This window comes from Grammomys surdaster, unplaced genomic scaffold (assembly GCF_004785775.1).
Source record: "Grammomys surdaster isolate TR1022 unplaced genomic scaffold, NIH_TR_1.0 810, whole genome shotgun sequence".
NCBI lineage: Eukaryota > Metazoa > Chordata > Mammalia > Rodentia > Muridae > Grammomys > Grammomys surdaster.
Genome location: NW_021605229.1, coordinates 1019058 through 1087755, shown reverse-complemented (window position 1 = coordinate 1087755; position 68698 = coordinate 1019058). Strand labels below are relative to the sequence as shown.

Below are 68698 nucleotides of genomic sequence, written 5' to 3'. Positions count from 1 at the left end.
CTGCAGAAAGCTGCAGAGCAGTGCGTGCTGCTAGCATCCCTCCCACACCTACTTAGGCTAATATTGGACATGCAAGAAACGCTGTGTTTATTCTTCCACGTGGAAGCAACCGCTTTGAGCTCAACGGTCTGTCAGGCAGAGCTGTAACAGCCATGTTCCTGGGTCCTACCATTCCAAGTCTTCAGCGTGATGTGCTTGCGATGATCCCAGCTCCCTCAGCCTTTGAGGAGCCTCTTCTTGGGGAGCATTTCTGCAGCCAAGCACTGAGAAGACAGTGCTTGGTAGTCTCCCAGGACCCAGAGTAGGCTCATGTTATTAGGCACACTCCTGGGGTTGGAGAGATGGTCCAGTGGTAAGAGCACTTGTTGCTCTTATGAAGGACCTGCATTCAGTTCCCAGCACCCACATGGTGGCTCCCAACTGCCTGTAAGTCCAGTTCCAGGGGATCCAATGTCTCCTTCTGGCTTCCTGGCCTCCCAGGCACCAGGCATGCACATGGTGTACACACAAACACATCACATAGGACCTCAAACAGGGCAGGAACCTGGAGGCAGGAGCTGATGCAGAGGCCATGGAGGGAGGATGGTTGCCGGCTTGCTCAGCATGCTTTCTTATAGAACCTAGAACTACCAGCCCAGGGATGGAGCCACCTACAATGGGGTGGGCCCTCCTCCATCAATTACTAATTAAGAAAATGCCTCCAGCTTGTGTCAAGTTGACTTGAAACCAACCAGTACAACTGCTTCCAGACTGTCGTCTTGCAATTCAAAACTTCATCTTTCCTCAGCTCCTCACTTGTTTTCCCAACCAGATCTCTGTGAGTTCTCCACAGTGGGTGGAGCCACAGACGGGGCATGGTGATGGAGAGGATGACATCTGCTTCCCTGGGCCCGATGTCTTCCTCTGCTGCTGGTGTGAGAGCCCACACCATCCCCTAACCTGTTCAATGCTGTTCTTTTAAATCCCTACCCAAGTGCCCATCATCTGTGGGGCGTCGGCATGGTATAGCCGAGGAACCACTAACGTGTCAGCCTAGACACACCTCTAAAATGTCTGACAAGGTACCATCTACAGGAAACATATGCCTTAGGAACCTTCAGGGCTGAAAATCTGAGAACACCGTGGTGGGTGCTACTGTCCGATGCACCCATCTTTTTGTGGCGGTCGGCGTTTGTACTTGTGAACTTGGGTGAACTTGCACCTGAGGGTCTCATTAGATGATATGTCGACCTCTGCTGCTTCTCCACAGACTGACACAGGACCGGGCGTGATCAAAGGGCCTTTTGTCTGAGGTCACTGTGCCTCGAATGTGTTTTGTTCCCGAGTGTGACGGCACCACAATCAGAGGATCCAGACAGGGGCAATTGTTTCAGGACTCTTTAGCTTGATTGTCCCCGAGCTGCACATGTTGTGGTCAAGTGAGGCTCACAGCCTGGAGTGGGGCCAGAGAATTAGACACCATGGGGACGGAGAACAGTGAAGATCATGCTGCTGTGTGCCAGGCCCAGCCTCCACACAGCAGGGCAAGGGGAGGCTAAGAGACTGACTGAAGCCTGAGCAATGAGCCAGGTAGCTGGGCTCAGGTACTATCTGACAGTATGTGGTCCAACTAGAAATATTGTCCCCTCCATGGTTGCCAGTGTCCCCTTGCTTCCTCATCATGTTATCACATGGCTGGCTTCACCCAAGGGTATCTTTTAGCAGCTCCCAAAATGAAGGAGTCCATGTTTCATGGACAGAGCTAAGTGGCCCCACCACTGCACTCTGCTGTGATGTAAGAAAGTTGTCACCTGTGCTCCCTGAACAACCATCTGAATTCCGATGAGACCGGCTCTTGTTGAGGAGAGTGAGAAGGATGTGGGGAGGTTGGCGAGGGTGTGTTAGTGGGAATACCTTGATCCCTTTGGGCATGTGCACAGAAAGGGCAGGATGGTCACAGCTGTGATTGGACAGTCACCACACTCACAGCAGAGTCCCCCTTTAACTGAGAGTTGGGTCAAGGAATTGCACACAAATTGAGGGCAAAGGCAAGAGCTCAGAAATGAAGCCTGGTTCCTTTGCTATGTTATAAGGAGGTTATGGTGACTGTCCCTTGGCATCACTTCATCCTTTGTCCAGGGGTGGAGAGACTCACGAAGACCCAAATCTAACCCCGTGTGGACTCCAGCACAGGGCAGGAAAGGTAGATGCCCAGGGATGCCACACAGACCCCTCTGCTGAGCACTGTGACTGGCACATCGGGATCCTGGAACCAGAGAGCAGGAGGACTCGTGGGAGGTGGGTCAGTGATGACTGGATAGTGCTCGCTTTCACTGACGAAAGGTTAGCTCCAGTCATGTGTATATCACATGTCCTGAATGGGTAACCACTTAGAGGCAATCACAAACAGGATAGGTTTTAAGAATAACACAAGAAAAGTATTGATTAGAGCTCATCCATACACCATCACTGGTAGCAGACTAGAAGGTCCAATATGAGGGCATGCACAAACCCCCACACACCACATACATACACACACATAACACATGCACAATAAACACACAACACACATACATACACACACAACACACACATTCACACACATACTACACACACACATACACACACAACACACACAACACACACATACATACATGTACACATATGCCACACACATACATACATACATACATACATACATACACATACCACACACACATATCACACACATACATACACACCACACATACATACATATACATGCACACACATACATGCACACATAACACACATGCATATACAGACACATGCATATACACTCACACCACACACACACAATCACATACACACACATACACACATACATGCACACACACACCACACATACATACACATACATGCACACACACAACACACATGCACATACAGACACATGCATACATACTCACACCACACACATATACATCACATACACACACATACATACACACAGGTCACATACACACAGACACACTTAATGTATAAAAAAATAAATGTAAAAAGAATCACGATAAGGAACAGAAAAATAAGTCACAAAAAGAAATCAGCAAAGTCCAAAGTTGGTTACTTTAGAAATTAGTTATATGGAGCAAGGTCCCAAAAGGTTGATAAAGTTAAAAACATGGTGATGAATGAGTGCTGAGAGCAGGCTTTACCCATAGATCCTATGGGTTTTGGGGGGGATTGTCAGACAGCTTCTGTGTCTCACCAGTCCAGGGTAGCCTTGAATTCACAGAAACCTTGCTGCTTCTCCCTCTTGAATGCTGGGATTAAAAGTATGTACCTCTAACACTGGCAAAGCCTTGTCATTTGAGCTCCCCAGTCTATAGGTTCTGCTACAGCTGCTTGAGCAGACACCGGACAGTGGCTTTTGAAAGGAACTGCTTAGTCCAACCTCCTCTCACCGTGGATAGACAATCTCTTAAACTCCTCTTCGCACAGGAAGTCTGTGAGGTCTGTAGAGAACAGGACTCAACAGAAATGATATTCTTTTCCAAATGGATCTCTGGATGCTTCTATCCACTGCAGGCTGTCCTGATGAAAGTCCATCACCTGTGGATATTTGTCTTGTTCATACTGAGAGTACTGAGTCAATGGTTGGAGTGGGCTATACACAAGATTCTCACTTCCAGAAAGGATTAGCTGAGGGCAAACCCGTCCTGAATGTGAGCGGCACCATCTCGTGGGCCGGGATTCTGGCTGGGGAGAAGGAGGTGAGCTGAGCATTAACTCCCATCTCCGCTTGCTTCCTGACTGATTCAATAAGACTGGCCACTCACGTTCCTGCCCCCACAGCCAAAGCCATTTGCACTGTCACACCCACATGGATTGCTACCTCAAACTGTGATCTTAAACACATGCATGCCCTTCTTTGGCTGCTTTCTTCAGAGTCTTTGTAATAGAAATGGGGAAAGTAACTTAGTGCTGGAGGAGTCGGGGCGTGGCTGTGATACCCGTGACCATGTGGTTCCCAGACCTTTGGACCTGGTTGTGGGGAAATGTGGAAGAGATTGAAGCCTAGGGCTAGAGAAGGGTTTCATGAACCATGTGAAGGAGACTTCCAAAGACCAGGGACGAAGAGAAATGTGTATACGAGACTCCAGGGAGGAATGCATACAGACCAGAGGACATTTACCTTCTATTCTGGCAGAGAACCTGGCTGAGTTTTTCCTGTATCCCTAAAAATAAGAGAGAAGCTAAGTTTAAAACTAACGGAGCCCAGTGCACATCTTTAATTCCAGCACTGAGCTGCAGAGGCGGGCCGTGTACAGAAAGAGTTCCAGGACAGACAGGGATAAACAGAGAAATCCTGTCTCTGGAGAAAATAAAGAGTGCGAGGTGGTGGTAGGGTGTGGTTGTTTGGAGAGGAAATGTAAGATAGTACAACATTCAGGATGTGGAAGGGTTATCGCTCATTGCTCTTAGACCGACAGTGAACGAGAACAGAAAGGTTTGGGGAGGGGGAGATGTGCTGTTTGGAAAATACAAAGAGTATAGATGGGTTTAAGGATGCCAACAAGAAGAGTACAGACAAAACAGCTTCTAACGAGAACCTGGAAGCGCTGGAGAGGTGGCTCAGTGTGGGTTGCTCTTCCAGCCTGGGTTCAATCCCCAGAACGCACACGATGGCTCACAGCTGTCTGTAACTCCAGTTCTAGGAAATCCGACATCCTCTTCTGGCCTCCAGAGGCACCAGACACACAAATAGTGCACACACACATAAGCCGGCCAAACACTCATATACATACAAATAAATACTAAAACAAGAGGTATGTGCCAGCTGGTAAAAATGCAAGATTATTTAAAGAGAGACTGAGCTGATGTTACTGCTGGAAGGCTTTCCTACTCAGAAACATCTATTCGAGGAAGTGTTTTCCAAGGTTCATCTGCTGCGGTGCACAGAAGCCACTATCGCTGTGGTAGAAAGATACCAGCTGGCAGCATCTGCCTGGCGGCATTTTTTGTGACGTGGGAAATGCAAAAATTACAGGATCACAGAGGTTTGCACCCAAGTTCCAGAAAGCCACCAAGGGTTGGGAATGGGCAGAAGGATTGGATTCCCTACAGGAAGCCCAGAGAAAGCAATGAAGCCTGAATCAGAGCGGAGACCCTGGGATGCTGGAGATACCCAAACTGTGGTATGTCCACCATGGAAAGCTGGACACACAACATGAAGATCTCAAGGGAGAGGCCAGGTATGCTGCAGGTAGCGAGCTAGAGGGAAAGGCAGCTGTGCCCAAGGCAGCTGAGCCCAAGGCAGCTGAGCCCAAGGCAGCTGCGCCCAAGGCATGAAACTGCAGCACTCAGTGTCTGCTCAGCTGTATGTTGGTCTCACATTGGCCTGATCCTCCTTTGCCATGCTCCCATCCTTCCTGCTTGGAACAAGAATATTTATTCTGTGCCACTGTATGTCAGGAGCACGTAACTTGTCTACTGGTTTTTATAAAAGCTCAAAGTCACAAGTTTATCTTGAGTCACAGAAGAGACTTCGGACTTTTGAGCCATGTAGGGACTAGCAGATGTTACAGAGGCTTTCGGATGTGTTCTACTTGTAACTTTAATTTTTTCCATACCTTATTTGCAGTGATGGTTCTTAAACCCTTTAACCTTCCTTGTAACCCACCACCCACCAGAAGTAGTGGAAAAGAAAGGATACAGGGGTGAGGTGGGGTGGGAATGGACCTGTTTGGAAAGGTTCTTTGGAGCAACTCCCATCTGTGTTGTCAGGAAACCCGCAGCTCAGTTCACAGGCAGAGGCAGCTCTAGCCACTCGCAAACACTTCGTGGATACACCAGCAGTCCAGTTCGGTAGAGTCGGCTTAGCAACAGCAGTGTGACATGACCTAGCAGAGACAGCCAGGCCTCAGCCTCTGCTCAAGTCAGCAGGAGGGACCAGCAGAAACACCAGGAGACGTTCTCGGCACCAGGAGAAGTGCCTCTCTCAGGGAAGAGAAGATCAGCAAAGACTAGAGACCCACAAGCATTGCACAGCTAGCTGTACCAGTGAGCCACGCTCTGTCTCTGTCACTCCATGGAGTCCTATTTATACCCTCCAAATGTCACGTGTCCTCCACGTGCCTTACCTCAGCACCTGCATCCAATCAGCCTGAGTCCACGGAAGTGGCAAGAAACTCCAGTACACCACCAGAAGTTTTTTGGTGTATTTCTCTCTATGGAGTCCAGACAAATGCAGCTCAATTATGTAATGTAAGGTGGACCAATACACATGTGTCATTAGCAAAGAACCTTCACCATGTGTCCTTTCACATGCTTGCTTTAGCAGGACATCCTCTCTGTGTCTGCTTCAGTGAAACCTTCCCTCATGAGTCCGCCTTAGTCTTTCACACCTGTGTCCACTTTGATGAAACATTCCTTTACGTGTATGCCCCAGTTAAACACCGTCCAACCGACTTTCCAAAGAACCCTTAAGTCTCCACTTTATTTATTAGCATGGATTTTACTAGCATGTATTTTATTAGCTGGAATGAGCTAGTAAATGTCCCTTTAGTGGACGGGGAAGAATGTTTCCATTTAGAAGCACCGGGTCTGGCTGTCAAGTTGCTAAGGGGTGGAGTTGCCAACCTAGAATCACCTAGGAGACACACCACATCTGTGAAGGGGGGGGGTTCAGAGAGAATTAACTAAGAAGGGAAGGCCCTCTTGGAATACAGGCAGTGCTATCCCACAGGTTGGGACTTTAATGAAATATAATAATAAATAAAATGGAGAAACAATCAAACTTTTGCTTTTGAAAGCAAAAGTTTCAGTGTTTCCCCCTCATTGTTTTCCAAGGAAAGCAATGAACAGCTCTCTTGGCTGCCAGGTAACTAACTTCCACAATGGACTTGATCCCGGCAGGCTCTGAGCTAAAAAGAAAGAAAACCCTTCCTTCTTTAAGCCGCTTTTGACAGCTATTCATCATAGCAAGGGGTAAAGTAACCAATGGATGAATTTCTCGCAGTCACAATGGCCTGTGCACCGAGGTCAAGGAATGAGCCCCCTTCGTCGATGGAGACAGTTTCTTTGAGTGATAAACTACAAAGTTATCATGCTAAAAAAAAGCAAAGTGTCCTAATGGCAAGCTTAACATGCTCGGACCCCACAGGATCCCAAGATCAACCACCCTGGACTGAACCATTTCAGAGGAAACCACAAAACTAAAGGTCCTGACAGTTTGGCATTGATTGTTATTCTACAAATTAAGGGAAACACTAACAAACCTCTCTCTGAAGGTGCCGGGTACCCTCTAAGTGTCCCACAAGGTAGAGAGATGATGTCACAGGGTCAAACTCTGGAACTCACAGGCACATGCCACAGGCATGGTGCATAATTTTCTCTCTCATTTCATATTCAAGGTTATGGACCAGGATGCATGCCAACCTATCCCGTAATCGTATGAGAGAGAAGAAATGGTTCATGACTTAGGTTCACTATTCTTCCCTACATGGACTGGAGAGTTAACGGCAAATCACACTTATTACACAATCCAGTAGCAATCCAGGCTGTTACTCAAATGGATCATTTACTTCTGGCTAGGATGGCCTACAAGGTAGAGAGTGTGTTAGGCAGAAGCAAATGTTGTTTTCCTGGGTATATGCAGGACACGGTGTCACCACTTAGGTTTCATAATCTTCTTGAAATACACACTTTTCTCTTTCTGTGTAGTGTATTTGGAATAAAGTATTAGGGGTATATTTGGGATAGAGCTTTCATGGGAAATTTGCAATCTCTCACAAGTTTGCCATTCAATAAGAAAGTTTGTTCTTAAAATTCTTAGAAATCCAGACAATCACTAGTAGTGTGACCTTTGGTGAGCCCAGAAGTCCCCAGGCCTAAAGAGGGCAGGCAGTGAAGAAACCATCTCAGGGGTCTTACAACTGTCTGAAGGTCCCTTTCTGGACGGTTATCTGTTATCTTCTCCGAGAAGCCGCACACAACATTCGATTACTTTTTTTTTATTTAAGCATTAAGAAACTGTAGCACAGTGACTAGAAAATGTCTTCAGAATGTCGGCAACGAGGAAGAGACTTCACAAGACATGTGCAGGCCTTCCTCTCGTTACAGAGTCATCGGCCATTCAACACAAACATGCCCCCATCTCTGAAGTGAAGAGCCAGGCACATGAAGCCCCTTTGAGTCACCAACCAGGGAGAACATACTAAGCTCTGTACTGAGGCCGGTTAGAAAGGGAGAGGGGAGGGCTGCCTGGAGGAGACAGTGAGGATGGAAAATCAAAGCAGACAAACAGAGATGGACAGAATGGTACACAGACCTACATGACAGACAAAGGGACAAAGGGGGAGGAAGACCTCCCTAGAGGACACTCCTTTAGGAGGGATCAGGAACTGTTTCTGGTGTTGTTAAGGTTGCTGAGGCCAAGGAGCTGAGCATGTGAAGTACTGGCGATTGCGCTGAGTGCAGACAGGGGGAAAGCCATCCTGTGCCAGGCTTGAGCGCAGAGGCAGTGCCCTCTCCACCTGACTTGCCTAGAGGAACAGCCCTTCCCTTCTCCTCCCCTTGCCCCCGCCCTCACCAGTGTTGCTAATTTTGCCCCTTTGGCATTAACCATTTAAAATCAATAAGTAGCTTTTTTTTTTAAATTCATCTGGTGTCTGATGTAGCTCCCTCTGAACTAAGGCCTCTTGGTTGGCAAAGCTTGTGCCAAGAAGGAAAGAGAGGGGAGAGAGAGAGAGAGAGAGAGAGAGAAAACGCAAAGACCTCTACAAGGAAAATATATAATTGGTTTTTAAAAATGTAAGGCTTTGATTTAAAATACAATTGAGAACTGACACATTAAAATCTAACAAGACAAACATTAAACTGGTTATTGACTTGCATAAGATAAGTAAAAAAAAATGAGGTAATGCATTACTTTCCTACAGGCAACCTTATCTGATTAGAACAAATACTTCCTTCTCATCCTTGGGGTTAAATCCACTCAGGCACAGAAGAAATACAAAAGAATCATCCTCCAGGTAATGGGAAGGGCTTGGCTCCTAAGAGACAGGAGTTTAACCCTTCATTCAAATAATAAATAGAATCTAAAAAGTCACTATTTACAGCATACAGAACCCCATTGTCACGGTTTTCACAGTGATGAGAGACACCTGCCCTGGCCCACAGCTACTTCCTGCTTCCACCTCAAACTGTTCGGGTGGGCAGACTTGCCCTGCCTTGCTTTCACTCACCGACCACATCCTTCTCTGCCCTAGCTAGTGAGGGCGACATTGCTATGCCCTCAGATAAAAACTGCATTCTTAACAGACAACAACCCTGACTCCGGTCCCCACCTTGATCTACCTCTCAAAAAAAATTCTAGCTGTGCCCCTGGAGACACCTGTGTGTGGCTTCGACTACATGCGCATGGCCATGTATGCACATGTATGTGTTATCGTGGGCATGTGTGGGTGGCTGTGTACGTATGCATGCATGCATGCATGACTGCTAGTGGCATGGATGTGCTTGTGCATTGACAGGGGAGTGGTGTGTGTGTGTGTGTGTGTGTGTGTGTGTGTGTAAGGGATGGCTGAGTCCTCAGCTGGCTGGTGGAGCACAAGTTCTCCAGGATCACCCAGAACACTTTCCAGGGCTGCTGGGTTACACGGTTAGTTAACCAGAGTTTCCAGTACCCAATATCTTTCTTATTTGTAAGGAAAGAAATCATGTATGTAGCACCATGTCCTAGCTCTGCAATAGAAGACCACTCCACCCTCGGTGGTCACAGGCTTGCAGAGTCCCCAGGAAGTAGAATGCCACCTGGGGCAGAGGACCTCTGGGTCCAATCCTTAGTTAGGGTGGGAGGTTAGAAGGCATTTCACAAGTCCTTCCTCCCCATGGGGTTTGGGGGCAGAAGGAGGAGCAGGGAAGAGCTGCTGGAGTCAGGCGAGTCTGCTGTGTCTCACGCTGACCTAATTGCACAGAAGGTGGGTGGTGGGCGTTAGAAAAGGCTGTGGGTCACTCATGAGTAAGCACACCTGGGGAATAGTCCTGTCCCTTGCTGGCCTACCTGGTTCACAAGAGCCCAGGTGTGCAAGGAGCGCAGGAGGCGGCCGTGGGCCTCAAGCCAGGCTGGGTCCCACAGGCCCACCTAGCTCACAGCGTGCTCAGGTGCGGCAGCGAGTCCAGATGCTCTGTGCGGCCCCTCGCAGCTGCCGCCGACTCCACCCCACGCAGCCACTCGGTGCACTTGCGCACGAGGCCCTCGTCCACCACCTCCACCTCCTCCTCGTACTCCTCATCATCGTACTTGTGCTTCTCATTGAGCAGCGACACCTTAAGCACTGGGCGCAGGCTGGAGGGGTGCGGGCTGGGCATAGTGGCCTGCAGACCTCCCGGCAGCAGCGAGGCACGGGGAGGGCGGCTGCTGACTGCCACAGCCAGAGGCGCGTCGGGGACACTGGTGGGACCGCCCCTCCGCAGGGTCGAAGACCTGGTCCTGGGACAGGGGACCAGGGGGCGCCGCGGGTCGGCCGAGGGTGCAGTGAAGGGCCTGCGGGGTCGCGCCAGCAACTGCTTCTCCAGGTGGCGCCTCTGGATGACCAGGATGGCTTCTGGGGTGAGGCTCAAGGAGAAGCGCGTGGTGTCGTCGGGCCCGGCCCCCGCCCCCGCAGAGGTCCCCGAGGCGGTGGATGCCGCTGGGATGTGGCTGCAGGCGACCCTCCGGGGAGCAGAGCACGTGGCCGGGGTTCCCCCACGGCCCGGAGAGGGCTGGGACGGGACGCGTGCGGAGGTAGGCGGCTGCGGGGTGCCCGGACCCAGGCCGGGACCGCGCCGTGCCGGGGGCCTCTTCAGGGTGGCGGAGGGCCAGGAGCTGGAGAGCAGCATCTCGGGCGGCCTCCTCTTCTTCTCGCCCGCGGCGGCGGCGGCGGGCGGCGAGGGCACGGGCGGCGCGCAGGGTCTCCGGGATAGCTGGCGCGCGGCGGGGCCCCCCTGGATTCGGGTGGGCGGTGGCGGTGGCGGAGGCGGCGGCGGCGGCATAGGCGAAAATGACATGACTCTGCCGAGCAAGCGGAGCATCAGTGTCCTGGAAGGAAAGGGGCGGGTCTCAGTCACCGCGCGCGGAGCCGCCCCACTGGCCCGGCGACCCCCGGCGCCTCCCCATCTGTTGCTGATCGCCGCGCGCGCGCACCCCGAACACCCACCTGCGAACAGCCTCGGCATCTCCCGCTCCCTCCCAGTCCCTTCAAAGGAAGGCGTCTCTCGCCACTCCCTCGCCTCGGCAACCCAGAGAGCGCCCTCCTTTTGCTCCGAGAGCTAGGTCCTGCGGGCACCGCCAGCAGCCACCCCACTGCTGGCGAATCTGGATGTCGGTCGCCCGGTTCGCACCTCCGAGACGCGCCGGGCTGGGCTGGGCGGCAGGAGGAGGAGCGCGCGCTGGCAAGGGCTTGCCAAGTCTCGGGCTGCTAGAGGCTGCTGCTATCGCAGACTTGCTTATCGCTGGAGACAAAGTGCCCGACATTTGCAGGGGCGGGAGCTCGCACCCAGAGCCCCAAGGCTCTCTGGTTTTCCCATGGATCGAGAAGTGAAGGATTAGTCCATCAGAACCCAGAAGCTAGGTCTCAAGGGTGGCACCAAGTCACTGGTGGAGTCCTGCACATTAGACAGAGAATCCTTTCAGATGACTCTTGGAGCCAGTCTGGAATAGCAGGGAAAGCAGCCGTACCGGGCGGGGCGTTTAGGCGCTACCTAGGTTTCCCTGGCATTGTTGATGCCACTCCTTGAGAGTTGTTTACACATTAAGGCCATTTGTTATCTATGAATAGGCAAGGCGTTTTGGTATACAATAACAACATAGGAAATATATGACATTTTCTGTTTTATCAAGTGACTTCCTGCAACATGATATGTTGTTATACAGACAAGGGAAGCCGGCTGTTTACACATGGAAACAATCACAGCACTGAAAGATCCGATAAGCCGGTCATCCAACAGTCATAAGACAACGCACCCAAAAGTCAAAGGGATTTACCGGGCACCTGTTTCACTTAAAGGGGGGCAACAGACAGCTAGACTTTAAAAAATGCTCACCAGCACAACGAACAGCTCTGGCCCGGGTTGAGCACATGGGAAAGTGGGTAAGCCTCTTTGCCTTGTGCCAACAGTCACCCCCTACCCCCTCCTCTTCTGTTTGTCCTTTCCAGAAGCAACTGGACACTCACAGTCCAGGGTAGCTAAGGAAACTTGGGTGGCAGAAGCTTTTCTCATCAGAGCAGCCGGGAAGTTGGCATAGGCCCCACAACGAACACAGGCATCTCCATCACCTCCCCTCTGTGCAAAGGCAGCTAGCTTCCAGAGAGCTCTCCCACTCAAGGGAGCCTTCTGCCCCTGCCAAGGGACCCAGGCCAGTAGCCTGGCCTTGCGCTCAGGCCAATAGAACACTTAGCTCCCAAGACACTGTATTGTTTTAGTTCAGGTTCTGGTTTCTAGCTAGTTATGGGTATGGGGGTGTAAGCAGGGCGCATGCTGAATATTAGGGGGAAGGAGTCAGGAGCCATTTCTGTAGGTATAGCTTGGGAGGTCATCTCTGGAGGAGAAGCAACAAACTGCTGGATGCCCAGATGTCCTGTGTGCCAGTGGAAATGTGCTATGTCTGGAATCCTGTCTGTGTTCAGATTGCTTCCTAAGACTTCAGGTGTTCAGAAGTAACAGTGTGGTTGGGTTGAAGGTCAGAGGTGGGGGTGGTACACAGTCTCATAACTTTAAGAGGTAACATACTGATGTAAGTCTGTGTTGAGCATGCCTATTACCTTGTCCATTCTACTGGGAAGGGGGTGGCACTTCCAGAGGCTCCAAATGCAGTGAGAGACAGGATTAGACTCAGCACCATGTGAGAGTCCAGCCAGATGGGGCTGTTACACTAAAGACAAGGAAGACTCTGTTGGTTGGGGAACCCACATAAGTGAACCCCACCTCAAACTGGTAGAGACTGGTGTGTTAAAAGCCCAGAGGAGCAAGTGAACCATTATCAGACTGAGAGCTAGGTCCAGACTAGGCACTAGAATGTTCCATGTCACCTTAGCAGCTTGCTCTAGCCCGAGCCTGCAACCCGGGAAGCTGCAAGCATTCCTGTCCCCTGAGAGTCAGGAAGAATGGAAGCAGGAAGCCCAAGTCCAGGTTTGACCTCAGGGGACTGCATTCTAGTACCTCAAGTGAGCTACCTTAGCTTGTCACTCTGACTCTGGGGGCAGTGTCTACACATCAGTGACACTTGTCTGCCTGTCCTTCTCCCTCTGCCTCTTGCAAGAAGTTAGGAAGAGCAGGGCACCTGAGAGGAGGCATGGGGTGGACATCTACCCCTGACTTGGTCACCACACTGACTGTTACAGAATCCATTACACATTCCATTTGGTGGGAGTGTGTGACAGGTGACAGTTGGAACAAGGGAAGCCATCCTAAGTGAAGGAGACTTTCAAAGACGAGATGCAGGGCCTAACCAAGATGGCTCAGATGATGAAGACACTCACTGTCAAGCTTGATGACCTGAGTTCAGTCCCCGGAAGCCACACAATGGAAGAAAAGAACCCGTTCCTGTAAGTTGTTCACTGAGCTCTGTATATGCACTGCTGCAGGACACAGGCAAACACGTACAAAAGTCAATACATACAAAAACAATTTAAAGTAGTTTTTTTTTTTAAAAAAAAAAGGGAGATGTGTGGTGTATTGAAGTGATTAGTTGACCAGTACACATAATTTTATAAATAATTTACTTGGAATTTCATATAATATGGAGAGTGACTGAAGGAGACACCAAACCTTGTTACACAGTACACTTACATACATGTATTTGCACATACACCACAAAACAAAAAGGCTGACAAAGCTCCCCACACTTGCTGGTCTGACTGAAAAATGTCCCCCCATATATTTAAGTACTTGGTCCCAGCTAATGGCTGTGTGAGGAGGATTTGGAGGTGTTGGATCTTGGATTTGGAGGAAGTTGGGAACTCTGAAGTTTCAATAGACTCACATCATTTCTGAGTCAGCTCCCGCCCTGTGCATGTGGTCTGAAATGTGAGCTCTCGGCTGTTCCTGATGACAGGCTCTGGCTCTACCATCAGAAACCCAACTTTCTGGAACCTTCTGGAAACATACGCTTTTGTTTAGAAGTTACCTCAGTCATGGTGTTTTTATCACACCAACAAAAAAGTAACCCATACACTCACTGAACTTACTATTCTGAGTAAGCCAGTTGATAGAAAAAAAGCACAAGTCAGCAAGCCCAAATAGACATATTTGGCTCTGTCCAGGTTCTTTATCATCTCATCTTGTTTTCCAGGTTTTAAATATAATAGTAGTTACCACAACCTTAAAGATATTTTCAGGATGAGTAAAATGATTACATCCAGGTCCCACTGCTATGGCAGGTGTGTTTTGAGAGTCCCCACTGGCGGGGATTTTAGCCTGCCCCTTCACCCCAGTTTGAAGCAGTCTCTTAAGTCATTTCCCTGTGGGCTAGGGGCAGTGGCACTGCAGGAAGCAAGTCTGGGTGGGACAGAGGCACATGTTAACACCATCGGCCATCCCACCCTGCCCTCTGTGGAACCAGGAAAATTCAGCACCAGCCACAGATGCTTTGCACAAGCACTAATGTTTCAAATGACCTCATAAACATTTTTTTCCTGGTAGTTTTATACTTCAAAAGCTGGCTTAGGCAGCATTTAAAGAGGAGAACAGAGGATGTGTTTGCTTAAGTCACACCAGTGTAGGCGAAGACAAAGCAGCTTGCAAACAGGGCACTGGATGCTTGCCTCTGCCCTGCCCTGGGGCTGGTCCTCTTCAGGATCCTACTAACCTAACTCTTCTGGTTGCTGCTGCAGTACAGGTCCCCAGGTCATGGTTGGGGATTCTGACACTGACACTACCTCTGATGGCCCAGGAGGAGAAGCTGCCACAAGCCACATCAACCATGACTGTCTCATGCTGACAGAGTTGGATCCTGGACCTGGTAGCGGCTCAACTAAAATGCACTCAGACACCAGGGCTTTGCATCCCAGGCTCAGTGGAAAGTTTAAGAGTGTTCTCTGCCTTTTACTGCAGGCTCCTCCCACAGATGCCTGGACCCTTCCTGAATGGTCTATGTACTGAGTGCTTGCCTACCAAGCACCAGCAGCCATTCATTCCTGCCGGCTGTCCTGTGGAGGAATAAGCCTAGCCTATTACAACTCTCAGATGAGGAAACTGAGGCTGAGTGGAGCTCTTGCATAAGCTGTGAAGAGCCCATACCTTTGTGATGCTCAGACCTCCACAGGATAGTGGAGTGTGGACATTCCTAGCGAGGACCATTTGCCTCTACTCCAAATAACTCCCTTAGGACATCCATGGCCCAGGTACTAGACATATATTCCACACCTTGGAGGTTCTGGAAAGACAGTGGGAGACTAAAGAAAACACTAAATTTTTTTAGTGGGCCATGGGATCCCTCAAGGCCCATCTACAGCACCCATTCTCCTGATGCTGGCCCTGTCATGGATCCGGGGGATGGGTAGGATCCCCTCTAGTATAGAGTGATGTTGGCTGGCCAGCAGACAAGAGAGCTAGCATATGCTACTATGTGCGCTACCAGGTGTGACCCTGGCCCGTGCCGAGGAACTTACTACACAGGACGTGAGGACTCCAGGATGTGGAGTGAGAAAAGCTGATGACCCTGGTGTTCAGAAACCAGACACAAACAAGTCTCCAGACCCCTAACCACATCACCCCACAGCCCGACTTTAACTGACTACAGCTTTCACACTCTAACAGCTGTGCCCTCTGGCAGAGTGGCCTGCCTGTCCCCTCCCTTCCACTGAGGACTCAAACTCAGTCTGTGCTGTTCCTCCCACCAACAGCCCTGCAAACTCTCTGGCAGGCTCAGGGCTGAAATGGAAGGCTAGATTGGATCTACTTAAATATCAGTGTTCCAGTGCCACACCTGTGCCTGCCAGCCCCTACACATCAACTGTACATGCCCCTCCCCCACAACTCTGCTGCAGGGCCAGCCCACCCCACATCTTGCAATGCCCATGCAGGCTGCCACCACTGCTGCCATTTGGCCTGGAACTAAGGGCCTGTCCTATCTGGGAAGTCCTAAGCTTCCAGCAAAGGCAACATCCTGTCGTCTACACATCTCTCCACACCAGTGGGTTTAGGATTCCACTTCTCCATTCTCAGGCCACTCTGCTGCCTCTGTAGACATCTTTATTTAGTTACTCACATTGCCCTAGGACCTGTACCAGCACTGGGCCTCCAGAGTATTTGCTTTCTGTGAGCCACCCTGATTCTTGCACAGGAAGAACTCCAAGGTCTGCAGGCTATGCTACCTGGATTTAGCTCTTCCAAATGGCCCCTGCTTCTTTCTCTCCCAGGTTCTGAAAGACCCCTTCCTTGGGACTGGCTATAACCAGTCAGGACAGGGTACAGGGTGAGCACTAAAGTCTACTTGGAGATATTTTTCGAAGGGGACCCCCAATTCTGCTTTCTTCAGAAGGTATGGCTGACGCAGCAAGTTGAGATCCAGGGAAGCAGAATGAGGTGACTCGAAGGAGTGACACAGTAAAATGCAGAGCAGGGCTTGGCCCACCAGAATCCGGCCAAGTGGACAGGACTGGCACTTTCGAGGAGCATGGCACGTGACTGCTCCTCCCTGTGCCTGGCCTGCTTCAGCATTACCGTCTGCAGCCTGCTTCTCTCAGCAGGTGCTGAGCAGCAGAGCACAGCTGCCACAGGACGGAACCTGTCCATCCCACACTTCCTCATGGTACCCAGAGCCTCTACTGGGCAGGGGTGTCTGTGTTCTTATCTGGAGACAAGACAGCACATAGCTCCAAAGAGGCTCCAGGGCGGGCAGGTGAAACCCTCAGCAGGGTTATTTTACACATTTGTTTTTGTGTATATGAGTGCTTTGTTTACATGTATGTCTGGTCACCATGTGCATGCATGTGGTGCCTCTGGAGGCCAGGGAGGCCAGGAGGGGGCTCAGAACCCCTAACATGAGTTAAAAGATGGTTGTGAGCCACCCTATGGGCACAAGGAATTAAACTGGTTCTCTGCAGAGTCGTCTCTCCAGCCCCCAAGTCCACAACGCGCCCCTAGTTGCCTGTCCCCTCCCACCGTTTCTGTACTTTGAGACACTGAGCGACGTGAACTGCCCACAGTGCCTGCACCTTCTCCGCCTTCCTATAGACTCATGTCCACATGGTTGCTGTGCCACTCACCAGGCCAGAGACAAGAGCGATTCTTCTGGCACACCACTGAGGACGCCTCCTCTCTTCATTTGCACCTGCCTGAGCCACACGTTCTGTCAACAAGTATACTCCTGCTGCCACTGGGCCACTGTCTGCCTGCGGGGACCTGAAGGAGACAGCAAGTCACTGCTTCCTCATCCTGTTGCCCAACAAAGCCAACTCTGTGATAGCCAAAGCTTCCTCTTCCTCCTCCTTCTCCCCCTCCTCCTCCTCCCTGATCTCTACCTGGAATGAAAGCAGTATGCTGTCCTTGCCACCTCTGGGGCCACCTTCTGAGCAGCAAACCCCACACATCCCTCCTTGGATCACTTTTTGAGTAGGTGGGCTATCTGGTTGGTTTGGTTTGGTTGGTTACCTCTGGTTAAGAACACTTGTTGCTCTGGAGAAAACCCAAGTTTATTCCTAACGACCATGTGGAGCCTCACTGTGTACCTCTGGCTGGTCTCCCGAGAGCTGGGATGAAGTGTGCATGTCTGGCCCTTGACTTCTGAGAGCTGGTTTTCAGTCCTGCAGTTGTCGAACCCTATCCTGTCACAGAGGCAGAGGCTACACCTCACAGAGCTGGAGCTGCGCTTCTTTGAGCTAAGCTATTCAATGTATTATACGGCTGATCCAGAAAAGGTTACATTTCCAAAAGTGGTTTATTTCAAAACTGTAAAGATACATATATTACTTTTTATTACACGTAATAAGTAGTTTTAAGCTTAAAGTATATAAAGTTTCACATTTTTAAAGTTAAAAAATCCTTTAAAGTTGTAGAGCATTTAAAAAGCCAAATAAGCTGGATATATCTTACAACACAGGTTTATACCTTAAATATTCACATTCTGAAAGCTGTTTGTAAAGATTAAAAACTGAGTACAAATTATTTACAAGTGGCAATGATTATGAGCTCCTTGTCTGTGGAAGCAGAGGTTAACAGGCAGGAACAGAGTGAACACAGTGAGGTTCAGCAGTCCACGGCACGGGCTGAGGCTGCTGCCGTTCTGGAGTGACCACTGGAGCAGGCACAGCGTCAGGACTGTTCCCAGGCACTCCTGGGCAGACGCGACTTTAACTGAAGAGCGAGGAACAACACTTGAGCACCGCGTCCCTGAGGGAGGGAAGGAGAAAGGGCTCTGAAGCCGCAGTGTGCAGGAGCACCAGCAGAGCCCCACCACACACTAGCAACTTCCAAGCAGGGCTGCACTCTGCAGCACCTTCCAAGGAACCGAGGCTTGGCTGAGATTCACTAGCAATACCTCCAAGTGCTTTTGAAGTTTTCTTGCTAACTTTTGAAATCATATTTGCCACAGGAATTTTTACTAGCACATAACCCTGATTTTTAATAAAATGACTCTCAAAAACAAGATAATCTTGGAGTTAAGTTTTTATAAGAATGTTTTTGTGTTTTTTTAACTTGCATACCCATGTAATGGTCACAACAGTCAAGTTAATGGAATCAGCCTACACGGCCAATGGTGGGTATGAATGGATGAAGAACATGTGTTGGTCTTTTTAAAACATTTATTTTTATGTATGTTGTATATGTCTGTGTGTCTGCCATGAATGTGGGTGCCTGTGGAGTCCAGAAAAGGCAAATGGACCTCTAGGAGTTGAGGCTGGAAATACAGAAGGATAAGCCACCTGACGTGGGTGGTTTTGGTCCTCCAGAATAGCAGCAAGCATTCCTGAGCCATCTCTCCAGCCCCTACAATGGGGTTTTAGTCAGCCACAGATAGAACAGAATCCTGCTGCTTGCAGGAAAACAGGTTAAGCTGGAGATGACACTATCCTATTAGGCTTAAAGAATTTCCTGAGAAGGAATCTCAGTTGAGGGGTTGATGGATGGGACTGGCCTGTGGGCAGGCGTGCTCAGCCCACTGTGGACAGTGCCAGTCCCCAGGAAGTGCTCCTGAGCCTTACGGCAGAGCTGGCCACACCTAAGTCACGGAGAAAGGCAGCAAACAGTGATCCTCCATGGTTCCTGCTTCTGTCAGTGACAGACTGTGACCTGGAAGCATGAGCCAGATAAACCCATTTCTGGGCGGCAAGCTTCACTTGTGTTCTCTCCTGTGTGGACTCAGTCTGTGTCCTGGTCGTCTCCAGTTGGGATCTGGCCAGAGAGAGGCAGGACATCATGGTGGCAAAGTGCAAACAAAGCCACTTGCTCCAGAGTCCAGGAAGCAGACTGAATCTCATTACTGCATCCTAAAAATTCCCAAAATGATGTGATTCAGCTTCCATGTTTTCTAAGTGTCTGAACCATTATATAATATGCTTAAATTAAAAACAAAACCAAACCAAAACAGAAAACTTGCTGTTCAAAATACCCACTAATAACATTTGGAATGTATTCTGCATGTTGCCTGGCACTCTCCATCCAGAAGCCTTGACTTCTGGGGCACATGGTCACCTTCCAGCAGCTGCGCTGCCAGCCCGCAGAGCCCTGGCTTGGATGTGAAGGGACAGTGTCTCTCGCTTTTGTTCCACATGAGCCTCTGCACTCCTCCAGGGCACCTGCCTACAGCTCAACATTGCTTTGCTTTTTCTTTTATGTGTTTGTCAAAAATAATCACTCACAATAAGAGATGGAATAAAAACAATGTCTTCCACTGTTCACATTAGGTATATAATTCTGCTATCTTTTAAATATGTAAAGTGTCTCCAAATTCCAGAGAGACAAAGCCCTACTTCACCAGAACAGGTTTTCTTTTCTTTTTTTTTTTAATCTATCAGGTTTAAGGTTGGAATTAATGCATGTTTTTCTTCTACAACTAAATCATCACATTCCTCTAGAAGCACAAAGAAACAGCATGGTAGACTACACTGGCTGCTACCACCCCTGGCCCCCAACCTGCAAAGAGTGAGCTTTCTGCTGGCTAAGAACATTAATGTACACCTTGACTCCCTAACCCTAACTTCCCTTACTACTTTCCAAAATAGAATCACTCTTGCTGGAGTCGCTGCCTCTTGGGTACTGAACAGAAAGATCCAGATTCCTTTTCCAGTCCCTGTTAGTGTTCACACAGCAGGGCAGGAGCAGTGCAGCTCCAGCTGCTACGTGCAGCACGGTGGTCATTCACCTGAGGGCAGTTCATAAGCCAAGCTTTTTAGCTGTTCCCAATGTGAAGATGATTTAAGCTCATGTTCAGGAGTACAGGAGATTCAGTGCTCACCTTGCATACGGGATGTAGGACAGACTATACCTGCAAAAGAGAGTCGCACATGTTGACACTTTCTCTGCACCAAGTCCTCCTATTCCCACTGGACACATCTACTGTAGCCACCTCAGCAGCAGAACACAGGCCAGTGGTTCTCAAACTGTGACTCCATCTCGGGCAATAGCATTGATTAGGAACTTGTGGAAGATTCCGACCCTCCGAGACCTACAGCTCCGAGTCACCAGACTGCCTCATAAGCAACCTGTAGACTTTGCTGTGCTGGGGATGGACCCCAGGTCCTCTGTCACTAAGCTACAGATACAACTGACAATGTGTTCAGTAAACTTCAGCGACTCTGATGCTGATGCTGAGGCTTTTTGCAGAAGTTACTCTCTTATCTTTCCAGCAAAAGCTACCATTACTAAGTATGGTGACAACTTTCTGGAGAAAAGCCAACCGGAATACATTAAAGGAAAGCAAAATGTAAGAGAGTAGCCTATGTGATTTAGCCTAAATTCTTTGCATTCCAATGAGTCAAGTAACCTTACACAGTGAGTCTGGAATACACTGGTGTGGTATATATCTGTCAGTGGAAAGGTAGAAAAACCCAGAAGAGGAGCTGAGCCCAGCTGGGTGACAACAATGGGGAAGACACAAATAACGAAATTGAGAAAGGCAAGGAAAACGTGTTCTGTAGTCTAACAGGGAGCAGGGTGAGAAGTGGCTGGCTGGGGTTTTCCAGGCAGGTGAGTGGAGGCAGAGTGAGTCACATGGGGCTCTGAGGATGTGGCACTGGAAAGACGGCACACAGCAACAGTGGAGGGAATGCCTGGGGTGCCTGACACCCGTGGCTGCACCCTGTGAGCTTCCTCTTGTGAGAGTTCAGGTGGCTTTGTCTACATTTCTGATATGTTCTCTTCCCACGGTAGCCTGCCCCCATAGCCAGTGCACCCTGATACCACAGCTCTCTCTACAAGTACCAGGGAGGCACTGTTCAGAAAGGGCCTCACTCCACCTGACTTTGCAGGAGTCTGGCTCACAGGCATAGGCCCCTGCTCCCCTTTTCAAGGGCTCTCTAGAATCTAAATGATGCTGGAAACATCCTAGACAGTTTTTTATTCTATAACTGGTATACAAAGAGACTTACCAGGTCATCGACAAGAACTGCAATATACAGAATAGTAAGGCCAGCCCCTTCTTCCGCCACTAGCAACAAACAACACATTTAGGGTTTTAAAAAGTAGCATTATAAATCAGGTTCGATTCTTCACTTTGAAATGGATATCCTGTTTGTTTATTCAATTTTATCTCTATATATTGTAAAACTTTAAATATCACCCATGAAAATACATTTCCTTTCCAATGCCACCTATATTATCTTAAATACTATAAAGTACACAGCACAAGTGACTGTTCCAGTTATGCAAAGGCTGGAAATAGAACTCTTCCAGGTGTCATGTAACCCTGATGCTACAAGTGATGTGTGTAACCTTTCCTAGAATCAGCACTTAAAACCCCGTAAAGCTCCACAGAACTACTTGCACTCCCTACATTCTGTTCTTTGGAGATGTTTTGCTATACAGCCCAGACTGGCCTTGAACCTACTGCAATCCTCCTGCCTCAATCTCCTACATACTGGGATTATAGCATGCACTATCATGGCTGGCTTCTTGAGGTTTTTGGCTTTGCTTCTTTTTTTCAGACAGGATTTCTCTGTGTAGTTCTGGCTGTCCTGGCACTCACTTTGGCATCAAACTCAGAAAGATCCTCCTGCCTCTGCCTCCTCAGTGCTGGGATTAAAGGCTTGTGCAACCATCACCCAGAGATTTTGTTTCTTTTTTAAAAGGACAATTATACTATCGCAGTTTTCTGAGGTAATATAAAGTTCCCACCGTGCTCTAAGATAACTGACTTGAGAATTCCTAATCTTTTGGGGGAAGAAGGTGGGCAGGTGTTGAGGATCAAAACCAGGACTTGTCTCCAGGTGGACAAATGCTTTCTACCACTGAGCTACCTGCCTAGCCCCAACCCTTAAAGGAGAGGAGGAGACAGGATGGATTAGTGGGTAAAGCCATTGTCTGCCAAGGCTGACAACCCGGCACCCACACTGTGGAAGGAGAAAACTGGCTCTTGCCAGTTTTGTCCTGACTTCCTTATGTGCACTATGGCACAACCACACACACAGGGAGCCCTTAGCTGACCTGGAAGTTACTATGTAGAGCAGGCTGACCTCAATCTCCAGGATGCTGATTAAAGGCATCACCACCACATGTGGTCCTGATGGAGATTCTTTTTAATCTATTTGTTGATTTGTTTTTTTCTCTGGACTGCCCTTCTCTGGGAGCTTTTCACACTGTTGCTTCCCCCATGGCACACAGAGAGTCTGTAGCAGGCAAAGCAGAGGACACAGGCCCAGTCTAGGATGCTGTCAGAACAGCAACCAGTCTCAGCATGTGTGTGCTCACAGGTTGTGCTTAACAACCACCTCTGTGTAGGTTATAGACAGCAGACTCCACTTTACATCTGTTTCAGGGACACTGACTCTCTTGAGGGCTTCATGAAACTGGCCTCTGCTCTGCTCTAGGACAATGGTTGAGTGGGACAGTGAGCAGACAGCCAGCACGGCTGACATAACTTACCCACAGAGCAGCACACAGGGTAAACACCAGGCACAACTATAGGGAAGGAAAGAGTTCATGAGGAACTCGAAGTTCTTCAAGGGCCAACAAAAATGCACAAACCTCTGCATTCATCTGCTTGGATAGCATGCAACAGAATAAAGAAGTGAGACAGTGGACTCTGCTGTCCCCTTAAAGCCTGCAGAAGCAATCCCCGCTGTCCCAGCAAACTGAAGCCCTAACTAATGTGCTGCTCAAGTAAAAGACTGGAAAATGAAGTCTAGAGCAGCAAGAGGCCACTCCTGTGCCTTGTTGATGTTGTTGATGTTGTACTATCAGACAGTGGCAACGGCACTGCCGTTAGTGTCAGCATGCTCCACCATGTTCATTTTACAGCACTGGACAATGCTTCACACAGCAGACTGCATGAGCTCGCAGCATACCCATGTCACCTGGACAGGCTAGGAAGAACAGAAGTGGGAGTCTAAGCCTGGAAGGCCTGATGTGACTCCAGTCTGACCCTCGAAAGCTCAGGGGACAGAGTGTGCTTGGAGGGGAGGGGATGTCTAAGGCTCAGCTTTCCTCTCTAACAGAGAGCACCTGCACACTGCTTCATCTGCACTGGGGCGGCAGTTGTCTTCATCATTACTGTGAGGCAGAATCTGTGTGTGCAGCAACTTAACTCATGTTCAACATTCTCCTGCAAAGTGTGGCTCAACAACCAGCACTGGGTGACAACTGCAGTAACTCAGAGCACTGAGTGACAGCCATGGTGAGAGCCTGTTACACAAAGGGACTCAACTTAAAGCTGAGAAGCTGCCCCAGAACAAGGGTCAAGTCAGCAAATAGCAGAAGACAGAAACCACACAAGTTACAATTCCAGTTCTCCCTGAGAAGATTCCTATGAATTTACAAGTATGGTACCTCTCCCCTCCCCCCCCACCCCCCCGAGGAACAGACATCCCAACATGTGTAGGGCTTAAAAATGAAATATGACAGCTGATTTTTATAACTACTTCAGCTATACAATGCACATGAAACAGGAAGCATGTTCCACCCAGCCAATCATATTAGATAATGCTGTATAAGCCAAACTCTTCCTGTTACTTCACACACACACACACACACACACACACACACACACACACACACACACACGCTCTCTCTCTCGCTCCCTCTCTCTCACAGCAATAATGCAGAAGACATTAATAAGTTTATAAAATTAACATTACTTACAAGCATAATAACTGTTGCCAGCAATCTTGTTGTCTCAAACATTTTCTTCAGTTGCTTCACGGGTCCCATTAAAAAGCATGTACTATTTGAAACAAAGTAAAAGATGGCTCTACTATTTTGTCTGGCTATGCAGAAATAAAATTGCTATAAAATAAACTGTGTGAGTTGTTTTATTTCTTGCTTTACTTGTCTGTGGATCTGTTGTCTTTGTTGCTGTTTAGGACAAAGCCTAGGCTAGCCTTAAACACCTCACTCTTCTGTACTGGGACCTTCCCCCCTTATTTAGTTTGTTGTTGCTCCTTTGAGACATGGTCTTTCTATATAGCCCAGGCTGGCCATAACTCGCAATCCTCCTGCCTCACCTTCTGAGTACTGGGCAGTTACTTTCATTTTGTTGTCATTTTGACACACAGTCTTGCTGCTAGCCCAGGCTAGCCTAGACTTTGTGACAGTTCTGTTTTTCCCTCCAGAAAACAGGTATTATATATGCATGTCCACCATGCTTGTTTTTCCCCTTACCTCTGAAAGGACACTTCAAGACATGCTATGGTCTTAACATGATATTGATGGCATGAAGGGTGACGAGGCCACAGACTGCCTCCTGTCCCCACATGGGTGGAAGCAAGGCCCCAAGGTGACCCTCCAAACATGGGAGTGCATGTAACCCCTCAGGGATACAGAGTGCAGCTCTGAGCAGACAACTGAGGCACCAATCTTGGACTCCCAGCCTTCAGAAGCCTGTTGTTAAAGCATCCCAAGTGGCCTGGATGCTCTACTCATCCCCACAGCAATGGTCTCTCTCAGAGGACACCGACAGCTCCAGTCCCTGCTGCTCACTGGCTTCAGTTCTCTGCACTGTGCCCACACTGTCACCTCTGTTCCTAGCTTCCTGTGTGAGCCCTGCATCACACAGCCTTCACTCCACAAGAGCCAGGACTGAAGGGTAGCAACTACACAGCTGGGCTCTGGAGCTGTGCTCCCCAAATGCACTGCTGGCCACTCAATATCCCCAGTACTCAGTCATACAATAGCAGTATTACAGAATGAACATAAATGTTGCTGCAGAATTGACATAAACAATCAACAAAAACATGGTACTTACAAAGACTTATTAGAAAGAAAATCTGGTACCAACAGCAAACAAGGCATTTTAAAAAGCCAAAGTATATACACACCTGGCCAATGCAGCAAGGTTTCCAAGGGTGTAAAATACTGCAAAGAGTTTCATGCCATTGGGAAGCCATAGCAACCCAGTTCCCTAAAGTAGAAATTATAGTTAGTTAGATAACAATATGGTCTTCAGAGCCCAGAATTAGAAAGTTCTAGTACAGTGGTTGATACTAAGTACTATACAATAATGCTTAACTTCAACTATGGCAATACAGTCTCCTGTATCAGTGTATACTAATGTGCTCTAGCAGAAACGTCGCTACACTTGTCTGAGACTAAGAATTCAACTGAATGCCAAGTTAAAACAGGCTTACTAAAACACATCTAAATTATTGATTGTCTAGTTTTCAAGAAAAATTGGTGTTCCAAATACAATTTTAACATTTTCTCCAAATTATCATAACAATAATTTCTGTTTATTTTTAATCAATCCCTACACATTTATTTAAGGTCACTGTTCTATCAAAATAATCTAACATTTAGATAAAGCAGGCTACTTCGGTTGATTCTAAGTTAAATTATTCATGTAGAACAATATAAGACTATTAAAAAAGACAATGCCTTAACTTACAAGGATTGAAAAGAAAATGCCAGCAACAAAGCATATGACAAACCACTTCAACCTGGTGTTGAAACTCAGGGACGAGGCATCCAGGACCTTAGAAAAGAGGGGCAGTTAGAAAGTTAGATCAGCATGTATAAGTCTGACTCTACACTGCATTGAGCAAGCTTCTTTGTCTTTTGAAGACAGGGATTCTCTTCATATCTCTGGCTGTCCTAGAACTCATCACATAGACCAGGTTGACCTTGAACTCATATAGACATGCCTCCCATGTGCAGGGATTAAAGGTGTGTGCCACCATGCCTGGCAGCATTCACTGTTAACATGGACCTGACTCTATGATACTGTCACTTCTGTGGTTATAAGGACAATGACATCAGCTGATGCCGGGAAACGACCTGGGAGGTATGATCACAGTGCGTTTTAGGTCTCATAAGGTCCTTCCCGGTTGGGTGCAGCACATGCATGTTCATCTAGGCAGAACAACACAACGGTAGAGATACATCCACCTTTAAACTGGGATAAAGCCAGGTGGGCTGCAGGTTGGACACTGTGGAGGCTGGGCCTGCACATAGCCTCATCCTACACCTGTCAACTTCTGCCAGTCCTGAGGAGTGAGACAAGGATGATCTCAGTAGAAACCTTTAAGGAAGCAGGGGGAACTGGAGAGAGAAATGGAAGGCACCCAGCAAGGGTGTGCTTCACCCAGAGATGAGCCTGGGTCCTCAGTGAACCATATTGCAATGGATGTCTAGCCTAAGGAGTGAGCTGGCTTCTGGGGCCCTTGAAACTAGAAATTTAGCCAAGCATGGTAGTGCATACCTGTAATCCCAATACTTGGGGAAATAGAGGCAGGAGGATTAGGAGTTCAAACCTAGCTTCAACTATACAGCAAGTTCAAAGCTAGAACTAGAAATTTACAAGAATTTCTATCCCAAGATTTACATTTCTACTGGGCACTACCATATACACGTAAGAAGAGTAAGACCAGCGGCTCAGGACATTTTCAGTGGTGAAATCACATAGGAATTTGTGGGCATCAGCTCGCAATCCCCGTGGTCTCCACTCCTTACCTCAGCAGATCACCCGGGATCCTTACGCAGCATGAAAGGCAGAGAAAAGTAAGTGCTCCGTCAGCACAACACACAGCGTTGAATGTACCTTAGTATCTCTGCAATTTAATCTAGACACCCTGACTCCAGCAATGCCACCTGCTGCAGCCTAACTGGACATGTGGTTGTTAATTGGGTGAACAGGCTACAGACACCCAAAGCCCCTTCTTACCAGGGATTTACATACTACATGTATTTTAGTCACAGAATAAAGCACCCCAAATGTGTACATCACTTAACAACCTGTTGTCACACACATTAGATCATCATGCTCTGTCATACATGCGTACATGTCACACATGCATTCAATTTTCACTTTCCAGCTTCAGGACTTCTTGCCATCTCATGACACAGTAAAGTCTTTGACCAGGAGGCCACTGAGAAGACACCGCAAGGAATCAGGACTGAAAGATGAACCACTGACTAACTCCTCGGCCATACAGGCAGTGAGAATGAATGGACACACCACACAGTGACCCCAGCTTTGCACCTGTACCTGATGACAGGCTAAGGCCCAGGGCCATACCACCTACAAGTCAGGGAGAGTTACAGCCACAGAGCCCAGAGTCCAGTCCTCCAGAACACTTGCTGTGCCTTCTAATTAGCAAAAGCCCTAATGTCTACATTCCCTCCATTTCTCTCCCCAAATGGCTGGCACATAAAGAGATCAATGATCAGCAGAGGCTGAAGGACCTGCTCCTCACGGCTATTCTGGGCAGCACGCCTGCTTGCCCTCTCTCCTCCTAGGGTTCATGAGGTAAAGGGCCACTGTGACCCCCAGCTGTCCCCACCAGCTTTCGTTGTCCTCTCCCTCAGGTCTCCTGGCCACAAGGCCAATCCTACCCACCTGGTAGATCTTGCCTGTTTTCCATATTCAACATGGACAGCCCATTCGCTCTGTTCTTCAACCCATCTCCAGTGGCTTTTCTCTCTCAACTCACCCACTGACCTACTTCTTCTTCCCTGCAACTCCTCTGTCTCTGAAATCTTGTTCAAAAAACCCCAGTCTAGGCCGCTGGGTGGGGGTCAGGAGCTAAGAGTACTTTCAGATACATTGGACCTGGGTTCAACTCCCAGCCCCCATATGGCAGTCACAACCATTCCCAATTCAAGTTCCAGGGTATCCCATGCTGTTTTCTGGCCTCAGTGGACATCAGCTATGCATATGGTGCACATACATACATGTAGACAAAACAGTCATAAACACAAAAGGAAATTAGTCTTAAAAAATAACCAATGCCCTAGGAGCTGCTCCCTCGCCTGCCTCACAGGCCCCTTCGCAGGCCCTCAGCTTCTCCTCATTTCAGCAGCATTAGTGGAGCATCACTCTTGGTCAAGCCTATTTTCGATCTCCCCACCCCCAACCTGATCCCTTACAAGAACTACCTCAAGCCTCCTAGTTCTGCTTCAGTGCTCTTCTCTGGACAGACAACTCCACCTACTGACAGCAGAGAAAACTGGAGGCGGCAGTCAGAGCTCGTAGCTCCCACAGCAGTCTCCATCTGCTCACTTATTATGAGTGTTTGGTCCCCAGTTGTTGGAACTGTTAGGGCAGGATTAAGGTTCATGGCCTTGCTAAAAGAGGTGTGTCACTGGGGTGGGGTGGACTTTGAGGTTTTGAAGGCCAATGCCCTTCCCAGTTAGCTCTCTGCCTCATGTTGTATCTCAAGATGTGAGCTCTCAGCTACTGCTCCAGAGCCATGCTCACCTACCTGGTGTCACGCTCCCTACCATGATGGTCACTCACATCCCACAACTCTAAGCCTCAAATAACCTCTTCTGTAAGCTGCCTTGGTCATGATGTCTTATCACAGCAACAGGAAAGTACCTAAGACACCCACTTACAAGAGTGGCTCCCAGGAAGGGACTCCTCCTATCTGTCTCAGGGAGGTACACACTTGCCTACCTGTTTTAGGGGCCCATCCCTCACGTCTGCTGCAGGAACTACCTTGAAACAAAATCCAAAAAGATGTCTCCCTCCAGCCTCTACACCCAGCCAGCCAGTCAGTCAGCCACTCCCTGATACTGAGAGCAACTATGTGCTTCTAAGAGCTAGGTGAGAGGCTCTGCTCCTGGTTACAAACAAACACTATATGCTGATCAGGCATGATGGTGCCTGTCTTTAATCCCAGCCCTTGGGAGACAGAGGTAAGAGGAACTTGTGAGTTCCAAGCCAGCCACATAGACACCGTGTCTAAAAAACAAACAAACCAGTATGCCAGATGCTGTAACAAAACACATCACCGCCAGACCATCATATCACCTGTTATATACTGGCTTATACAACAGGGGCCTTTATTAACATCCTCCACCTCAACTACCGTCACCACCTCTTCTCCCTCCTCTTCCTCCTCCTGATTCTGGAAACTGTGAGTCTAAAATCAAGTGTTAGTAGAATAGTGTCTGCTGCCTCTGCACATGATAGAAGGGGCAAATGCTCTCCCTGAAGTATCTTTTAAAGCCACCTTCTCTTAAGACTATCACGCTGAGAGTTAGGCCTTAGCAGATGAATTTGGGGAGCATTCAGAATGGAGCACTGGATGTACCTGTTCGGGCCTGACCATGAGCAGTGACACAGCCTCCTGGGAAGCTGCCATTCCACATGGGCCTGGAGCACCATAGGCTCTGAAGGGAGCTGCAGGCCTGACCTGAAGACCGTCACTGGCTGTGACCTTTCATTTTCACAGAGTGTACCCTATCCCTAAAGATGGGCCTGAGAGGCTTGACTCTCTAACCTTAAATGCTTGGTCTTTTTCTGTGACTGTCCTAATCCTGCAGCTATGTGGAGGCCCCAGACAATAGGCAGCTCAATATCATATAGAAGATTCAACTCAGAGACCACACAAATTTTTGGATTTTTATGATAAAAAAAAAAAAAAAAAAAAAAAGTCTTAGGGTTTTACTTCTGTGACCAGACACTATGACCAAGGGACCTCACAAGGACAACGTTTAATTGGGGCTGGTTCAGAGATTCAGTCTGTTATCATCAAGGCAAGAACATGCCAGTATCCAGGCAGGGATGGTGCAGAAGGAGCTGAGAGTCCTACATCTTCACCCAAAGGCTGCTAGCAGAATACTGGCTTCCAGGCAGCTAGGATGAAGGTCTCATAGCCCACTCCCACAGTGACACCCACCTACTCCAACAAAGCCACACCCTTTAACAGTGCCACTCCGTGAGCCGAGCATATATAAACCATCACAGTGACTAAATGTTTCACGATACCTTGGCAGGTCATATTCAATCTTCTGAGAGAGCCACTGCTTCACTTATATAACAGGGGCTTCTATTACCATCTTCCATGTGGAGAAGTCGAAGGTGTAACATGGCAGTTTCCTTTGTTAACACGGACTAGTCATCCACAAACAAATGACTCATCTGCTGTGCTGTGCTAAGATATGCACATAAGTGTTCCCTCAAATCCTAACCTTTCAGAAGCTAGTACTAGAACATGGAGCCTCAGGGACACGCAGGACATAGGAACAGAAGCTTTGGGAGTGGGATTAGTTTTCTTTCCCAGGGAATTCCCACACCCCCTCCACTGAAACTGGAATGGTACATCCATGAGCCAGAAAGTGGCCCTTGGGAGACACAAATTCCGCTGAGACTATGATCTTGGGACTGTCAGCCTCTGGAATAGTAAAAAATAAACTTCTGTGGTTTCCAAGCTACCCAGTCTTTGAGTTCTGGTCAAAGTCTACAAACACACAGTTCATGGCAGAGACTTGTTAGGCTTCAATGACAGGTCACAGGACAGACAGGTCTTACACGCAATTGGGGAGGGCAGTCAAGGGAGAGAACAGCTGCCAGAGCAAATAGGTGGGTAGCTAGGAACAGGCCTAGTCTTTCTGAAGACATTCAATAATGACTCCACTAGAAGAGCCAGGTTGGAGCATTCCAGAAAGAATGACTTTGCTACAAGCCTGCCAAGTTGTACAGATAAGAAAGGACTCAGATAAGGAAGCTGAGACACCTGAAACACAGTTGGGTCTTGGCAGGTGGAGGAGGAGCCAGGTACATGCAGGTCTGCGAAGCTAACCTGGGTTTAACTCTAGACACACAGTGGGAGAGCAGGATGGGCTTCTCTGAGGCCTCCTTCAGGCCTTTCCCTCTAGGAAGATGTCCTAGACACCTCCTAAGGAAGGCCCAGAACCCTAGCTTCTAGTCAATCCTGGGCCTCAAGCCTCTCAGCAGCAGGATGGAGTAGCTCAAATTCCAGGGTGCCTGATACCCTTGTCTAACTCGGAATCCTGGCAACCATCTACTTAGAGGAACTATTCCATCGTGCAGTACAAGAAGTCACCACTTGGGCTGGTGAGATGGCTCAGGGGTTAAGATCACTGACTGCTCTTCTGGAGGTCATGAGTTCAAATCCCAGCAACCACATGGTAGCTAACAACCATTCATAATGAGATCTGATGCCCTCTTATGGGGTGTCTGAAGACAGCTACAGTGTATTTACATATAATAAATAAATAAAAACCTTTGGGCGGGATTGAGCAGGGCCAGAGTGAGCAGGGCTGGAGCGAGCAGGAAAAGGAAAGGGGTAAAAAAAGAGTAAACAAGTTAAAAAAAAAAAAGAAAATCAGTTTAAAAAAAAAAGAAAGAAATAAAGGAAGGAAGGAAGGAAGGAAGGAAGGAAGGAAGGAAGAAAAAAGAAAAGAAAAAAGTCACCACTCAGGACACCCCGCTGCCCTGCTAAATCTGGGCATCTACAATTGCAGAACACTCTGAACGCCACCCAAATTTTCTGGTCCTCACCATCTTGTAAGCATCTCTCATCTTGTGGTATACCCTCCCCAGGGGTATTTGTTCTTCCCACAACCTGCAGGACAAGCAGTGGGCTAAGCACTCTTCTCTCTAGGCCCATGTTCTTCCCCAGACACCTACTACTTTCAAGGCCACCATGACACTGTACTCCTGTCCCTCATCACTGTCACACCTCTCATCCTTGGAGAGCAAAATTTTTATACATATGAGATAAAAATAAATCCTAAAAATTAAAGAAAATTGGAGTTCTGGATCAACATAGCTGAGTTTTCCCCAGGAACAGGTTTGGGTTCTCATGCCCTCTTCTCAGGGGTGGAACTACTTTGAGAGGTTCTAGAAATTTGAGATGCTAAGGCCTACTTGGTACAAGTCACTAGGGTTGACTTCTGCTTTCTCTCCTTCCTGGAGCTGTGAAGCAAATCCCCTCTCGTATCTATCCAAGAACTGAACTGTCCACCATACCTTCCCCATCATGATAGACTAAAGCTCTGAAACTGGGAACCACAACATACCTTCCCTGTCCTTAAGTCGTTTCTGCCAGGTACTGTGGTCAATGACGGCAAAGTGGCTAATACACTCACAGTCAATCAGAACCCTCTCCACAGCCTGGGAGATGCAATGGGATGAAGAATCTTCCACCCCTTGCCTGCCTGCCTTCGTCTCCTACCTGTGTCCCTCTCCCTCTGTTCCAGTCACTAGCCTAGCACACACACAGCCACTCCTGCCACTCCTGGTGGGAAGCTCTTCACGATAGACCACCCTACCTGAGAGGCTGACTACCCTATGCACTATGGCAACCCTAAGCTTCCCAACCCTCTTTACCTGTTCCACGGCACTTTCCACCAACACTGTAACAGTATCCTTGTCTGAGATGTAAATTTTGTACACCAGAGGCCTCTATCAGTCACTGTTATTCCATCGACAGTGACAACAATGTTGGGACCTGAAGATCTGTTGGACAACACTTAACACTTAACAGTCTATCACCACCAGAGCCTTTGACCTTTGAGTGAACTCTTCTCTACACAATTTTCTCTCCTCCAGAAACAGCTGCAAGGAACAAGATCACTTCTTTGTCCCCAGGATTTACAAGAGCAATGCCTGACAATACTCTGGCGGTGGAATCATTCCTTAGGCGTAATGTCTGAACAGTAGCCACTGACCACATGCTACTGACCGCTTAAAAATGGGATGTAACACTAAGGAAATAAATTCTAAATTTTAATCTGTTTAAATTTAAATGGCTACACACAGTCATAGCTACAGCACAGGTCTAGAACAAAGAGTGGAGCATGAAACAGTTGTCAAGCAGCTTGGATAAGCCATATATACTGCCATTTCTGAGGTTACTATGTATAGGCTTTTGTACTACAATTACAATACAGATTTCAGTTCTCAAGAGGCTGAGACGCAGGAGACCCTTTGTAGTTCCAGGCTAGCTAGGGCTACACAGTGAGACCTTGTCTCACAACAAAACCAAAAAGAACAAACAGACAAAACACAAGACACGATATAGATTTCACTTGTCTCAACACAGGCTACCTCAGTCCCGCCAACAAAGAAGTCAGAAACGAAAAAGGAACAAACAAAACTTCTTCATGTAATACAAATCCAAGTCCATATCTGTGCCAAGACACACCAAAATGTGCTAGCATGCAAAACACAAAGCAGTTCCTGTTTGCCTATTTTAAATTCTTACTGGAGGAAGTAAGTCTTTATCAAGTCTCATGTCTGGGTCACATGCAAACAGCAAGGGCTCTGTTAATAAAAAGTACGCATCGCTAAGGAGGGTTGACTTCACAGGCAACCTTTGGCACGGCGTAGCTTCACGTCTGTGCTCTCTCTCCAGTCTCTCGCCCAGGTCTCACAAGACCTGGAATGCCTGAGCTGGCCACAGGCAGCCCGGCCCCGAGGCCTGAACCTCAGAGCTCGCTGCAGGGACCACGGAACATGGGTGCAGAAGGGGAGGACCCCGAGAAAGGCCACAGGGAAGCAGCTGGAACTAGACAGCCCCGACACCCGGGGCCGACTCCCCCACAGCGGTTTCCGCCCCCTCCCCATTGTCGCCGCGGCCGGGGACGTTACCTGCGCCGTCAGGCCTTGCTCCTCGTCGTCCTGGCCGCTCAGGACACGCCGTAGCTTCTCCATGGCCCTATCCTCCGGCTGCGCCGCCGGCCACTAGCTCCACGGCCCCACACGCCCACCCGGAAGCCAGGAATCCGTACCTTCACGCGCCAGCCGGAAATCCGAACTTCCGCTTCCTTCGAGCATGCGCAACTTCTCGCTCTAGCGCTGCTGGGGCAGGTCTGCTACGTCACTTCCGGCGCGCCCACTGGTGCCGGTAGAGGGCTGGTGAGTTGCTTTTCTTATCCTCAAGATCGGTCACCCTGGCAGCAGGGAGGGACGCAGAGTTAGAGCTGTCTGTCCGTCCTGGTGCAGAGAAGCAATGTCCAGCTGCAGGGCTCTCCAGTCACTGAGTGATAGGTCCTGCCTCGATTGTTTTGGGTTGGAGAGATGGTAATGAAATGTCCTTTATTTTAACTACTTCACTAACAGCTTCCTCCTTAATATTGGATCAAGAAAAAAAGGGTTAATTGTCTAACATACTGCGTCTCGAAAAACAGTCATTACAGGAACTCCAGAGAAGGGGATCTTGTACTGATGAAACTGCTCCAGCATTCTCAGGGAGTTGGACCTGAACGAGCGAAAGTACGAAAGCCCTGCCCCTTTGCCCTTTGAAAGATCACAAAGATGATAACGAATGTACAATAAAATTGTTTTTAATATATCTATACATTTTCCTTTTGAAGTATAATAACTCTTCTATATTAAAAAATCTGATACCAGTAGTTATGAAAATTCTGTTTTCCAATATATATGAAATTTCCAGCGCTCACAATATAGTTGAAACCCCTATTTCAAGGAGTCAGTATGTACTTGAAATAATTAGTGGCAGTTCAAGAACGCTGGTGAAATATACTTATGTGGAAATCTCACAGTGAAACCTATTAATTTGTACAAATGATAGAGTGTTAATTATAATAACAAGAATAAACTGGATCCTAGAATGTGTTACAGAGAAAAAGCCATTTAGTAACCCAGTTTTGCCTGAGACTTAACCTCTTAGTGTTCTGATTTGATATATGTGACCCCCTGTCTGTCATTTTTTAAAAAGTTTATTTGTATGGATGTTTTACTTGCCTGTGTGTCTGTGTACCATATTGATGCACTGCCCACAGATATCAGAAGAAGGCATCGGATTCCCTGGAACTGGAATTAGGGAAGGTTGTGAGCTGCTATGTGGGTGCTGGGAAACTGTGAATCCTCTGGAAAAGCAGCAAGTACTCTTAACCACTGAGCCCCTCTCTCTAGCCCTTCTGTTATTTCTAAGGCTCAGTAAGACCTTATGTAGAATAGAGACCCTGGACAAGACACATGTCTTGAAGTGTAAATTTCCTGACAAATTTAACTATACAGAATAAAATGCAACTATTAAAAGCAAGGACCGAGGGCTGGAGAGATGGCTTAGAGAGAGATTAAGAGTACTGGATGCTCTAAAAGAGGTCCCGAGTTTGATTCCCAGCAACCACATGGTGGCTCACAACCATCTATAAAGGGATCTGATGCCTTCTTTTGTCATGCAGGCATACATGCAAACAAAGCATAATAAATAAATACACTTATTTATTAATATATAACACACTCATTTATATTATTATATAGAGCATAAATCTTAAAAACAAAATAACGGCTGAGCTAGAGGTGATGGCACATACATTTGGTATCAGCACTCAAGAGGCAGAGGCAGGTGGATCTCTTGAGTTTGAGGTTAGCCTGGTCTACAAAGTGAGTTCTAGGACAGCCAGGGCTACACAGAGAAACCCTCTCAAAAACCCATACAACCAACTAAACAAAAGGCTGATGTATAGGTTTTATTGCTTCTTTGTACCCTAGAAGCCAAACCTGTCTTCTGAACAATGCTCCACAACATTTATTAGATCACTGCGGGGGATAATGCAATGAGTAAGGGCCTAGGCTCTGGATAGAAGCCGTGGGTTGGAATCTTGCCCCCACCCCTGTAGCCTCTGGATTTGGCATAAATCACCACAAATTGGCTTCAGATGTGGAAATAAGGAGGGCATAATGGCGCAAGCCTTTAAACCCAGCACTTGAGGGGCAGAGGCAGTGGATCTCTGTGGATTCAAGTCAGCCTGGTCGACATAGTGAGTGTGAGGGACAGGCAGAGCTACATACTGAGCCCCTGTCTCCAAAACAAACAAACAAATGTGAACATGACATCGGTTCCTACCTTACAGAGCTGTTAAGGGGACTAAATGGAAAAACACTGAAACCACCCTCATTACTAACAGGTGGGCTTGAAGATGCTACAAACCAGTCAATCCTTATAGCACTTCCCAGGTCATGCAAGTTCAGGGTCAGAGTTTTGGTGAGCCTCAAGCCTACCATCCTAGCTGAGATCCAGAGAGTGAGGCTGACTTATTTCAGTTCATGTTGCAAACAAATTTTCCTTCTGGGCCCCACTCAGTGCCCCAGTTTTCACATTATTGTGCTATTATTGGTGGTGGTGGTGGTGGCGGCCTCACTATTTGATGGGTCAGGGACATCTATCATGCCCAGGCTCCTAAACACCTTCTTAGGAAGATAGTTCAAGAAATCCATATAACACGACGCCAGCAAGGTTACATAATCATCAACTGACAAGGATGTAACCAGAGGTTTTCAAGAACCCGATTTTTGTGCCCAAGAAAAGGCTCAGCACACCCCAAGTCACCCTTTGTGGTGACTTTCCTGAACATAAAGGGCCCACGTAGCAAGGCTCCTGAGTGGAAACACTCAGGGCTGGCACTCACTGACTGCTGCACAAACCTTGCTGTCCGTCCTCCTGCCACTACTCAGCATGTACACACCCAGCTCTGGGTCCCCGTTTCTCTTCTTTTAGTGTATTGCCCAGAAAAACTAGAAGAACTTCCAGCTTCCATATTCTCCCTGTTCCCAAATACAGGGGTTTTCCAGGGGCAGAGAAATCCTTTCTTTCCAAACGAAAGGCAACTCAGGTGTAAAATAAGGTTCTGAATGGAGAGAGGCTGGACCTCTGGGAAAACAAGTTCTTCCAAGGCACTGAGATAAGTTCCTGGCTATTAAGCCAGGTTTGATGGTACATACCTTTAATCCCAGAACTTGGGAGGGGGAGAGGCAGATCTCGGTGAGTTCAAGATCAGTCTGATCAACATAGCAAGTCCAATCTCGACCAGGGCTACATAGAAAACCCACATCTTTACAAACAAACAACAAACTATCTAGGCAGGAAAAGACATGGGACCCTTGAATGCAAAAGACAACATCTATCAAGACTCCACACTGCACAATGTCATGTTACATTCCAAAAAAAAAGTAAAACTAGTTGCTAGTTTCTGAGATTGGGGTGGGGTGTGTGGGGATGAGTCAAATGGACACAGAAGACTTCTGGAACAATAGAACTGCTTCTGGATGTGATGATGGACACATGGTGCAGTGGCTTGAATAAAAATGGCCCCCATAGGCCCATAGAGAGTAGCAAACACTATTAGGATCTATGGTCTTGTTGGAGTAGGTGTGGCTTTGTTGGCAGAAGTACATCACTAGGTGCTGGCTTTGAGGATTCAGAAGTTCAAGCTTGGCCAGGGTGTCACTGTCACTTCCTGCTGCCTTTGGTTCCAGATATAGAACTCTTAGCTGTCTCTCCAGCACCATCTCTGCTAGTGTGCTGCCATGCTTCCTGCCATAATGATTGTGGACTAAACCTCTGAACTGTAAGCCAGACCCAGTTAAATGTTTGCCTTTATAAAGACTTGCCAAGGTCATAGTGTCTCTTCACAATAAAACCCTAACTAAGACACATGGCAATATGCATCATGTGCTACACAAAATATGACTTCTATAATAGACAATGAACTTTAACAGAAACATGCAAGCTGGTTCATCAGGAGTAGAACATACATCATCAGATTTAGAGAGAGAAGGGAGGGGAAATGGAGGGTCCTTCCGTTTTCTGTTTATGCTTTAAACTATTAAGAAAGATGAAGCTGTTAATATGAAACAGTGATTCCCTGTGGGTGTCCATCCCACCTGGGACCACTACAACATGTGCCCACTTGCCCACTACAACAGAGATGACAGAAGAGGCTGGTGAGAGGAAGGACAGTGTGTGGGCTTGTGCTGTCGCTAAGAGAGCTGGGGTGAGAGAGGAGCGGAACAAGGAAGAGCCAGGCTACTGAGGGAGCCGTTGAGACCTGCTTCACGACCATGTCCTCAACAACAGCCACAGGGAACACTGAGCTATGAGCTTAGGGTAGAAGCAGGTTTGCACTCTGGGAAGCTCATTTGGGCTCAGGCAAGGAAGGTAGGTACTGGGCCCAGAAATGGACATACTGTGCCCTGTCAGAGGTGCTGGTGGGAGACCAGAGGAGGGCCATGGAAGCTCTGGTGGCGGTGGCCTGCAGAGGGCAGAAACAAGCAGACTCTGTAGGCAGGAATGGACACTTGGATGCTGTGGAGGTGGTGTGGTGATGAGGTTACAGAGGGAAGGGCGGTGCTTGTATCAGAAGGAGTCACGGGGTTTGCCATTGCATGTTAGCATCCACACGCTGATAGTGTGATAGACTTGAAAGGCAGAGCTGGCAAGAGGCCTGGAAGTGAAGAACTCCCAAGAGGCTGTGGGTGCAGAAAGGGACCTTTGGCATTCTGACAAAAATGAGAACAAGGGCGAGAGGGGAGCAGGACGGATGTCGTCAGTGACGCTGGCCTGCTGAGGCGAAGGTTAAGTCTTGTCTCTTTCTGGAAGTCTGTTTTCCAAGGGCCAGTGAGACAGGAAATGGTACAATTGATTTTGACATGGCTCAAAGACAGCAGACGCCAGTTCCACTTCAAGGTGCCTGCAGACCGTCACTGCTGACAAAAGCCCTGGCAGTTTGCTGGGTGTGTGCAGATCGCCTTAGGCTGGGTTTCCTTTCCCAGAGCAGAAAGAGCTGTTGAAGAACAGCCTACAGAAAATACCCAGGTCTCCTACTTTGCTGATGCACAGCAACCCAAAAAAGACACCATGGTAACTTCGGTGCTCACCCGTGGCCTTTACAGTTCCCTGGGAGATCTGTTTTCATACCTCAAACCCCACCCACCATAAGAGAAAATGCCTCCCCCAAACCCTGTCTCTGAAAAGCCAGCCGGAAGCGCTCTGGGCCTTAATGACAAAGTGCTTTCTTTTCCTTCCTGGCAGCAGAGTCACGCAGTGTCTTGTGGCTGATGCCTCCCAGTGACTGTCCGTTGAGGCCTGCATGAGACTCTGCTAGTCCATGAAAACCAAGAATTCATTAATTGATATTTCAAACTGGTAAGCCAACTATCAAGGTTTGGATGTGACTTGCTTAAAAAGCAAAAGTAAAATTAATTCCCCAGACCCTGTGGTTATATACACATAATCATCAGTTCATGGAAACGTGACCAGCGTTATACAGATCAATTAAAATACCCTCGTGTAGCCTCTCTACAGCTACAGGTTCCCAGGGAAACGGCAACTGTCAGTCTGTGTCAGGGTAACTGAATGTGACCTAATTAAAAATGGCAGAAATGGCTGGGGATGTAGCTCAGTTGATAGCGTTTGCCTAGCATGCTCTAGGCCCTGGGTTCAACCTCTAGCACTGCATAAACCCAAGCACAGTGCCACGTGCTTATAATCCCAGCAATCCCAGGGTGTGGAGGCAGGAGGATTTGGAGTTGAACATCATCCCTTGGCCTTGAATGTCGTGACTTTAAGGCCAGCCTGGGATCCAGGTGTTGGCATACTTATTTCTTTAGCTATTTAATTGAGTTCTGTTATCAGTCCACCTTCTAAACCTTATTCCACCTTAATCCCTTCCAACCCCTCCACTGTAGGTAGGAGAGAGAGGAGGTTAGAGGGGAAAGGGGGACTAGACCTCTTTACACTACTTCCTGCTGATTAGAGGCACTGAGCTCCTTAGGTCCAGTCTTCATCATCAGGATGTCTCCAACCTCTCTTCTGTCAGGGTTCGTGTCAGCCTCACCACTGGCATGCTGGAGCAACGCTGCTGGCATGCTGCTCAGGGAAGGCAGAATGTAGTCCAAAATAGGGGGTCCTAGCCAGTGTTTTCCTGGGGTGAGAAATAGCAAGGCCTGAGAAGGATGCTGTGGTTCTCAATCTCCTGTGTACCCAGACACCGCTGGGGACCAGGAGGAGTTGACAACAGTGGCCTGAGGGTCTGCCCTTCCCCTACTTGCCAGGCAGGAATTGGGTGTCTAAGTCCTGGCCAGGGCAGTATCTGGTTTGGTTCCAAGTTAGTGATGAGAATACTGAAGGGATGAAAGAGAGAAGGGCTTCTCCAGAGAGTCAGGCGCAGGTCTTTATAATGAACTGCCTTGCCCCGCCCCCCAGGCAACGCTTGATTAGGAGACAGTCCTTGCTCGTCCAAACTGCTTTATTTGTATGTGGAATATGAATGCATTTGTCTTACTCCAGGTGAATCAGGGATTAAAACCTTTTGTGGGAAGGGATGCCCAGGAAGGGAAGCTCATTGCCTAAACACTTGGGGGCTATCTAGATACCTTATTAGCATGGAGAACTCTAGGTTTTTATGCAACATGACTGATTATTGTGGTCCTCTCAGTGGGATGTCATGGTTACATGTTCCAGGACAGATAGCATCTGGCTGGGAGCTGGCTATTCTAATGCCTGCTATTCTCAACTATGAGGTTTACTGGGGTTTTTGAACCTGTTTCAGCCATACCAGTTCTTCTGTCTGGTGGCACAGTCCACTTGCCTCACACCCTTGTCTCTGCTCATGACCCCTTGACAAACAGCAACAACAGGGAGCAGGAACAGGGGGAGCAGCAGCTGCCTCAGAGCTTACCCTAGCTCCTCTCTGGGCACTGGCATTTATACCCTCCGAAGAGTCCTCAGAATTCAAAATGTAAACTATCTGCCAATGGCAAATGCCCCTCCTAGAGTGGAAGACAAGTCATAGTCAGCATCTGTGGACAAACTGAAGCAGCCCCTCATCCCACACCTGGGACTAAAAAAAACATAACATATGTTCATATAACATAACTGGGTTTTAAAGGAAACCAAAATTCTCACTACACCCAGGCTCAAACAAACAACAAAAAGAATAACAGGTCTTGCCTTTCAGAAATTAATTGATTGACATGTACTTGTGTATTCAGGGCTGGACTCAAGGAGGAAAAGGATGCTGTCACTGCTCTTCAAGAGTTATTGACTTTGAAGATACAATGAAAACTGAACAAAAGCAAGCCTGCTTCTGCATCCAACACCCTACCTTTGACAGTGGCCTGCAGACCACCAGCTATCCTTGAGCCTGGCTCAAAACACAGCCCCAGGTCCTGCTAACCCACTGTCTCAACAAAGGACTCAAGATACCAACTGAAGTTCCAGGGTACTCACAGAAAGCTAGAAAGGGAACTAAAACCTCTTTTTATTCAAGAGGTAGTCCCAGAAGGGTGTGTAAACAAGAAACACGTCTGTGCCTTGCTGAGTTCTCTCTGATCCCCACACCTCATCCACTGAGAAAACCTTTACTCTCTGGGATCTTGCTGCTTTCTCATTTAGCACTCATTGTCAAAGCACAGGCAGAAAAAGCTATGACAGAACCTACATAAAGCCAAAGCACAAGGTGGGAGGAGGGACAGGAGAATCTTTTGGATGCTCACAGGATAACTAGCGTGACATAGGTGGTGGTGAACACTAAGAGACACTTCTCACACAAGATGGAACCAACACCCACATACACAGTGGCATGTGTGGCCCACACTCACACAAACATGCATGCATGAGTCCACACGTGCATGCATGCATACGCATGCACGCGCGCACACCCCCACACACCCACATACACAAACACGCACACATGTCTAAAGTTAAAAGGAAACCATCTGATTTAGTGGCACATGAATATCATATTTCGCATAACATGAGGTGGTTTGTGGTAATTGTACGCTAGGATGAATCAAGGGCGTGGGTAGTTTCTGGACTTCCAGCCCAGTGATCCTGTACTGTGTTACAAATCCAACTGTTGCATTTCCTAAGATGGCCCTTAGATGGCATCCTTCCCATCATTTTCTCTTCATATCTTCTACAGTCAGCACAGTCATGTAATGTAGCTGTCCCACAAATATATTTTTTGTGCAGATGTACAAGCAAAGAACTGTAATCCCAAACGTTCACTGAAATTATCTTTCATCCCACATTATTCCTCTGAACAACCTAAAGGCCCAAGGGCTTTGCTAACGAGTTTCTTGAAATTGTATAGCCTTTTAGGAACCTAAGCAAAAGACCCTCAGATTAACCAGCCCTTTGTAGACAGAGCCTGATGTGGGTGGGAGGTGGCTGAGGGCAAGACACATGGCCTCCTTCCCACTCCCCACAAGTCTCACTGTAAACGCTGATGGAGACAAGAGACAAGGAGTGCACCCACCTCACCCCCTTCAAGCATTAAGAACATGAGGCCACTTGTTAATCACGGTCAGAGCTGCCTGAAAACAAGAATTCGGTCTTCTGCTCGTCCCTCCTTGCTTTAGTCTACTTGAACTACCTTACTCTACGAGTTGAGATTGACGAAGGTGAGGGTTTTGTCCCAGGCTGTCATGTAGGCAAGAAGGACATTTTAGAAGGAAACTGTTTTTGAAGACTTTTTATGTTCCCTTCCACAGCTATCAAAGTGAACAATGATCCATTGTCAGTCTCAAAGTTCAGATTTTGTGATACCACGAGGAGGCACAGTTTTACCACAACAGCTGCAGGCTTTACTGATGTTTTATGGTAAGCCTAAAATACTTAATTCATCAATGGTAGAGCCCCATCTAGCAGGAGCAAAGCCCTGGATTCAATGCTGAGAACCCAAAAGTCTTGAAAAAAAATTGGGGCTGAGGATACTGGAAGAGTATCTACTAATTTGTGATGACATGTGTTCAAGTCCCAAAAAGGAAAGCCCCGTATACAGATGAAGATATATGGAGGTGCACGCACGCACGCACACACGCACATACACACACAGTTACTAAGCCAGACAAGCCAACTCATCTATTTCTGCCTCCGTACCTCTACCTTCTCTACCTTATTTTCTCTTCCTTCCTCTCTCCATCTCTACTGTTACTTTTGTCCATGGCTTTGGAGGTCTACTCAGGGCCTGATGTACAGGAATCCATGTAGACAAGGAGCCAAGTTCCAGGTGCCATACCTAGCCTGGAGAGATATTCTGTGCCCCAGGATTGTCTGGAAGGCCAGATTCTTGATAAACCCCAGACAGACAGAAAATGCAAGTATTACTGCTACTATTATGAATTGTAATCAGAATTATTCGATATGCAGGATATGTGACTCCCAAATGGGTCAAGACCCACAGGTTGAGACCCACTGTCCTAATGGAACTGGTGGTTTAGGGAAGAATCTTCAACGGTGGCTGAAAGCTGCCATGTGTCAGGTGGGTGAACCTCTCAGAGTACTGGGGAGTGACCAGCCCTGCCAGGAGACTAGTGAGGTCTGGTGCCTGTAGGGCATTGAATGGTGGCTAAATTGCCTGAGGTGAGGTGACTGTGAACTGAAATAGGTCTCATAACTAAAAGGTCATGGAAACAGCTACTCCATTATTAAGGCATCCTAAGAAGACAGGCAATGAGTCCTCTCCTCCAATAGCCCTCAGGGTAAAGCCAGGTTTGATTTCTAACCTTGATGGCTCCTCTCCGTAGACCCAAAGGACACTAACACGTCAGGCCTGTAGCAGCTCCTCAGCCCTCACCTGAGATGCTACAGTCTTAGTGTATGTGTGTGTGTCTTCTATGCATGTGACTTGTATTGAGGCTTTCAAATGTCTTTAGTAATCCAATGCAGTGTCAATGTCCCCAGGTATTGTGCTGGCTTGTGTTCACAGGGTCACTACTGTCTGTAAATTCCGCACAATGATCTAGACAACGCCTAAGAAATCTCAGGTAGTCAAAGGGAAGGAACTGTGCTCAACTTAAGCTTCTGAATGACAGCTGCCCTGAGGACAGTGTGATGGGGGGTGAGGGGGGGGGAAGAAAACCCCGAGGGGTGTGAACAAAGAGCCAGCTGAGGTCAGAGAATTATGAAACAAAAAGGCCATTGCTTTCCCTTCCGGTTTCCTCCAGCAGGCAGCCTGTGCCAAGTCCCTCCAAATACCCCATGGGGCAAGACTTCAGTGTGAGGGCAGGAGATTGTCGGTTGTACAGGATGGTTTCACAACTGCCACCTCTGCCCTAGAATTCACAACAAGAAAATCGCCAGCGGAGGTGAGATCAACATGGCACTTGAGTTTTGACAACTGGAATCAGTATCCTTTTGGAATCAGTATCCTTTTAGAAGTTAGTCACAACTCTTATTTTGTTATTGGAAATGAAAAATATCTGTAGTCCTTGATTTTGGAGACGGAATAAAGTAACGTGATTTTAAGTTTGTTTCTACACTGTTGGGTGTTCAGTCAGGCTGACGTCAGCCCAGCTCAGTTTACAGTCTATTCCACGGCCATTCATTCATGCAGCCATGAGGGCGCTGCAAGCATGTAAGGCCTCGGGGAGAGCTAGGGCCTGCGGCCTCCACTAAAGGTGGGTGGCCAAAGATGTTTGGCAGGGGCTAATTGGAATAAGCTTCTAAGTTTAGGACGGAAGGAGAGCCGGGGATAATAAATTGGTAAGGCCGCACATTTCCAGGCAGGAGATATTTGCACCCAGCAATTGTGTCTAGTTAGTAAAGAAACAAAGCTGTCTCTGTGACTTTTGTCTGCAGATTCAAGGGTCTTGAGTGGGAGTTGGTGGCAAGATGCCCCCACCCTCAGAGCAGAGGTGGGTAGAGAGAGAGGCCGAGTTGGGGCTGGTGGCTGCTGATCCCAGAGCTAAGCTGGGTGGAATGAAAGGGAACCCGAAGGGGCCATTCCGGGACAAAGGCGGCAGTGTGATTTTTAAAACTACGTGCCACACCATTCCTTTAATGCCACTGTCTCGACAGTGCCTACTTTACCTGCCTGTTCTCTGACACACACCTCAAGGCTGAGGCCACAAGCTTTCCTGAAAAGGTTGGATCTGGATTCTAAGCCTTGAGACATACTCTCTGATCAATAAACCAGAAATCAATCCAATGTGTGAGAATGCCCTCCACAGGTCTCTCCAAGACAAAGCTTGGTAATTCCCAGGATAAAGGGGTATGGCTGGGGCTTCCCAGGGCTGGCGTCACTGCTTCCAAATAAATCTTTTAAAAAATTAAATCCTATATTTATTTGACCTCTGTGTGTGTGTGTGTGTGTGTGTGTGTGTGTGAGCGCGCGCGCGCATGTGCGCACACGCGCGTGTGCAGGCATACACACTGTGGCTTAAGTTTGGACATAGAGAACAATCGGCAAGCAAAGGTCTCCAGGTTTGACAGCAAATGTCTTGATGTGCTGAGCTCCTCACTGGCAAAGGAGTCTCTCTTTCCTCATCTGGGTTTCATGAAGAAACTGGTTGTGAGAACCCTTCACTGAACTACTGACTTGCTTTTAAGGACCCTTCTGGCTCTCATCTGCTCTTCTGTTGCTGTGTAGCTCTGTGTTTTCAGCAGAACTCCTCTCCATGATTAGCCATGGCAAGCTGGCCAGCCTTCCTGATAGAAATGTGAACAACCTCGGGCTCTTTCCTCAGTGTTCAAGACTATTAAGTCAGAACTTCCCCGAAAGGTTGAAAGGACAAAATTCAAATCCATAAATTTTGCGAGGGGCTAACCCTTGAAGGTCAGAGAGGCCTAGGAAGGCTACATTTACTATTCCGTAACTGAAGTTTATATAATAAACTAAGCAGGAGAAATTGTTAAGCTGAATGAGAGAACCCATGGCTCCCAGTGCTGGCTCGTTGAGTGTCTGTGCTAGGAGTTGATGACAGCCATGAACTGGCACCATGTCCAGTGGGGCTGTCTGGGCTGTGGCTGCAGATGCAGCTTGGCAGGGAGAGCCCCACCCCATACCTGCTACCACCACCACCACCAAAAAAGGAGTTTAGTTGCTTCCCAAGGCTGTGAGGCTCTAAGAGAGAACAATGACTCCGGCATGTGCCCTGTGACAGCCAGGCCTGGGGAACTCTGCACAGGAACTCCAGCTCTCTTGGGTCACAGGAACAGCTTCTAGGAGTCCTGTTTTCTCCTGAAACTATCCTTTCAGACATTTACTTCTACAGTTTCCTAACCAACACAACAAGATATACAGTCACACTCAAATAGCAAGTATTTAAACCATTTATTGCCATTAAGTTACAGATCTGAATTACATGTGGAAAACACCGATACTTGTTATCACTGGAAATTATGTGTAGACATGTGACCAACTGAGGGTTATATTATAGTCATTAAAGAAAAAGTCAAGAATTTTGAGTACTTAAGTGCTTGTAGTTATAAAATTTTGTTCCCTTAGATTTTTTTTATTACACAAATCCCAGTAGATAATATACATATTACTACAGATTGCTATAGCTAAAACCATCATTCAAAATTATTAAATTAGTTGCACATTTTGAACTACTCTTGATGAAGACAAATAAAGTTTAGCATTGATAAGGCAAGAGAGAGTTGGTTTAGGGACTCTCGGCTATTCAATAATGTTGGCATGGTCATTAAAGATAGCGTTCAGTGTTTTCCCCTCAGCACGACTCTTCATGCTGAGGTGATCTGTGGCAGCAGCAGTGACTGGAGCACTATCCCTTTCAAGAGCTGGTCCTTGCACTGCTATGCAGATGGCCGCTTACTCATCCTGTAAACAATTGGAGACAATTTCAATGACAAAGTCTCCTGCCAGCCCCAGAGGCTCTCTGCATGGCTTTAGAGGACAAGTGGTTTTATAACAATGGTACATCCCACTCCACGTTCATTTTTATGTTTTTTTAAAATTGAGTTTCTCACTAATTCCTCAAAACAATACATTAAAATGTGCTTACTGGTAGTTGATAAGTCGTCCTCCCTGAATGAGCTGAGCTACCTCATTTGTTACATGGCATGCAAACAGAAGCCAGTTTCGAGGTTGTACCTTGTAGGCAAATCTCATGAACGTCAGAGAATAGCAACAGAGGGCTGCAAAAAACATCAAAACAAACAACATGAATATCTAGGATACCAGGCCGAAGGAAAGAAAAGTCAACATATCTAATGCCACAGTGAAAAAGAACCTTTTCCACCTCTGCACCCCTTGGCAACCACAGCACGTGCTCAGTTGTATGCAGGAGATGTCATGTGTAATGCCCTCCTTTTCCTCAACGTGTTCTTACCGAAAGTCATCCGCCCACTGATAATCTCTGGAGATTTCTTCATGTCATTGATAGCAGCAATGGGGAGACCCCAGTTGGCAACTGGGCCCCAGAAGTGCTGCAGTGAAGGAGAGGGGAAGAAGGGTGGGGAAGTTAGAGAGAAACCATAAACAGCTGCATCCCACCACTTTAAACATAGACGTGTGAAAGGAATCCTCACCCTCAGGTCTTCAAGTTACCCAGTTTACAGTTCCATGGTTGCTCATGTTTCGGTGAGCCACTTCTTTCAGGGTGAGCCCAGAACTAAGAAGGATCCGGCTGTTTATTCAAGCTCCTTACTAATTTCCACATTACAAGTCAGCAATCTCTCACTTGATACCAACTTCTTACATCATCTATTCCTACATAATTTGAACCTTGTTATAACTATTGTCTATAATGTTTATATCTATCAAAATGCTTTTCCCCAAAATTTCATTAAGTTATTATTAGTAAAATACAGAGCTTAAATTGGACTCTTTTCCTTTCCTTTTTTTTAATTAAGATTTTATTTATTTCATACATATGAATGTTCTATCTGAATACATCCCTGCATGCCAGAAGAGGGCATCAAATCCCATTACAGATGGTTGTGACCCACCATGTGGTTGCTGGGAAATGAACTCAGGACCTCTGGAAGAACAGACAGTGAGTGCTCTTAACACTGAGTCATCTCTACAGCCCTGGACACTTTTTCTAAGGAAATAATACATTTATTTTTTTAAGGCTACCTTTTAAAAGATTAATTTTTAAATTGCTGTTATTTTGTTTTTCAAGTCAGGGTTTCTCTGTGTAACCCTGGTTGTCCTGTAACTCACTCTATAGACCAGACTGGCCTCAAACTCAGAAATCCACCTGCCTCTGCCTCCCAAGTGCTGGGATCAAAGACATGTTACACCACCATGATGTGGCTTGATTTTGTTTATTTCAAACATGGTCTCATTGTGCAACGCTGGCTAGCCTAGAACTTATTATGTAGACCAGGCTAGTGTCAACTCACCGAGATCTCTTTGCTTCTATAGGGATTAAAGGCACACACCACCATGCATGACTTAAAAGATGTTTTAAAATTTTTGTGCATTATATATATATGTATTTGTGTGTGGGAGTATCTACAGATCTAAGTGTAGGTGCCTTTGGAGTTCAGAAGAGGGCACTGGATACTCTGGAAACTAGTTACAAGTGGTTGTGGACTACCCACCATGGACACTGGGAACCAAACTCAAGTCCTATGCAAGAACAACACCTGCTTTTAACTGCTGAGACATCTCTAGAGTCCAAGTAAACAAATACTTTTAGCCTATACATGAACTTGGAAATCTACAGTCAGGGTCCCCCACACTAAAAAATTAAGACTGTTTGAAAATACTTTTGAAGTAATATTTTTTATAAAAATAAAGTACATCATTTTCCGTTCCAAAACTAGCCACATCCAAAGTAAACAAAATTAAGCCATTCAATAGCAGCCATGTCTAATTTATTTTCATTTCTGAGGGAAAAATTATTAAACAAATGGGTTTTGTCAACAGAATTAAAACTGTTTGCACAGAGCTTGAACACACTAAATAGTGAGACTGGCCTTCACTGGCCTTCTGGCTGCCATAAACTGTGATGGATACAGACTGTGAAATATACTTATAATCTTAAAAATTCTGCAGGAAGTGGGAAAAAAGGGCAATACAAGAAAAATAATTGAGGACTATATTTAGCACGACATGAGACTATGTTAAAAGGTAACCTAGCATGCTTAGATTAAATGTTAAGTCCTGAGACTAAGCAAGTTCTGCCCAACTTCCCTCCTTTTGTTCTCCGCTGGTCTATTTCTCTCTCACTAATCTCTTTCCACCACTCTGCACTGAATGCTGGTCTTGATGTCTACTTTACCATGCACAGACTGTGAGGTCTGTAACAAAGTCCATGGAGTTACTCTAAGAGGGGATTACCAGCCCTGGCTATCTACCACCGGGAATAACCTGCCTTATGCCAAATGAGGGACAGACAATGGCATAGATCTGAAGCCATCTGGAAGTCTGAAGGATTTCTACATAAATGATGGCAAATTTAAGAATAATAAGTTTTCAATTATATGACTATATAATTGGAATTCTGAAAGCTAAGAAACACACAGAGAACTTTATCACTGAGATACATTTAAACACACTCCCTAAAAACACAAAGGGTGCTAAGTGTGATAGTATATGTTCTAAATCCAAGCACTCTGGCATCCACAGCAGAAAAATGGTGAATTCAAGTTAATGAGCCAGGTATGACCGTGCACTCTTGGTCCTGGCTTTGGGAAGCATAGGCAGGGTGGCTGTGTGTGTGTGTGTGTGTGTGTGTGTGTGTGTGTGTGTGTGTGTGTGTAATCTCAGTTAGAGGCTAGCCTGGTCTCCATATCAAGGTCCAGATCAGCCAAGACCAACCTTGTCTCAAATGACTGACTGACTGGATAAACAAACAGAAATAATAAGTCAACCTGGTCTACATGGTGAGTCTCTGTTACTAACAAACACACATAAGGCAGAGACTATTTCAAAAAAGAAAGCTTATAATGCATATTTTCCTTCTTTTTTTTTTTTAAAGATGTATTTGTTTTATGCATGAGTACTCTATTTGCATGTATAGCTGCATGACAGAAGAGGACTTTGATCGGATCCTAGTTATAAGACAACCATGTGGTTGCTGGGAATTGAACTTGGGACCCCTGTAAGAGCAGCCAATGCTCTTACCTTCTGAGCTGTCTCTCCAGCCCTATAATGGATATTTTCTATCTGGTACAAATTTTAATTCTCTCTTCCCTGTTCTAAAATATGTGTCTGGTCTAGGCTGTCAGAGATTGAAGTCAATTTATAGAAAAATAAGGGATTTTTTGGTGGTTAGTATTTATCAATTACATGAAAAAGCATGTTTTTACTTTGCTATTTTTATTGTAGCTATAAAAGGTTGAAACAGAAACAAGCAGCATGGTGTGAGATCTCTCTCTGCATTTGGAAAGCAAGCCAAAGGAACAAGTTCCCTGCGCAGAAAGAACCAGCATAGTCGGCTCCTCTCTCTGCCTGGCTGCCCAGTTCTGAGGTGACTGTTGTTAGGAAGTACTGCAGGCTCCTTTCTAAACACAGGAGAACTGTGGTCCACAGACGTAGGGCCCAGACATGTGCTTCCCCTACAGCTTACATCTACCATAGGAGTCATCTCTAACTCTATGAAAGCAGAAAGTCCACAAGTGCCCAGAATGGCTACAGTTTTCTTACCGTACTATTTTGTGGAGTCATCAAGGTTCAAACAGAAGAGACATGGAGGGAATAAAACAAAAAGAAAGAATCAGATACTTCCAAATAGTTCTAGTCCATTTCAAACTCACATGCATTTAAGTTTTAGTTGCATGCTAGACACAATTTGTTTTTGTCTGCGAATATAATAAACCAGATGGCCCAGTGGGCAAAGGTGCCTGCCACCAAGCCTAACAACCTGCCTTTGATTCCTGAGACCCACATACTCTAAGGAGAGAACTGAATCCCAAGTTGTTCTCTGACCTTCACAAGTGTGCTGACACACAAACCTCCTCACACAGTTTTTTAAAGGAATCACATGTAATAATAGGTGAAATTAAATTTTATTCTATAAAAATAAGCTTCATCTTTAGATCTGAGCTGCCTAATAAAATACAATGTGAATAAACACTTGGGATGAATATGAAATTAAATTTTTCTATAAGTCATCTTAAATAAAGAGCAGAGTACGGGGCAGGGGGCACATCTGTAATTTTAGCACTCAGGAGGTTCCGGCAGGAGGATTGTTAGGGATTATTTAAGGATACAAAGCACGTTTGAGGCCTGCGCTACATGGTGAGACCTTGTGAGAGTGTGCGTGTGTGGGATACAAATTCTTAAAGTTACCCTAGTAGTCACACTTTACTTACATACTTTTGTACTCATTATTTAAAGTCTAGTGTGATTCCACACTTAATGAGCATCTTAGTCCGGACTTGCCATCGTTCAAGCGCAGGCCAGTGTGGACAGCGCAGCCTTGGAAACACTGCTGAACTTCAATAGGTAATGAGCTTTCACTGTCACATGAAGGTGGTCTCACCAAAGGCCTGCCTTCCTTACAGCTGAAATACCTCAAGTGGCCCCGGTGTGCAAAGTAGTAATTAGTCAATTCATGAATCAATGGTGATATTTTCTGGAATGTTGAGTTTTGTATCTTTAAAAAAATAAACACAAACTCTTCTCTTCTCTTCTTTCTTTTTTCTGTGAGACCATGTTTCTCTGTATAACCCTGGCTGTTCTAGAACTTGCTCTATAGACTAGGCTGGCCTTCAACTCAGAGATTTGCCTGCCTCTGCCTCCTGAGTGCTGGGATTAAAGATGTGCACCACCACCACTATCACCACCTGGCAAAAAAAAAAAAAAGATTTTTAAAACAAAAGTTTTGAAGGGCTGGAGGAGAGATCACTTAGCTAAGAGCGTCTGCTGCTTGTACAGGACTTAGATTCAGTCCCCAGTACCCATATGCAGGCTGACAACTATCTATAAATCCATTCCACCCGATCCTATGGTTTCTTGTGGTCTCATGTGGGTACCTGCATGCAGGTGTACAGAGATCTACTTATGCAGGTTCACAACCATACACATTAAAAAAAACTTTTAAAAAACAAAAGAAAAAGTCTGAAAAGGGAGGGCTAGAGAGATGGCTCAGCTATTCTTCTAGAAACCAGAGTTTGTTTGGGCAGTACATAACTAACTCTCTGTAATTCTAATTCCAGGTGATCTAATACACTTCTGGATTCCGCAGGCAGCCACACATTTAGTATACACTCATTACAGACCCATATATAACAGAACAATTTGAAAAGTATTGTCTAATGTTCCATGCCTTAGGCACATACACTTTATGTGTTCTGTATATATGAAAAGCATACTAGTCCCTCCTGCCATTATACAACAGGGCATGCTCCAAACAAAGATAAATTTATAAGTAACATACAGATTACAACTTGATATCTGTGGTATAGTTGCAAGCATGGCTAATTTCTAAACTATAACTAAGAACAGTAATGAAAATCATGTGGAATATATGCTTGAGTTTCCCTTTATTTGATCATATACCTGCTTTACTTCAGTTGAATATGAAACAACTGTGTTGCTTTCTTGGGTTGACACAGTGAACTCCAACTGTCACTGGAGAGAAACTGTCCTCTGGATTTAGATGCTCTATCAGATAATGTCACCAGTAGTAGTTCTTCCCTAAATATTCTCCACATCTCCTTCTTGCCCTTAACTCCTAACCCCGTTCCTGGCTCTAATTTTGCCTTTTCCAGAATGTCATGCAACTGGGATCCATCCTAGTTTGTTTTCTGCTGCTGTGACAAAGAACATAGCCAAAAACAACTTGAAGTTTATTTCCTATTATGACTTACAGTCCATCATGAAGGTAAGTCAGAGTAAAAACTCTGACAGGAACCTAGAGGCAGAAACTGAAGGAGAACCACAGGAACACTGGTTACTGGCTGCCCTCCATGGCTTGCTCATTTCTCACACAACCTAGGACCATGTGCCCAGGGGTGGCACTGCCCAGTGAGCTGAGTCCTCCTGTATCAACCAGTAATCAAGAAAATGGCCCACAGACCACTCTGATGGGGGAATTCTTCAAATGAGGTCCTCCTCTTCCCAGTCTACCCTTTTGTCATTAGGCCTGAGTAAGGGTCCCGACTGGCCAGATTTGGCTACTTACAGCCCTCCAAGTCCAACCAAAGATGTGACACGAAACACTTTACTCCACATGACTGAACAGGAGGAACAGGGAACTAGTGTATTCTAAGAGCTGGCAATAGCTGAAGGTTCTATTGGTGAAAGAATAAAAGCAGGGACAAGATGTATGCACAGCAAGCAGAGATGGTCAGTTGTATTCTGGTTGATCATTTTCTCAGGTCTGGTTCTGTATGGTCTTGCTGTGGAAAATTACTTTGGCAGGGGTTGGGGGTGGGGAGTGTTCAGCTCTGGGCATGAAATAATTTCTCTCACTTGAGGGACAGTCTCAGTTCCATCATTGTGTGAGCTGTTGGAAGGTCTCATTGTTCCTGGAATTTTTTTTTTTTTTTTTTTTTGGTTTTTTGAGACAGGGTTTCTCTGTATAGTTCTGGCTGTCCTGGAATTCACTCTGTAGACCAGGCTGGCCTCGAACTCAGAAATCCGCCTGCCTCTGCCTCCCAAGTGCTGGGATTAAAGGCATGGGCCACCACTGCCCGGAGGTTCCTGGATTTTTGAAAATATCTTAGTTATCTTAATCTTGGTATCCTCAACTTTGGAGGGGAAGAAGAAAGATCAGGCCACTTTAGGATAAATTAGCTTTGTATTACCAGTTTTAGACTAGCACTCCTTAAATAATTAACATGTTTGCTTGCAGAGCTGGGCAGAAATCTGACCTCAAGTTTAAGGTAGCATAGAAGATTCGTGCAAAACTAGGGCAAAGGTGTGTGTACATATTCATGTGCACACATATGTAAGCCAGAAGACAACCTCCACTATGACTCCTCAGGTCCTCCCCATCTTGGTTTCTTGTTTGTTTGCTTGTTTATTTGTTTGTTTGCATTGGGATGGAGCTTGCAAAGTAGACTAGGGATATCAGCCAGCGAACCCCAGAAATCTACCTGTCTCCACTGCCCCAGTATTGCAGTTACAGGGGTGCCACCACATCCAGGCCAATCCCCCTTTTTGAGACAGGGTCTCTGTGGTGGTTTGAATATGCCTGGCCCAGCGAGTGGTGCCTTGTTGAAGGAAGGGTGTCACTGTGGTGGTGGGCTTTGAGAGCTTCTTCCTAGCTGCCCAAGCATGCCAGTCTTCTCCCAGCGGGCTTCAGATGAAGATGTAGAACTCTCAGCTCCTTCCTGCAGCACCATGCCTGACTGGATACCACCATGTTCCCACCTTGATGATCATGGACTGAACCTCTGAATCTGTAAGCCAGCCCCATTCAAATGTTGTCCTTTACAAGAGTTGCCTTGGTCACGGTGTCTCTTTACAACAATGAAAACCTTAACTAAAACAGCCTCATTGTGTATCCTTGGCTGGTCTAGAATTCACAATTGTATACACCAGGCTAGCTCTGAACTTGAAGATACTCACCTGCCTCTGTTTCCCAAGTACTGGGTTTAAGGAGGTATGGATCCCTACCTGGCTTCATGGCAGCTCTTTTTAATGTTCTAAAGATCAATTTTGTCTTAGGTAGCATTTCTATTACAGTGATAAGTGATAAATCACCATAAACAAAAAGCACCTTGGGGAGGAAAACATTAACTTTGAGTATGAGTCCAGGTAACGGCCCATCATCCAAGGAAGTCAGGGAAGGGATTCAGGTAAAGCAGCGGCCTATCAGAAAAGGGAGGAGCTGATGCAGAAGCCAGCCAGAGAGAAGTGCTGCTTATTAGCTAGTTCCCTCTGGCTTACCCAGCTTTCCTTTAGAGCCCACAGGTGGCACTGGCCACAATGGACTTGGCCCTCCCACATCATCACCAATTAAGAAAATGCTGTACAGGCTTGCTACAGCTGTCTTACAGAGACGTTTATCTCAGTCAGGTTCCCTCCTCTAGCTTCTGTTAACATAAACCCCAGCCAGCACAGAACTCAGCTGTCACCCCAGGTGAATGCTGCTGTTTATCCTGCTCTGCCCACCAGACATCTATTTGCAGGCTCAGAGCGTTCAACAAAAGAACCCTGAACCCTGATCATGGAATCATGTACTATATGCTATTTTCAAATTGACTTATTTTATTTAGTAATCTGAGTTTAAGTTTCCTATATGTCTTTTTATGATTTCGTAGCTCATTTCCTTTTGGCACTAAACAATACTCTATCTACTGTCTGGATGTACCACTAACCACTCGCCCACTCCCAACAAGACAAATTATTTGATGCCCAGTTTGGGCAATTATGCATAGAACTACCATAAACAATCATATGTAGATCCCTGTGTGAAAAGAAATCTCAAGTTCTCCAGTTATATCAAGGAGTATGATTTCTGATGTCAAGTTTCTCAAGAAAGGCTGAGCTGTCCTGCAGAGAAGATGTACCATTTGTACTCCCAGTAGCAGTGAAAAGGTAAAAATCTATATCAGCATAAATATCATTCACTGAGAAAAACCATCTGAAGGCACCAGAACCTAGGAGACCCACCATATGGCTCCTGAGAATCGAGGTTTTTGAGTTAAACATAGATGGTTTTATTTTGCCTCAAGATAGGTGGAGCCCCAGCAGCCCTGGAACTTTCTCTGGAGACTTGGCTAACTTCAAACTCACGGAGGTCTGCTCTGCCTGCCTCAGCCCCTCACACAGCTGGACAAAAGCTAGACAGAATCTTGTTTTCTTCTTATTTATTGATTTTTCCTTATTCTCTCTCTCTCTCTCTCTCTCTCTCTCTCTCTCTCTCTCTCTCTCTCTCTTTCTTTCTTTTTGGTTTTTCAAGACAGGGTTTCTCTGTGTAGCCCTGGCTGTCCGGGAACCTCACTCTGTAAACCAGGCTGGCCTTGAACTCAGAAATCTGCCTGCCTCTGCCTCCCAAGTGCTGGGATTAAAAGTGTGCAATTCTGTGGCTTCGATTTTCTATTTCACATAGCGGATTTTTTATACTTGTTTTCTGAACAAGGTCTCCTCATGTAGTCCAGGTTCCTTTGGAATTCTCAACCATCTTGCCTCCACATACAGGCATGAGCCACGTATCCCGTCTTCATGAAGGCTGGCCCTCCCATTCTTCCATGGACCATGCCTTTGGCAGTCTATCTGAAAAGTCATTGGGAAACCCACGTAACTTAGATTTTCTCCCATATTCTATAGTCTGCACTTCATGTTTTAATCTATAAATGTAAACTGAGTAACTTTTTGTTAAAGACATAGGATATGTCTAAGTGTTTTGTTTAACATGGATGGCCAGTTGCTCAGTGCCATTTGTTGAAGACTGTCTTTGCTACATTATTTTGTCTTTGTCCCTTGGCCAATGCTCAGTTGACAGTACTTATGTGTGTTTACTTATGGCCTGTCTACTTCTCTGCGATTTGATCTGTTTGTCTATTCCAGCACTAGCACCTCAGGTTGATTACTGTAGCTCTACAGTAAGTTGTAAAACTGGATCTTGTCAGCCTTCCAACCTTGCTCTTACACAATACTGCACTAGTTACACTGGGCTTCTGCTCTCCACATAGCTAACTTAACAATTTACTGTTATTTTTTGTGTGTGTTGCTGGGCATCAAACTCTATAGTAAGTCCAGAATCCATTTACTGATAACCACAAATTAATTTTGCTGGAATTTTGACTGGTACAGTACTGATTCTCTAAGTTAAGCTGGGAAGAATGGACATCTTGAAAAAATAATCTTTCTATCCACAGACATGGAGTACCTCCTCTCCATTTAATACCTTTGATATCTTTCACAGGTTTTTTTTTTTTAAATAGCTCTTACATATCATTTTGTTAGCTTTTTATCTACATCTATTTCATTTAGGAACAAGGTATGTAGCTTAGTGAGAGAACGAATGTTAACAGGCACAAGGCCCTCAACTCATCAATCTCTAGCCTTCGAAAGTGATAATGTAAATGACATTATATTTTAATTTTAAATTGCATTTATTAGTTGAAAGTATGTAGAAAAGCATTGACCCTAGTCCTTACTAATATCATTTTTGCATAAAATCTTTGGTCCTTTTGGATTGTCTACATAGACAATTATATCGTCTTTAATTAAGTTTTGCTGCTTTCTTCCTAATGTATATGGCTATCGTTTTTAAAAAAGCATTAGTCAGAACTTCTTATATGATGTAAAAAAAAATAGTACTAGGGAATATCTTTGCATAGTCCCTTTGAATATATCTATCTTGTAAACAGCCAACAACTGCCCATTACTGTTCCTTCCACACTGAGAAACACAGTAAGCACTACAATTTAATCAAGAGCTGATTCTATTATTCAGTAAGAAATTTGATGAAGCAGAATGATAAAGGACAACTACCTTGGAATAAGCTTGTTTTTCCCTTAAATTACAGTAGTGCTTGGCTGGCTCAAGGGTTTCCCCCCTAAGCTTATTTTATTTCCTAATGAGCACCAGGCTGGGTGTGGCAGCACACACCATTACTCCCAGCACTAGGGAGGCAGAGGCAAGCAGCTCTCTGTGAGTTCAAGGTCAGCCTGATCTATAAAGCAAGTTCCAGGCCCACTGTGGCCACACAAGAATTTGTCTCACCCCCCTGCCCAGTTTCTATCTCCCCAAAAAGGTACTTCAAAAGTACCCCAACTCTGCAAGTCTTTCGAAACCACTTCTGTGCATCAGTCCTAAGCTGACAACTCTGTTTTGGCTTCACAAGTAGAGTGTTGAAAAGACCTCAAGTTTTCTAATGGTCTAAATATCAGTCCTCTCATGTGGCACACAAAGTGCTAGGTTATCCCCAAGTCTAATATTCCATGGTTAGGAAGCATTCCTTTTATCTACTACAACTTTTCATTTGGTAAATGATATAAACAAAGCTTTTCTGGGAACTCTGGAGTTAATTCAAAAGTTAACCTAGAATAGAACACCTTATTAACTTGAGAATATCCACTGCCAACATTTCACTAACCTCAGAGCTGTAAGCATGCTGAGTGACCAATCTTAAAGCACTGGACAACCTGGGTTCTACTTAAGGAACCTGAGATACATACACAAGTGTGTGTGTGTGTGTGTGTGTGTGTGTGAGAGAGAGAGAGAGAGAGAGAGAGAGAGAGAAAGAAAGAAAGAAAAGAGAGTGTGTGTGTGTGTGTGCACATACAGTCACCTCTGCTCTAGTTATAAACTTTCTGTCAGTAAGGTACATAGGGAACTAGTTTTTTAAAGAGGAAGACTTTGAAAAGCCAGATGTGGTGGTGTACACATTTATTCTCAGCACTCAGGAGGCAGAGGTAGGAAGATCTTTGTGAGTTCAAGCCCAGCCTGATCTAGTGAGTTCCAGGACACCCAGAAATATGTAGAGATCCTGTCTCAAAAACAAAACAAAGCAAAACACCCAAAACTAAAAGTGGTTGGAGAGGTGGCTCAGCAGATAACAGCACTACTGCTCTTATAAAAGACCTAGTTTCCATAGCCACCACCCACATGGAGGCTCACAACAGTCTGCAATGCTCGTTCCAGATCTGATGCCTGTTCTGACTCCATAGGTACATATACTCAGGCACACATCAAACACAAAAAATTAAAAAAAAAAAAGGTTAAGAGCTGAGAGTATAACTTTGTAGGCCTTGTAAGGCACAGGTACTGAGTTTGAGCCTCAACATTAAACAAGAAAAAGAACAAAAAAGAACTATTAAGAAAACAGAGTTAAAAGTCTAAAAGTTCTTGATCTGAGAGTCTTATCAAAAACCAAGTGTGGCAGCACGGTGCTCTAGGGGTTGAAAGTGGACCTAATTGAGTCCAAGCATGAAGGCAGGTCCAGGAAAATAGAAGCTCTTGTCAAAGGAAAAGACATATTTATCAGGAGGGTGAAGACTGATGGGTAAGACAGTTATAGAAACCCAAGGCACTAAATATATAGTTAGCTACAATACTACTGTAGACTGGCTGGCCTTGAATGACACCACCACAGCCAGGCTCAGTATTGACTCTTGAAACAAAAATTAAAAAGCAGCCCTCCAGTTATCTAACTTTAAAAACCACAAGAAAATAAAACTATCATTGGAAATATTGTAATCTGCTTCTAAGTTTTTAAGATACTTATAAGTAGAGTCAGGCACCAGGAAAGTATAACTGAAAATGAATTCTGTAAAGTGTTCCTGCAATCTCTCAATGTCAAGCCCTTGGGACACACACACATTGCAAGTAAAAGCCGGTTCTCAGACGCACTGCGTGGCTGTGACTGACGAACACGGGGCTATCCCGTCCCCTTTCCCCCCACGCACTGTCAAACGGAAAAAAAACGACTTCGGTGCTGCGAATTCTAGCTTCCATTACCCGGCTCCGGGCACATTCCAGTATCGCTCCCGCCAAGTCCCGGGCCCGTGACGATGGGGAGACGAGGAGGGTGATGGCTGCACCCGGTGTCCCCACGTCAACCCACGCAAGGGCACCCTGCCTGCCTGCCCAGGAGCGGTGTTCGCCCGGTCACGAGCCGGAGCGGCGTCCCTGCAGTCACACTGCGTCTTTCAGTCAAGGACTGGAGCGCTGTTCCCTGTCACCTGCCATTCCCTAGGTCATCCTGCCCGGGAGCGCGTCCCCTCGGTCACCTGCCGTCCCCTCTGGGCACGAGTGGGGGCGGCGTCGCCGCCCACACAGGTTGGGGCGGGGTCCCCAGTCACACCACATCTTTTAGCTCGCGGGGCTGCAGCTCTGTTCCACGTCACCTGCCATTCCCTGGGTCGCCTTGACCAAGAACACTGTCCCCTCGGGCACCGGCGGGAGCGTCGTCCCTTCCGTCCCCCTAGTCATAGATGGAAGCGCTGTCCCTTCGGACACTGGCAGGAGCGCGTTCCACTCGTGCGCGGCTCTCCCACCTTGGCACCGCGCCGCAGGGTTGTCCCGCGGCGGGCGGCTCCCCCACGGCCTACCCGGACGCTCACCTCATGAGATAGTCCCGGAAGTCCTTGCTCCGGACATAGTCCGCCGCTTTGCGTACCAGCGCTCCAGCCATGGCCGTGCCGTTGGCAGTGAAGCCGCTACCCAGATAGATGACACCAGTGTCGACCGGGCTGAGGCCCTGTGCGCTCTCAAACCCCGCCCCCCGCGCCCGCCTCACGACACCCAGAGACGCCTTACGGCCGCTTGAAGCTCCACCAATGAGAACACGCCGGGCCGCAGAGCGCGTCCGGGATTGGCTGATACGATCGACACACCCCCCCCGCCTGCCTCCGGGAGTTGCGCGCCGCGGTCCTGCCGTCGTAAAAGGACCACTGCGGCCAGGACGGCCGGCGGTTGCTAGGGACTGCGAGGGTGATACTCCTCTTCCTGGGTCCCAGGGCGGGCTTCCCGGGTCTCTGCTGGGCGAGGCGGGCAGGTCGGGCTCCCGTCACCCCGCACCGGTCTCTTTGCCCCGCGGGCGACTGCACAGAGACATTGAGATCCTGCAAACCGGCGGCGACCGGCTTGGGATGGAGTCACCTAGTGCAGAGGAGGGAGACAGTTAAAAATAGCTAGGAGCCTCAGTCTCCAGAAGTGTGGCTGCCCACGTGTGGAAAGCACAGGTTACGTAAGTCCCCGGAGCATGCAGACTGCAGGAGCGTTAGCTGGGACACCCGCACAGGCTCAGCCACGCCCTAGACATGGCGGGGGGCGGGGCCAGAATGCTGCCTTGAGCTGGAGGAAATGAGAAGGGCCTGGCTACATTGCCAGTCACCACAACCACCCCGAGGAAAGGAAAGGCAATCGTATTCCCTCAGCTTTAAACCCGATCGCAGGAAGAACTCAACTGCCTTCAATCCCCACTCAGAAGATAGAGCCGTTCCCGGCCACACCTGAGTAGGCCTTCCGAATTTGTTCCGTAAAGCCTGCCCCCGGGAGTTCAAGCAAATGCCAGTCTTTGTTTACCAAAAGCAGACTGGAGACGGCATTCCCCTTATAGGGAAGGGTCTGTAGGGCTGGAATTGTAGCGTTCACGCCAGCTTTGCTCCGGAAACCCTGGCTAGGTTCCATCCCCAGCACTGCCATAAACCAGGCGGAGTGGTGGCAAGTTCAAGGTCACCACTGAGTCCTCAGGGTGGGGCTGGGATGAATGTTGTTAAGCGAATGGTAATCTGTGGTTTAACCCTTCTGCGTATAGTGAATATGCGCAGCTTTCCTCAGATTTAATTTTTGCCGGTGTATTCTAACAACCTTCGGAGAGTAGAGGGGACTCTCGCGCTTCCTTACAAAAACCGAACTTGAAGCTGGGCTTGGTGGCAAACGACTTTGATCCCAGCACTGCAGAGGCAGAGACAGGAGGATTTGAATTCGAGGCCAGCCTGGTCTATAGAGCTAGTTCTGTAGCCCTGGCTACTCAGAGAAACCCCTGTCTCAAACAAAATTTAAAGAACAAACAACAGCAACAACAAAAGCACAATTTGGGGATTATACCTCAAAACAAGGAAGATCGAGTAATTTAGAATGCTTCTGGGGAATATGGACTCCGGAATGCACTGGCAGAAATGGATATAGGAAGTTAAACCCAGCACTCAAGGGAATATATAAATATTAATAATGGGCATTCCCTTTGACCCAGTGGTTCCCTTTCTAAGCAGTCCCTGGCTAGGCTAGTTTGTGCAGCTTGTTTTAATATGGAAACAACCATTAAGAAATTCCAGCTTGTGAAGTGGCATGTAACTCAGCAGGTGAGAGATAAAGGAGGATCCGTTCAAGGCTGGCCTGGGTACATAACATCCTGTTTCAAATAACTGTAAACTAGCAATAAACCAGGCCTGGTAGTGCACACCTTTAGTCCTAACAGGTAGGAGGCAGAGGCAGGCAGACCTCTATGAGGCCAGTCTGGTTTAGATAGCAAGTAGCCAAGAAAACAAGTTATTTATGTTCTGGTGTTAAACAATTACAGTATTTATTTGCAGGAAAAATGTGTGGACTGTTGTGTAAAGTATTCTACCCATGTGTGCCCAGGGATGTCTATGTGTGCAAAGATTGGGACAACATTGTCAGTGGCTACCCCTAAGTACAAGAAGAGATATGAGATGGAGAAAAGTAATTCTATCTTCTTTTCTTACTGTGTAGCCCTGGCTGGCCTGGAACTTGTGACAGTCCTCCTGTCCATCCTCTGTTAAAAAGATTTTATTGTAATCTGGGCGCGGTGGTGAACCCCTCTAATCCCAGAACTATAGAGCCAGATCTATGAGCTTGCAGCTAGCCTGGACTACATAGTGAGTTCCAGGACAGCTAGAGCTTTGTAGTGAGGTTCTATCAATCAGTCAGTCAGTCAATCAATCAATCATGTTTCATTGTAAGGACAGAATAATGCTTCTGAGTGTTTTCTAGATTTAGAAACACATTTGAGAGACCCAGCTGCACGAGTGGGAAGTCATTTCCCACAGGGTCAGGCGCAGCTGTAAAATTCTAGAAAGCTTTATGTCTGAGTAATGATACCCAAGGAAGTTCTGCAGTAGCCTGTGCCTACACATGTCAATACCCTGGTTAAAGCATGAATGAAGGTACCAGTTGTGGGTGGAGAGAGATGCTCCCAGAGCCATGTGGCTATTGACCCTAGGAGGCCCTAGATGTTCCAAAGCTGATAAAGGCCATTACCATGGCTGGTGGTTGCTTGTCAAAGTTAGATAGTAAGGCCCAGCTGCTGAAGACACCACACACTTTGCTTGTAAGACTTGGAGCTATAAAACTGGAACTGAACTAGAAGTGTCCCCTGCCTGCTGACTAAGCTTTTGGAGTACTGGAAGGTGTCCTGAAGACTGCCGGGGAGAGTTATGGTCCAAAGTTCTCAGCTACGGACCCTGCAAGCTACACTATGAAAGTGCCAGGCAAGATATGGCAGGTAATAGTGGCATGAAGAGTCATGTGTACAACCAACTTTCTGGTTGGTCTTAAGGACCGTGTCTCAGGGAAATTCATGCCTGATGCTGTAAGCTCAAACAAAAACATAATGGCTGGGAGCCATAGTGTACTGGATGGCTCTGTGTCAGCCTGACACAAGCTAAAGTCCAAGAGGGGACCCTCACTTAAGAAAATGCCTCCATAAGGTTGGACTGTAGGCACACCTGGCTGCAGGGCATTTTCTTGAGTAGTTATTGATGCTGGACCACTGTGGGCGGGGCCATCCCTAAGCTTGTTGTCCGGGGTTCTATAAGAAAGCAGGCTGAGCAAGCCATGTTGAGCAAACCAGTAAGCAGCACCCCTCCATGACCACTGCATTCGTTTCTGCCTCCAGGCTCCTCAGAGGAGGACTAATCTCAATCAGGGGCTTCTACCCCGCCTTTGATCATTCAGTTCTTGGAATGATTCCACACAACTTTCATTATTATAATAAACCTCAGTCAGCACCAGAGCTGGGCAGATATCTACTCTCTACGCTATTAAAATCTATTTCCCCATTAATAACCTGGAATTATAACTTGCCATGTTTCATCTGGGCTGCTCTTAACTTCAATTAGCCAGCCCTCATGGCCATGCTTTTATGACTCACTAACTCATGAGGTCTTACTTCTCTCCTCCTCCTCCTCCTCATGGTTCTCCTCAGACCCAAGCCCAGGAACCCCAAGATCTGCTTATGTCAATCCTGCCCAGCTATAGGATGTAGGCATCTTTACTCACCAATCAGGAATAACTTGGTGGCCAAAGTCACTTGGGTCTGCAGGAGAATTCTCTCATCCTTGTGGGCAACCAGTATTTAGCCTTGGGGACCATTATTTAGCATTATAATACATAGCAAAAGACCAAACCTCAACAGCTCCTGACCTGTATGAGTCTTGTCTGACTTCCTTCAATGATGAACAGTAATGTGGAATTTAAGCCAAATAAACCCTTTTCTTCACAACCTGCCCTGGTGTTTCATCACAGCTGTGATGGGCCTAGTGGGCCTGCTGACTGACTGTTTATATTGCCTTAGGAAGGGTAGAGTAAAGAGAGTCACTGAAGCCTCACTGGAGACTCCAACTGCTCCTGCCTGTATCTTGCAGCCCTTTGTGCACCATTCTGTCTTAATAGGACTTGTTCTCCAGGCCTCAGGAGGGGCTAGACTATACAGGCTGGAGAAAGGCAAGTGAAGGAGGACCCTGTCTATGCCATCACGGGACAGCCATCATCCACTGACATTGTCTTGGGGTCTCCCGCACTCACCTATGCTTCCTAAGCCCAACAAACGGATTGATCCCAAGGTTGGACTTGAGTGGAATTACACTTGTATTGTCTTTGGGGCCTGATAAGGAGGGGTAGACCTAGTTTATCTCTCCCCAGGGAAGCAATGCTCAAAACACCGGCACTGACCTAACTTCTTCTAACTAGGTCTCACCCCTTAAAGATTCTTCTAACCCCATAGCAGAAAGAAAATCGGGGTCCAAGCTGTCACCACGTGGACCTCTGGGACCTGCCTGATGCATGTGACTGCACCAGTTAACATTAAAGACTAGCAGACAAGTGCTGAGTGGCATTAAGGACAGAAATCACCTTTGAGAGTGGATAATGTTGACATGCATCTCCTCTAACCTGTGAATTACTTGGACATACACTATTGCAAGCCTACGGTAACACCTTCTGCCCCATGGTGTGATGGGGTCAGGGATATACAGGCTAGGAAGCAAAGGTCCTTGGTTAGTAGTCATGCTTTTGAGACAAGAGCTCAGGCTGGCATCCAATTATATAACCTAGGATGACCTTGAGCTTCTGTGTCTACTGTTTTTATCTCCAAGTCCTGAATCACAGGCATGCACCACCATGCCTAGTTTATGCAGTGCTTGGTTAAACCTAGGATTTTGTCCACGCTTAGCAAGCACCCTATCTACTGAGTCACCCCAGCTAGGTCTCTGTGACCGGTGACATTATGAAGAGTTTATGTGTGCTCACCAGCACCATGCATATGTGGTTTTTCCTCATCACGACAACTCTGAGCATGGCTGTAACCAAATGCCATGGCTTCTTAAATAAAAATAAATTCTCTTATAGAACTGGTGAACTCCCCTGCAAGGGCTCTTAGACTGACAGCTGCTGGGCTTGAACCCAGGACCCTGTGCATGCTAAATATATACTCTGTCATACCTCAGAATCTCAGTATACGTATCTGGTATTTAATGACCAGATCAGGATCACTGGAGAATCCGTCACCTCAAGCTCATCAGCTCTTTGTATTGGAGCCTGAAAACAGTTTCCTATGTCATTATAAATGTTTCTATCCGGGTATCATGATGCATCCCAGCACTGGGAAGGCAGAATCAGAGCTGTAAAACCGAGGTCAGTCTGGTCTATGTAGCTTTGGACCAGCCAGGGTTACATAATAAAATAAATCCTGTCTCAAAAAGTGAACTTGGCATAGTGCTGAGATAGCCCTCGGGGCCTGAGGTCATTGCTGTGTCCTGTGTTCATGTCTCAAAAGGAAATTAACTGTGAAATGACTAGTGTCCTCTATGTTTCTGCTTTCTTCAGCTCTTCTATCTCTGTGGCAAACCATCTGCTTAGCCTATTAGAACACTTAATTCATGGAGCAAAGGGTGTTCTGAGGGATTCCCAGACTAGAAAATAAAGCCACTTAAAATTGGGGTGGTAAGTTGCTTGTTCCCTGATGAATTATCACACGCAAGCACTTGCCTTCCTTCTCTGTCTTTGTCTTAGGTTCAGGTTCTCACCCCACAGACAAGTCACCAAAGAAGGGTCTCTCAGGCAGGCAGCTCTGTGGCTCCCTAGTGAGTGAATGGCAGAAAGACAAAGGACCCCCAAACATCCCCGGTCCACAGTCACTATGGAGGAACTTATGCACTGGTCAGTAAATGCTACAAGTCCCCCACTGAAAACTCGGCGGAGACTAGATCATGACACTGTGCAGGCCTCCCATCCGAGCCCCAGCATCCACTTCAGTTCCTACACAGTCACAGCCCGTGTCCTCAGAAGCTTGGACAGAAAGGGGAGCTTCCTGGTCATGTGAGTAGGAAGCCTGCTTGCATCAGAATGTTTGTGCGTGTAGATGCAGTGAGTTGAGAGTCCGAGAGCAGTCTGCATCCAAAGTCCCTTAGCCCCAGAGCCAGTCTGCAGAGTACTTCTTACAGGTTGGGCTTGGTGATCCTGTCTTGACCACTTGAGCTTTGTGAGTTGGGGCACCCTGGAATGCTCAGAGTTGCCCACAACTGGAAGTCATTAAATCTTATGGGGACTCACTTTCCTAATCTATAAAATGGACACAGTAGCTCTTGTGTTAGACCCTATGGGTTATTGAATTCTTAAGAAAATGAATAGGCATAACATCCATGGCAACCGGACAGGTCAATGATGGAGCATGTGCTTACTGTGAATTGGGATCCAGTTTGGTTCCCAGTACCAACCAGACAGACAAAAAAGAAACAAGGCCTGGGTGCTGTCATATACAGCACAATACCTTACCTGCCCCTTCTCTCCTCTTTAAGGAACCTCAGGCCACTCTACCTGCTATCCTTCTCTGGTGAATAAGATGGGTCGCAGCCCTCAGACGCTGCATGCCTTAGCTGTCCCCTTGCAGGACAGAGGGCTACAGACTGTATCCCTGGTGATTTCTGACCTTGGGGAAGGTCGGGCTGTGGCTACTCTTGCTGGCTTTCCTAGTCTGCATGTATGTTTCTCTTGCACAATCCTCTGTTTCCATGCAGGTGACAACCAAGTTCCAGGAAGCCAGATCAACAGCAAAGAGACATATCTCTGCTTACAGAGCTTTCATGAGGAAGCAGAGTCTCCTGGCCACAGGCAGTAGGAGCAGGGTCTGTGGCTGCCAGAGTTCCAGACATCCTCCCAGTCTGCTCAGCATACTGCCTGGAATTCTACCTATAGCAACAGAGCAAGCAGGAAGCCATCTTTTAGGGGCTCCCCGTGGCCACACATAGGAAAATGTGAACATTGAAAAGAATATTTACTACAGATGTTAGAGCACTGACATAAAGTTCTGTTAATTCCTGATCCTCAAAAGGGAGACTAACAAGACTGTAGAATGGGAGACAGTGTTTTCAGGTCATCTATCTGTGAAGGGATGGTCTTAGGGCTTTACTGCTGTGAACAGATACTATGATCAAGGGAACTCACAAAGACAACATTTAATTGAGGCTGCCTTACAGGTTCAGAGATTCAGTCCATTATCATCAAGGCAGGAGCATGGCAGTATCCGGGCAGGCATGGTGCAGGAGGAGCTGAGAGTCCTACATCTTCACCCAAAGGCTGCTAGCAGAATACTGGCTTCCAGGCAGCTAGGATGGGGATCTTAAAGCCCAAATCCACAGTGATACACCTACTCCAACAGGACCACACCTTCTAATAGTGCTACTCCCTGGGCTGAGTATATACAAACCACCACAGGGATCCGTATCTAAAATGCACAAGGAGCACAAGATTCCCAATAAAATGACACTTGTTAAATAATAAGCAGAGGATCTGAGAAGACTTTTCTCCAAAGTAGAGCCAACAGCACAGGATGGCGCAGATGCTACACCTGGGAGCTGGAGCCATGCTACAAGGAGGGGCCCCTCAGCAATCTAGTGAATTTTATTTCCTTTTTGTCCTATATTGTACATACATGATTCAAATCAGATGCTAAATATTAACTGACAAAATGTGATCTGTATTTGAATTTCACAAAATGTAATCTTCAGAGAATAGTTACATAGTCAAACTGAAGAGTTTTCCAAAAGCAACCTAGCCATAAGAGCATCAGGTGCAGTCATATTGACAAAGTAGGTTCATCTTCTTCAGGAGAATTACTTGCTTTGAAGCAAACATGACAGTTTTAAAATGACAGCACTTCAGGTCAATTCTTACCTTCTCTCCCCTCTTATTCATCTCTCTCCCCTCATCTCCCTCTCTCTCCCCTCTTTTCCCTCCCTCCTTCTCTTCCTCCCCTCAGGGTTTCACGTCTCACCACATAGCCCAAGCTGGCCTGTAACCCGTGATCCCGTGTGCCTGCTTTGCTAGTGCCGGGATCACAGGCCTGCACCATCACGTCTTGATTACGTCATCCACTCTCACGCCTGCTCAGTTGCATTAACATGAAACCCACGGATTATTACACAGCCGAAGACCAGCTCTTCCATCTGGGGAGGAGTATTAGCGTCTAATGTGCACAGTGTTGTCTACCACAACTAAAACCTGTGCTCACGCTAAGGCATGTGAAGCTGCTCTTACTGGCTTATGTCCCAGAAGCCTTAGTGGCAAAGGCATCCTCATAGCCAACTTGGTCCTAAATGAGCTTTCTCAGGACACCCTGTACTGCATGTTCAGTCCTTCCTGTGTTTGGGGATTTCTTAAGCAAATGTTGCTGCCATTGTCACCTTTGATTTCTTACATTTGCCAAACATTTTATTGCAGAAATTCTAGAATTGAACTCAGAATAAATCTTTATAAAGGTCTACTGAAACTGTAACAGGGCCTCAGACCTTAGCACAATGAAGTCCATGATGGAAGCACCATTTAGGCCATAGAACTCAGTAGAGTGATAGCACCACCTGCCAAAATGAACAGAAAGACCAAACCTATCAAAGTCTGTAGTTCTGGGAATATGTCTACCTTGCTTTTTGGATTCTGTAGTTCTGCTTCTGGAAACTGTTCTTGTCAGCCGAAGTATGTCAGCCCAGAACGTGGTTTTATGCTTAAAAGCTCACCCTGAGAAAGGCTTGGTACTACATTGGGACCCGAACACCCAGTGTTGTTGCTGACTAACAAAGACTTTCCATTGGCTTAAACTCACATCCCAACAGTCTTCTCTGGTGACCCACATCAAAACTCATTAACCAGCACAATGGCCACATTTCTCCCATGGCTCCCAGCACAGCTGGTAGTTAGCATTGGCCCCCAGAGATACTGCTCCTTTAGTATGTATCCTCACTGTCCGGTTTCAGGTAAGTCCAGG

At 46.9% G+C, this 68698-nt stretch overlaps 3 protein-coding genes and 1 long non-coding RNA gene across 6 annotated transcripts; 1 reads left to right on the top strand and 3 right to left on the bottom strand.

Annotated features, from left to right (window-relative positions):
• Positions 1-7957: 7957 nt before the first annotated feature.
• Positions 7958-17745, bottom strand: Prr18 (proline rich 18). 3 transcript variants are annotated; one of them, XM_028782633.1, is made up of 3 exons: positions 17673-17745; positions 17211-17346; positions 9819-11041 (listed from the first exon to the last, which is right to left on the bottom strand). In XM_028782633.1, exons 2-3 carry the CDS (start codon positions 17267-17269, stop codon positions 10111-10113), a joined length of 990 nt encoding a protein of 329 aa, XP_028638466.1. In that variant the 5' UTR covers positions 17270-17346; positions 17673-17745; the 3' UTR covers positions 9819-10110. The 3 variants fall into 3 exon arrangements, with proteins under 3 accessions (XP_028638468.1, XP_028638467.1, XP_028638466.1); XM_028782635.1 differs by lacking the exons at positions 17211-17346; positions 17673-17745 and adding an exon at positions 11344-11634 and having other exon boundaries at positions 7958-11041; XM_028782634.1 differs by lacking the exons at positions 17211-17346; positions 17673-17745 and adding an exon at positions 11160-11307 and having other exon boundaries at positions 7958-11041.
• A 117-nt stretch (positions 17746-17862) lies between these two features.
• Positions 17863-34117, bottom strand: Sft2d1 (SFT2 domain containing 1). The gene is made up of 8 exons (XM_028782630.1): positions 33935-34117; positions 25979-26065; positions 25413-25495; positions 24238-24319; positions 23023-23058; positions 21531-21589; positions 20399-20428; positions 17863-18333 (listed from the first exon to the last, which is right to left on the bottom strand). Exons 1-8 carry the CDS (start codon positions 33995-33997, stop codon positions 18294-18296), a joined length of 480 nt encoding a protein of 159 aa, XP_028638463.1. The 5' UTR covers positions 33998-34117; the 3' UTR covers positions 17863-18293.
• Positions 34118-34247: 130 nt separating this feature from the next.
• LOC114634006 lies at positions 34248-34637 on the top strand. Its single transcript, XR_003713272.1, has 2 exons — positions 34248-34366; positions 34474-34637. It is a non-coding gene; the product is annotated as an uncharacterized LOC114634006 (long non-coding RNA).
• Positions 34638-46130: 11493 nt separating this feature from the next.
• Positions 46131-59934, bottom strand: Mpc1 (mitochondrial pyruvate carrier 1). The gene is made up of 5 exons (XM_028782640.1): positions 59760-59934; positions 50440-50443; positions 47171-47267; positions 46844-46976; positions 46131-46659 (listed from the first exon to the last, which is right to left on the bottom strand). Exons 1-5 carry the CDS (start codon positions 59828-59830, stop codon positions 46635-46637), a joined length of 330 nt encoding a protein of 109 aa, XP_028638473.1. The 5' UTR covers positions 59831-59934; the 3' UTR covers positions 46131-46634.
• Between the last annotated feature and the right edge of the window lie 8764 nt (positions 59935-68698).

Bases quoted from the DNA above. Each gene is read 5' to 3' on its own strand.
- Prr18 (XM_028782633.1), bottom strand. From the start codon at position 17,269: ATGAAGAGAGGAGGCGTCCTCAGTGGTGTGCCAGAAGAATCGCTCTTG. The intron at 11,042-17,210 runs GTGAGTGGCACA...CTTTCCTTCCAG, and splicing joins TCGCTCTTGTCTCTGGCCTG to GACACTGATGCTCCGCTTGC.
- Sft2d1 (XM_028782630.1), bottom strand. From the start codon at position 33,997: ATGGAGAAGCTACGGCGTGTCCTGAGCGGCCAGGACGACGAGGAGCAA. The intron at 24,320-25,412 runs GTGTGTATATAC...TGTTTCAAATAG, and splicing joins AACCTTGCTGCATTGGCCAG to TACATGCTTTTTAATGGGAC. The intron at 20,429-21,530 runs GTAAGTCTCTTT...TCTCTTTTGCAG, and splicing joins CAGTTCTTGTCGATGACCTG to GTATAGTCTGTCCTACATCC.
- Mpc1 (XM_028782640.1), bottom strand. From the start codon at position 59,830: ATGGCTGGAGCGCTGGTACGCAAAGCGGCGGACTATGTCCGGAGCAAG. The intron at 46,977-47,170 runs GTAAGAACACGT...TGTTTTTTGCAG, and splicing joins CAGTGGGCGGATGACTTTCG to CCCTCTGTTGCTATTCTCTG. The intron at 46,660-46,843 runs GTAAGCACATTT...AATTGTTTACAG, and splicing joins GGACGACTTATCAACTACCA to GATGAGTAAGCGGCCATCTG.